The 70,080-nt window shown below is 53.7% G+C and overlaps 1 protein-coding gene across 6 annotated transcripts; it reads right to left on the bottom strand.

Moving 5' to 3' along the window:
• Positions 1-12,659: 12,659 nt before the first annotated feature.
• Positions 12,660-57,746, bottom strand: LOC125122738 (tyrosine-protein phosphatase non-receptor type substrate 1-like). 6 transcript variants are annotated; one of them, XM_047771447.1, is made up of 10 exons: positions 57,397-57,746; positions 56,426-56,513; positions 47,475-47,561; positions 37,283-37,645; positions 31,107-31,424; positions 30,218-30,547; positions 27,833-27,943; positions 24,768-24,792; positions 17,790-17,841; positions 12,660-15,241 (listed from the first exon to the last, which is right to left on the bottom strand). In XM_047771447.1, exons 2-10 carry the CDS (start codon positions 56,502-56,504, stop codon positions 14,987-14,989), a joined length of 1,620 nt encoding a protein of 539 aa, XP_047627403.1. In that variant the 5' UTR covers positions 56,505-56,513; positions 57,397-57,746; the 3' UTR covers positions 12,660-14,986. The 6 variants fall into 6 exon arrangements, with proteins under 6 accessions (XP_047627403.1, XP_047627405.1, XP_047627404.1 ...); XM_047771449.1 differs by having other exon boundaries at positions 17,802-17,841; positions 57,397-57,743; XM_047771448.1 differs by lacking the exon at positions 57,397-57,746 and adding an exon at positions 57,003-57,316.
• Between the last annotated feature and the right edge of the window lie 12,334 nt (positions 57,747-70,080).

The following is a 70,080-nucleotide window of genomic DNA, read 5'->3' as shown; positions in this document are numbered from 1 at the left end:
GGTGCAGGATGGAATCTGCACCGGCCAGCAGGTGACGGCCACCACCAGGGGACACTGATGAGGAGAAAGCTGGGTAGGGCCAGCGTTGGGGGAAGGGTGGGAGGCAGAGGGCTCAGAGGATGGCAGCAATCTCTGTTCCTGTGGTGTCAGAGGGGAAAAGCTTCTGCAACCGGCCTTACCTCATTTGTAACCTCAGGGCCAGTTTTCACTGCCACCTCAGTGCTGCACCTTATTTCCAGCTGAGCAGGGGAAAAAAAAAAAAAAAAAGGCAAATTCTCTGTGGCTGGAAGTCAGGACAAATTCTCCTTAGGGGGTGTTAAGACCCCTCTCTGTCTCCCATTGGAGAAGGAACCCCCTGGGCCGTCTTTTTAGCCACTTAGCCTGTTCTGAGATTTTCTTCCTAGCAACTTGTATTTCCAGATCGCAGCAAGAAGTATAAACGCATCTGAGACTGATGGGTTTGTGCCAGACCTGGAGACGGTGGGGAAAGTGTTCCCAGAAGCCAAGCAGGCAGAGAAAGTTCCGTGTGGAAACTGGGACTCCTGCGCGTCTGAAGGGAGTGAAACGCAGGGCGATGTGGCAATCTGAAGACAGTTAACACATGTCCATGTGTGCGTTCTGGCTGTCCCACTTCTAGGAATTTCTGTGCATCGGTGTTTATTGCAAAATTGTTTGCAAGTAGGGAAAAAAGAGAAGCAGCCCAAGCCTCCATCAGTGGGGAATCTGTGACCTTCCTTCTTCCTCCTGGAGTGCCTCTCCAATTCAGTCCTTTCTGGCAGCCTGGGTGGTTTGTGAAAATGCGCATTTGAGCAGGCTGCTCCTTTGCTCTGCTGGCCTCCCATTTGCCTCAGGATAAAACCCTAGCACCCTACCACAGCTTCCAGGCCCCACCTGCTGGGCCCCAGCCTCTCTTTCCAGCATCATTTTGAAAATGCTCATTTTCTACCTCCAGCCAAACCACACTGAGCTCGGTCCAACATCGCTGCCTTTGCCCTGGCTCTTCCCTCTGCCTGGAATATTTTCACCTGGATTCTTCCTTACTGTCCACTTTCTCTTTCTACTGGTGGCAGAAAGAGAAGGCCAGAGAGTTAAAGCACTGCGTCTCAATAGTTTTCCGTTCCCCGTGCTGCGTCTCTATGTCACTTTCTATCTCATTTTCTTCATAAACCTCAGTGTATGATGAAATGATCTCGATTCGTGGTTTGTCTGCTTGTTATTCGTCTCTCCTACTAGAACTGAGAGCAAGGACTTATTGTGTTGCCCCTGCCGGGTGTGGAGAAGCTGCCACCACGCACACGTTTGGCAAATGAATGAATGGACGAACAAATGAATGACTTTGAGAACACCATAAAGCTGTTTAAAAGAATGAAATAGATCTCTATGTGATACTTGGAAAGGTGACCCAAATGTATAAAATAGTTGGATATAAACCCACTTGCGTTAAAAAAAAAAAAAAAGTCAGAGTATCCACTGCGGTGCAATGGGTTGGGCAGCATCTCTGCGAGTTTGATCCCTGGACTGGCACAGTGGGTTAAAGGATTTGGCGTTGCCGAAGTTGCTGTGTAGGTCGCAACTGTGGCTCAGATCTAATCCCTGGCCCTGGAGCTCCACGTGCCATGGGGCAGCCAAAAAATAAATAAATAAAATAAAATAAAATAAATAAAAAATAAAATAAAATCCGTATAGTTAAGAATAGCTCCCAATTCTTTTTGGCTGTGTGCACAGCATGCAGAAGTTCCTGGGCCAGGGATAGAACCCGTACCATAGCAGTGATCTTTAACAACTAGGCCACCAAAGAACTCTGTAGCTCCCAGTTTTTGAAGGCTAATGAGCATCTGAGCCAAGTTAAAACTATTTTTACATTTATTGTCTTGTCTCATTGATCTTCACAGCAACCCTTTGGGGTAGGCAAGGTTTTGGGAACAGAGGAGGAAACTGGTACAGAGAGGTTAAGAAACTTGCCCAAGGTCACACAGCTAGAAAAAAGAGAGCCAGAACATGAATCCTGAGCATCTGGCTTCCAAAAATAGATTCACTAATGGTGGACAGTGATTATCTGGGGTGGTGGTGGTGGGGGGGGCTGAGGTGAAGGTCAGGAGGCCCTGGAATGTCAGAGGAGGGTCTAGATGCTTGTTCTCTTCTAATAGCACTGTGGGATCTCAGACAAGTCAGCTCCCTTCTTGGTGTTCACCTGAGAACCGCGGATGGTTGTCCAGAGCTCCCGAGAAGAATAAACTGGATAATGTAGCTAGAGTACCCGGCTGGGGCTCTCAATACACGGTAGCTCCCGGCAAAAGTTGTGAATGTTTGAGGAAGCAGACCCGAACTTGGCTGTGAAAGCCTTGTTCCATTGCCTGGAGCCAAGGCCACACGGGGTCTCCCCAGGGCCTGGGTGCTTGGCTCAAGGGAATGGTCTTCCCGTGGGGCCCCAGGGCTCCCAGCTGTCACCCATGGAGCTGCTCCCACTGTGCTGGAATGCGACACTCTGGGTGGCCCAGCCAGGGGAATGGACAGGGGTCATTCTTGAAATAGCTGAGCTCTGGGCACAAGGTGCTAAGAGCAGGGCAGGCGATTTTCAAAGGGACTCTGCCGGCATCTCTTGAAAGATGAGACTCTAAAAAACTTGTCAGAACACACTGCTTGGAAGGGGAGTCAAGTTAGGAGCAGGTGGCCCAGGCTTTGGTGCCTGCTGGGTGGGCCTGCTTCTGCACAAATGGACCAGGGAGTGGTTGTGGGCAGCTCCCAGCTTGGATTGTGCTCTTGGGGACCTGCACCCGTCCTCTGAGCTGCAACTTCACATCTATTTTTGTGACATTTGGTGATTCCGCTCCGCCTCCCCTGCTTCCCCCAAAGGAAGGCCTGGGACCTTGTCAGCTGCTCTCTGTGTGCACAGTATGACCTGCAGTAGATGCTGAGCAAATATTTCTGGAATGCATGGATTTTCCCCTTCTACCGGTTTCGTCATGTTGGAAAGGCCCTGGAGTTTAATCCTGCTTCTAGGACTAGTTGGATTGCTTTGAACTTTGCTTTCAAGGCTCTAAGGCTCCAGAGTTGGCTTGTCGGATCTGAACCCAGGCTCTGCCTCTTACTAGCCACATCCACTTCGGAAAGTTTCAGAACTTCTCTGTGCCTCATTTTCTTCATTTGGGAAATGGGGCCCTGGCTGTGCCTACCTCACAGTTCGGTGTGAAAGATAACGGGCTCAGCACATGGCAAATGCTTTACCACAGGGACAGGCACAGAGCAAGGTCCGGATAAATACTAACTCGTATTATTTTTACTATTATTAAATCAACTTTATTAAGGTGTAACTTGCGAACAATAAAATGTACTCATTTTATGAATATGATTCAGGAGTTCCCCCTGTGCTGCAAGGGGTTAAGGGTCCAGCATTGTCTCTGTGGCAGCGGCTTGTGTTGCTGCTGAGGCACTGGTTCGATCCCTGGCCTGGTGTGGTGGTTTAAGGATCCAGCGTTGCCACAGCTGTGGCATGGGTTGCAGCTGTGGCTTGGATTCGATCCCTGGGCCAGAAACTTCCATATGCTGTGGGTGTGCCCCCCTCAAAAGAATACGATTCAGTGAGTTTTGATATATATACTTATCAAAGGACATTTTCAGGTCCCCAAATGTTCCCTCCGCCCCTTCAGTCAGCCCCTTCCCCTCCCAGACCCCCATCTGTTCACTGTCTCCATAGTTTAATTTCACGGGTTCTGGAACTTTCTACGAATGGAATCTTAGAGTGTGAAGCACCAGTGTCCAGGTCCTTTGCTCAACATGTTTTGTGAGATTCATTCATGTTGTTTTGTGTATCCGCAGCTTGTTGCCTGCTGTTGTGGTAACTCTTGCTCTTACCAATGATTTCCTCAGGCTCCATTTCCTCTTCTGTGAGATGAGGTTAATAATTTCCACCTCCTAGAATGTAGTGAAGGAGGAACAGGGCCACAAGTAATGCGGCTGCATCACTGATCCCCCCACCCAGGACCCTGCATCCCACATCCCACACAAGCGAGGGCTCTCCCACCCCCTCCCCCTGGTCCCCCGAGAGATGCCCCTTCCTGGAGCCCGAAGGGTCAAGGGCCTGGCAGAGTGGGCGGGGGAGGACCTTCTGGGTTGATGCATAGCCGCGAGGTGATGGCCGTGTTTATAAAGCAGATTGTTATTTTTTAATTCTGCGCCTTGTGTCCTTTCCCCTACTTCTCTCTTTTAAGGATAATTAAAATGCAAGCTGGCACTCCCTTCGAGGAGACAGCTGAAGATTTAATTGCCCCAAGAAAAATTTTCCAGTGAAAGGTCTCGCGGTAATGGCAGCTCCCGGCCCGGCCGCCCAAGCTTCTTTGCATCGCGCACATAACACGAGCGGTAATGCCTTCATCTGCATGTGCGCAGAGTCCATTTACTGGCACCGAAGGAGCCGGGGCAGAACGGAGCCGACAGCCGCAGTCGGGCCACAGCCTTCTCGCCATTAAACTCTCACCCGGCCTCATTCCGGAGACAGGTCTGTGGCCCGGATCCACGCGACCGGCTGCCGCACCAGCTGACCCTGCCCAGAGCGGGCCTGCGGGGGCAGGAGGCCCGGGCGCCTGGGAACGGCCCCTTCCACCACCACGAGGGTTTGGCCTGTTGTCCTTGAAGTGGGGCCAGGAGGACGCGTCTGCCGCGCAGCCGAGCCCCGCCAGCTCTCCAAGTCCGGCCATTTGCCAGCGGTGCCAGGGTTGTGCGATTTCAGGGTAGAGGAAGATCTTTGCAATCTCTCATCTTGTTCTCCAAGTGTGCGCCCAGGTTCCCCAGATGAGGCATCAAAAGCTCAGACAAGGGTCACTGGCTCCTTGCCTGTTGGGGGGCGGGCATCAATTTTTAAAAAAAGGGATTGTTCTGAACCCAGGATCACGATGAAAGGCAGAGCGACTCAGTGGGGGAAGTCGGAAAGACTGGGGTTTGAGTCCTAGTTCCAAACCTGTCAGCTGGGGCACTTTCAGTTCTCCTAAGACGCCTTGCAGTCTCTGACTGCTGGGCCTTCCGCCCCTCCCCCTCCCTCCCTCCTTCCTTTCCTCCTTCCCTTCTTTTTTTTTTTTTTTTTTTTTTGCTTTTCTAGGGCTGCATCCGCGGCATATGGAGGTTCCCAGGCTAGGGGTCCAATCAGAGCTGTAGCCGCCGGCCTACGCCAGAGCCACAGCAATGAGGGATCCAAGCCGCGTCTGCAACCTATGCCACAGCTCACGGCAATGCCGGATCCTTAACCCACTGAGCAAGGGCAGGGACCGAACCCGCAACCTCATGGTTCCTGGTCAGATTGTTAACCACTGATGGGAACCCCCTTCCCTCCCTTCTTAACTTCCTTCCTTCCTATTCATGCCTCCAGCCATCTGCTCATCCTACCTCCATCCCTCCTCCCATTCATCTAACAAATAGTTATTGGGCACAACCCAATAACTGAGCACAGGAGTTACTTGGGAAGAAATGCTGACACCCCCCCCTTGCCCCGAGGCGGCTCCCAGAGCAGTGGAGGAAAAGAGTGTTAAGCAAGTCATCTCAAGGTCAACGTACACTGACATTGTGACAGTGCTGTTGCCGTGGTGTTCAGTGAGGGAACTCAGCCTACCTTTGATTCCGAGGACAAGTGGGAAAGATCTAGCAGGTGCTCCCTGCAGGGGGAACAGCATGTGCAAAGGCCCTGTGGTTCCTGCCAGGAACCGTCAGGAGGCAGGCGTTGGCAGTGCAGGGAGTGATGGAGAGAGTAACACAGGGCCAGCCCACACGGGGAAGGCAGAGCAGGCACCAGTGCCTGCACGCCATCTTTTAAGGCTCACTCTTACTCATCCTTTAGGGCTCAGCTCAGGAATTTCCCCTCTAGGAAGCCTCTCTGCCCTGTGCAGGCTGAGTGAGGCCAGTGTACTTTCACCTAATAAGAGAAAGTGTCCAAAATTTGGAAATAAGGCAAAGAAGGTAGGACTTCCTGTAGTTGCCATGCTGGGCCATGGTTTAAAGGGCCCATGAAAGGATTAGTTAATTCTTTGGGGAGCAGACCTGAGGTTGACTTTGCTATTCTGTATTTAAGTCATGTTTTTTCATCTTCTGAAAATTGCAAATTGACGCCCCTTTGTTCTAGTGGTGCTCACGCAGTGTTGGCATTATTACCAGGGGCTCTGCTCCCTTGTACCCCATGAGCTCACAAGGGAGTGGTCATTTTTTGTCAACACTGTCTCCTCTGAATTTTGCACAGGACCAAGTTCACAGCAGGGAGCCTGGAAATAATTATGGGCTGAACAAGTGATTTTTTTTTTTCTTTTTAAGGCCATACCTGTGGCCTATGGAAGGTCCCAGGCTAGGGGTTGAATTGGAGTTGCAGCTGCCAGCCTATGCATGCCACAGCCGTGGCAACACCAGATCCAGCCAGATCTGCAACTTACACCACAGCTTGCGGTCGTGCCGGATCCTTAACCCACTGAGAGAGGCCAGGGATTGAACTCGCATCCTCATGGACACTGTGTTGAGTTCTTACCCCACTGAGCCACAGCAGAAACTCCTGAATGAGTGATCTTGACCTTATGCCTTCTCCTGTCTGAGCCACAGTTTCCTTATCTGTGAAATGGACATCAGAGCACCCATCTGCAAAGGAAGGAAAGGTTCAGTGAAATACAGAATTCCAGTGCCCTTGATCCTGTCTGGCAGGTGATGGGCTTCAGTTTCCCATTTCCCAGAGGCTGGAGAGAAAAGGTAGGTGTGGGGGGCTCATGGTCTGGTTGGGGGATGGGTACTTAGTCACTGGGGAAAGGGAGGGTGACTCTCTGTGGGGCCAGGGCTGTCAAAGGCAGCTCCACCTGGAATTTGGTGGGACAGGGAGACCAGCCTGGCAGAGCGTGCAGGAGAGGAGCAGGGAGTGTCTTTCAATAGACCTGGGGTGGGTGTTCCCTTCGTGGCTCAGTGGTTAACGAATCTGACTAGGAACCATGAGGTTGCGGGTTCGGTCCCTGCCCTTGCTCAGTGGGTTAAGGATCCGGCGTTGCCGTGAGCTGTGGTGTAGTTTGCAGACACGGCTTGGATCCCTCATTGCTGTGGCTCTGGCATAGCCCGGTGGCTACAGCTCCAATTGGACCCCTAGCCTGGGAACCTCCATATGCCGCAGGAGCAGCCTAAGAAATGGCAAAAAGACAAAAAAAAAAAAAAGACTTGGGGTGTAAGGAAGGGACTCTGGAACCTGGGCAGGGCGATGGGATTCCCCAAAGTGGATCAGAGGGAGCTGTCCTAGGCTGCGAGGGAGGCAGGGACTTGGGAAGATGATTTCAGCCAGGAGAGGCGAGCCTCCACTGCTGAGTGCCTCTGAGAGCCTGGCCTTGGTGTGCGGGTGAATGTGTGGGTGCGAATGTGTGAGTGTGATTATGTGTGGGCTTGTGTGTGGGTGTGGTGTGTGAGTGGGGGAAGTGTGAAGGTGTCTGTAAATGTGTGAGTGTGTGTGAATATGCGTGTGTGCTGACTGCTGTGGACACCATACTGTGGCAAAGGGGCTGCTCTGTTCTCTAGTTAGCCTGCACTAAGAGCACCCTGAGCTGAAGGCTGCTATGACCCCATTTCACAGGTGACCAAACCGCGCTCAGAGTTGAAACCGTTTGCCCAAGGCCACAGGATGAGGACTCTACCCATCTGTTTTGTTTGTTTGTTTGTTTTGTTTTTTGTTTTTGCTTTTTTAGGGCTGCCGCCACAGCATGTGGAGGTCCCCAGGCTAGGAGTCTAATCGGAGCTACAGTTGCCAGCCACAGCCACAGCCACAGCAACACCAGATCCGAGCCATGTCTGCAACCTACACCACAGCTCACAGCAACGCCAGACCTTAACCCACTGAGCGAAGCCAGGGATCGAACCCACAACGTCATGGTTTCTAGCCATATTCGTTTCCGATGCACCACTACGGGAACTCCTGTTTGTTTTTAATGGCTGCGCCTTTGGCATATGGAGGTTCCCAGGCTAGGGGTCGAATTGGAGCTATAGCTGCCGGCCTACACCACAGCCACGGCAACTCAGGGTCCAAGCCATATCTGCGACCTCGGCGGCAGTTTGTGGCAACACCGGCTCCTTAACCCACTGAGGGAGGTCAGGGATCGAACACACATCCTCACAGACACTGTGTCGGATTCTTAACCCACTGAGCCACAATGGGAACTCCTAAGCAGCTGTCTTGACACCCCTAGGTGGAGAGCCCCCTGGGCTGGGCTCCTGGGCTAAGGATAAGATGCTGGCCCCAGCCTTTTAAAACTTCTGAGGTATAACTTACACACAGAAAAATGCAGACATTGAGTTTGTACTTGAGGGATTTCTACATCTGCAAGCTCCCACATAACCACCTCTCAGGTGGAGAAACAAGCTCTGGTTCCCCAGAGGGGCCCCCCCCCCCCCCCACATTCCTATCACCACTGCCTCCAAGGACAGCCTCCTTCTGACCTCTCTCAACAGGGTTTTGCCTGCTTTTGAACATTGGGGCGCACATGTCTTTTTTGGAAAGCACTTTTATTTATTTATTTATTTTTAATTTCTATAAAATTTAAATGTTTTTATTAAAGTATAGTTGAGGAGTTCCCGTCATGGCTCAGTGGTTAACGAACCTGACTAGGAACCATGAGGTTGCGGGTTCGATCCCTGGCCTTGCTCAGTGGGTTAAGGATCCTGTGTTGCTGTGGCTCTGGTGTAGACCGGCAGCTACAGCTCTGATAGGACCCCTAGCCTGGGAACCTCCACATGCCACGGGAGCAGCCCTAGGAAAAGCAAAAAGACCAAAAAAAAGAATAGTTGATTTGCAATGTTGTGTCAATTTCTGCTATACAGCAAAGTGGGCCAGTCTTACATATATACACATTCTTTTTCTCATATTATCTTCCATCATGTTCTATCCCTAGAAGATTGGCTATAGGTCCCTGTGCTACACAGTAGGACTTCCTTGCTTATCCATTCTAAATGTAAGAGTTTGCATCTACTAAGCCCGAACTCCCTGTCCATCCCACTCCCTCCCCCCTCCCCCTTGGCAAACATAAGTCTGTTCTCTGCGAGTCTGTTTCTGTTCTGTAGGTTCATTTGTGCCATACTTTAGATTCCACACATAAGTGATATCATATGGTATTTGTCTTTCTCTTTCTGACTTACTTCACTTAGTATGAGACTCTCTTGTTGCATCCATGTTGCTGCAAATGGTATTATTTCATTCTTTTTATGACTGAGTAGTATTCCATTGTATAGATATACCACATCTTCTTAATCCATTCATTTGTCAATGGACATTTAGGCTGTTTCCATGGCTTGGCTATTGTGAATAGCGCTGCTATGAACCTGTATCTTTTTGGGTTTTTTTGTTTTTGTTTGGTTGGTTGGTTTTTTTGCTGTTGTTGTTGTTTGGGTTTTTTGTTTGTTTGTTTGTTTTTGTTTTTGCTTTTTAGGGCCACACTTATGGCATGTAGAGATTCCCAGGCTAGGGTCTAATTGGAGCTATTGCGCTGGCCTATGCCACAGCCACAGCAACTCAGGACCCGAGCTGCATCTGCGACCTACACCACAGCTCACGGCAAGGCCAGATCCTTAACCCACTGAGTGAGGCCAGGGATTGAACCTGCAACCTCATCGTTCCTAGTTGGATTTGTTTCCACTGAACCACCACGGGAACTCCATTTGTCAATGGACATTTAGGTTGTTTCCCTGGCTTGGCTATTGTGAATAGTACTGCTATGAACCTGTATCTTTTTGAATTGTAGTTTTGTCCAGGTATATGCCCAGGAGTGGGATTTGCTTTATCATATGTTAGTTCTATATTTAGTTGGAAAACATTTTTTATTTTATAATCGTATATTCAGAAAACAAACCCAGACCCTAGTCAAGCACAGTGTCATGGTTAAGGAGGGGAAGGACAGCCCTAGTGGTGGCAGGCTGAGCCCTGGGGAGGCCCAAGTCACATTGGCATGTTGGCTGGCTGGTGACCAGGCAGGAGCGTGAGACCATCCTGACGCTTTGGGGTGAGACCACATGGTGTTTCCTGGCTCCCAACAAAACCCAGTGCACCCCAACACTATCTGTGGCCCCTATTGTCACTCCAGTAACCCCCAGCTCCCCTCACGCCCATCCAATCCAGTGCCCACCCATGCCCACCGTGGCACCACTCTCCAGGCAGATGATGGCCCCTGACCAAGATGTGGAAACTCTCTGTGCTTCAGTGTCTTTATTGAACAAAGGATAATCATAAGACCTGCCTTATAGGCTTGTTAAAAAGATGGAGTGAACTGATATTAAATAAGTTAATATTTGTACAGAGTTTAGGAGACTTTCTGATACGTAGGAAGTGCTTATGCTAAAACTAAATAAAATAAACAAACCTGGATCAAATCTTGGCTGATGGGAATGGGCTAGAAGATGCAGGGGCTTCTTACAATGAGGCATTAAAATCTTGAAAAGGGGCAGAAATTTTCCTGATCATCATGTGAAGTGGCCAGAGGCTTCGGGAGGGGAGGGCAATGGGTCCCCTGGGATGAGGGCTGGTCGCGGGGGTGGGAGGAGGTCCCATTGCCTTCCTTTGCACAAGGAAGGCAGTGCTGATAAATGCCGAGTGCTTACCTGATTTCCTGGCAGCAAGGAGAGGTCACTTGGCTCCCATCAACTTAGATTTTGTCTGCCAACCTCAGCCCTGGAGACCTGGGCTGTGGAGAAGCGAGGCCCTGGTGCTGCGTGAATTACACCCCCGGGTTTCCTTGCCTGGACACGCAGTCCTTCACCCCTGCCTTCCCGGAGAAGGAAGGCATCTCCCTGCCAATCAGCCTGGATTCTTGCCTGGAACACCTCATCCTGTAAGCAGTACACACATTTCACAGGTTGGGGCCCAGGGAGGAGAGCGGCGTTCTCTGTCACAGCCAAGCTCCCGGCCTGTGAGGCAGGTGACCTCTCCGAGCCTGGCAGGAAGCTCTTCACCTCCTGTGTGATCGCATGGACCAGGCCAAGGGCTCAGGGCTGATCCCGGGTGTGCTCGTGGATCCAGGTGCAAGGCCCAAGTCGATTAAAGATACATTGTGTGAGATTGGCCAGGTCGACAGCACTTCTGAGCCTCAACTTTCCTTCTCTGCAAAATGGGCACAACCATCACTATTGGATGGTTATGAGAAGGAAACCTGGCAGGGAAGAGCCAGACTCCTTGGGCTCTGCTATGGGACATTGGGGAAATGGCTTAACTTCTCCGTGTCTCGGTTTACTCATCTGTAAAATAGAGATAACAAGAGTTCCCACCTCAGATGGAGGTTAGGAGATTAAATGAGTTAATAATGGCAAACCACTTGGTATATAACTTACCATAACAGGCATTAGCTATTGTTATTGCTAATAATTTTGCATAGTCAGTGCCAATACATGATGTATAGATAATAACTCCGTGGTGAGAAGTTGGGCTCTGAAGCTGGCAGCTGGAGTTGGAGCCTGAGCAACATCACTCGATAGCTGTGTGATCCCATATAAGTCACATCACCTCTCTGTGCCTCATCTATAAAACAAGGTCAGTACCACTATTTACATGGAGTTGTGAAATATAAAGGAGTCAATTGGTATGAAGTGCCAACACACTGTAAGCACTAACTACATGATGTTGATATCACTGTATACTTATCTTTTTTTTCCCTCTTTATGGCTGTACTTGTGGCCTGTGGAAGTTCCAGAGCCAGGGACTAAGCTTGAGCTGCAGCTACGACCTGAGCCCCTACATTTGCATTCTTAACCCACTGTGCCACAGCAGGAACTCCCATCGTTTTATAATTGTTATTAATATTATTCTGAAGTTCCCATTATGGAGCAGCGGAAACAAATCCGACTAGGAACCATGGGGTTGTGGGTTTGATCCCTGGCCTCGCTCAGTGGGTTAAGGATCTGGTGTTGCCATGAGCTGAAGTGTAGGTCAGAGACTCGACCTGGATCCTGCGTTGCTGTGGCTGTGGTGTATGCTGACTGCTGTAGCTCTGATTCGACCCCTAGCCTGGGAACTTCCATATGCTGTGGGTATGGCCCTAAAAAGCAAATACACACACACACACACACACACACACACACACTATTCTTATGGAGGGGACATAACCAAACAAACATTTACTGAGCACCTACTCCATACTGGCACTAGATATGACTCATCTGGCAGGGATATTCTAGGACTCGAGAAGGAAAATGGGGCTCCAAGAGGGTAACCTTCTTGTCCAAGATCCTACAAGTGGTGGGGGTGACCCCACTGTGCAGTGTTTAGGGCAGGAAGGAAAGACCCAATGCTTAGTGAAGGTCTGCCATGTGCCAAGCTTGGGGCTGCGTGCCACGTGACCCCTTTAGTCCCCAGACTAACCCTGGCGGGGGTATTATTGTTCCCACTGTGCCAATGACCGGCTCAGTCTGCAAGGTGAGTGGTTGGTTCCCGCAGCGGCAAAGTGACAGATCCAGGATCCAAACTTGGTTTTCTGCTGGAATACTGCTGGAGCGGGTGTTTTGGGCTGCCTTCCACCGACTCCCTCTGAACCAGGGGCAACAAAGCCTGTGTCTGTAAAACCCACGAGAGAGAGGACCAGACGCTGAGGTCACTTCCAAGCCCTGGGGACACGCAGTCTCCTCCCAGGCTCCTGGGGACAGGGACACACTCACAGAGACAAGGAGACTCAACACCCAGAGGGGCCGTTGTTACCCAGAAATCTTTATTACAAAAATATTTTGCAAGCCAAAAAGTTTAAGTTGCAACTATATACAAAATGGGGCCTGTTTCCTTCCCTGCAGTCTGAAAATAAACTCCCGAAACCACGCTCCTTCCGCACTGTTGTTTCGACTGCTTCCTTTTCCTGGGGTTCAATACACAAGGTATGGGACTCTCAGGCTCCGGGCTGAAGCTACACTACGTGACTTCCTTGGCCTCATTCCCTACTCCCCTTCCAAAAGTCAAAATAAAATAAAATGAAAATGGCACCGAGGAAACCGAGAAGACTTGTAAAATGCTGCGTGCGTGCGTGCGTGTGCTCACACGCGTCCTCTTCTCTGGGCAGAAGAGAGGCAGGCTGAGGTTTACAAGCCAACCTTTTGGAATCTGGAACTAGCCCGTGCCAGGTGGCTGGACCACTGTGCTCCCAGATGCCACAGACAAACTCTGGCTCATGGGGCCAAAGCTGTCCACGTGGCCTGCTGGCTCAGCCGATGCCTAGATGCCATCGTGTAAAAGAGCGAGCTGGGTCTGTGCTGGGCTCCCGGGGTTCTGCTTAGAGGACCTGCTGATGGGCAGGATGGCTCAACTTCTGGCTCTGACAGCCTGGGCGGGGAAGCCCATAGCCATCAAATGGGGCTGGACCCCGGGGACAGTGATGATGAGCATCTGAACTCCGAGAGCAGATCAATTACACGTGAAGACTCAACAAACCAGGCTTGCAATGCCTGCCCACCCTGGGTCCACACTGAGTTGGAAGGGTCGGTCCGAGGGTAACCAGGGCACAGCCACTGCCCAACCTTCTGAGACAGAGGGACAGGAGGCAGGTCAGTCCTGGCTTCATAGCTGCCCAGACCTCCTGGCTGTCTTCGATTTATTCCAGTTTGATCCCAATAGGGTATGGGAGCAGAAATGGAAGATTCCACCTTCAGAGATGAGCTCTGGGAGCTGGAAGAGGGGAAGGTCACTAAAGGCTGGGGCAAACAGCCAGGCACGCTTCCTACCCTGCATGGCCCTAAAGTGCGTGTGAGAGATAGGGGGGCAGGCATCTCGCCTCTCCCCTCTTTACAGGTGAGCAGACTGAGGCGGTAGGTCCCGACCCGACTGCCCTGAGAAGGAGGCAGCCAGGCGGCGCACAGGGCAGGTTCAGACTTACCACATGGGGGGGCTGGGAAGGCAGTAGTACCAGCCATGCAGAGAGAAGGCCAGGTGTCTCCATGGAGCAGCCAACCTGGAACCCTCTCTCCCACCCTCAGGGCTCTGGGACTTGGAGAGGAACTCCGTTTCGGCTGTAAGGGAATCCCTCTAGGACAAGCAACTGTTCCACCTTAGACTGCGTGAGACCAACCACATACTTCAACACATGACAAAGAGCCAGGATAACGCTGCTGTTGTTTTAAGAAAAAAAAAAGAGAGAGAGAAAAGAAAAAAAAAAAAACGAAAAGAGAACAAAACAGCACAGATCAAATTTTCTAACACCTCAGTTTCAAGATTGCACATTTCACGTTTCTCAATAATTTACAGGCGTCCACAGCGAGATGTTGTGAGTTAGTGCTAGCTGGAGGAAGCGAGCTGGGGTCTGGCGAGGAGAGGTGGGGCCACGTGGAGTGTCACGGTGGGGACGACGGGTCCTCCGGGAGCCGAGGAGGCAGGGGGTTGTCCCTCGGTCCTCAGGGGTGGAGGAGTTCCTCGGAGGGTCCTCTCCTGCCCAGGGCTTGTGGCTGGTCCGTCCAGGCATGAGGAGGCTCGAACTGCTGGCAGCAACCTCACCAAGGCTCAGGATGGGGTCCCAGAGTTTTTTTTTTTTTTTTTCCCAGCTTCTCCATGGATGGGCAATTCGATCAAAAGGGAAAGCTTTCCCCAAATCCCAGTTGGATGGTGCTGGGCGGAGGAGGAGGGTGTTTTTTTTCTCCCTCCTCACTCTGGAAGATCAGGCTGCGGCGGTGGCGTGGCAAGGAGGCAGTCAGGGGTCTCCAAGACCAGGACCAAGACCCACAGTTGATGGACAGAGGTTTGAGGCTTCTCGCACTCCCAGCGGCTCTGGCCAGTTCCCAGGTGGGTTCGCCGCCTGGTGTGGCCACGCCAGCCTCCATGTATAGCCGCACGGTGGGGGGGTGGGGGGGCACGGCTGCCCTGGAAATGCTGGAGAGCCAACTGGGTTGGGGAGACAAGAGCTACCCTCACTCTTGAGTCCCAGGGCCCGGGCCACCCCGGCCCTCCCAGAACTGGGCTGGCTGTCCTCATCGTGGCTGTCCGCTGTGGGACAGGAAGGCTCATGGGGATAGACCCTAGAGATGACCACAGCCCTGTTCACTTCCTCCGGACCTGGACGCTGGCATACTCCGAGCAGGATGGCTCAGGCTTGGGGGCTGGATGCTTGGGGCCCCGGTTGAGGTGGACCATATCCAGGTCAGCATAAGTAAGAGTGGCCTCCGACCCGGGGTGTGGGCGGGCCTGAATGCTGGCATACTCCGTGTGGTCGTTGGGTTCTTCGGCCTTGGGGGCGGGTTTCTTCCCCTTGGGCAGGTTCAGGTCTGCATAGGTAATGTCATTGTTGTCCTGGATCTAAATGAGATGGAGAGGTCACGCTGGAGCATCCAGCCACGCACCCACTGGCACCGAGTCTGGATGCTTCTGTCTCTTCTTGGCCTCCACTGGCTCGGTCCTAATTCACGCCTCCCCGCTTCTCTGGCCAAGGTCACCTGTCTCCAGCTTTGCCCTTCCAATCAGCCTCCTCTTCACTCGGCCTGAAGCCTCTTCCCAAACATCAGCATGGTCCCCTCACAGCCCTGCTTCAGCGTCACCTCCCTGCAGTTCTCGCCTGCCTTTCCCGACACTCTTTCCTCTGCCGAGACTATCTGTCCCTCCTTCTCCTTGTAAGGACACCCGATCCCCCCTGTAAATTTCATCCTAAGACCCTGCGCTCATAGAAGTCCAGGGCTCTGTCTCTGTGCTTTCTTAGCCTGTGCTTCTCCATTACAGCCACTGCCACCTAGGACTGTACCTGTTTGAGGGTCTGAGTAGATGCTCGTCCCCCAGGGGTGGAGACATTCATTTATTTACTCATTTATTCGGCAGATATTCATGAGGCATTTGTTTATGATGCCGAAACCAAGACTGGCACAGAAGAAGCCCAACTGACACTGAATGAATGAATGAATGAATGAATGAAAGGAGGATGGATTCAGGGATGGCAACAATTTCAGCCTCACTCAGGGTGAGCTGGGGTCTGGGGGCCAGAAGACAGGGGTGTGTGAGAATGAGACCAGGAGTTAGCAGGAGGTAAAGGCTCTATAGGCAGCAGCCAAGTCAATCCTGGCTCTGCTCTCTGTAGCCGAGGGACGGGGCAACTCAGCCTCTCTGGGCCTTGGTTTCCCCATCTGCAAAGTGGGTCCAATAATAGTATCTATCACCGAGGTCACCAGGAGGATCGGATGAGAGGGTCCAGGTAAAGCTTTCAGGATGGAGCCTGGCTCCTGCCACGTGTGCTTGTATGTTTACCATGTGTCAGCCATCGCCTACCGCCAGGCAAACCTGAACTTCTCCCACATGCTTGTCTTATCATACACAACGGCCGCCTTGAAATTACGCATCATAAATGACACACTTTGCTCCTTCTGAGCCTGGCACCTGCGCTGTAGAAGTGGGGGGCACTACCAACAACCATGATCCCCCCCCGATGCACAGTAACAACCACAGACCTCAGGTCCCGCCAGCTGACAGGCGCTCTGCTCTCACGTGGGTCACCTGATTCAGGCCCTATCACAGCCCTGCTCAGAAGGGTTATTGAGCCCATTTTATGGTGAAGAGGCTGAGAGCCAGGGAGGTTATTAAATAAATTGGGTCAAAGTCACACCGCTAGAAAAGATCCAAAGTCTGCTGGCCTCTAAAGCTGTGGTCCGGGAGTTCCCTGATGGCTTGGCAGGTTAAGAATCTGGCATTGTCACTGCTGTGGCTTGGGTTCGATCCCTGGTCCTGGAACTTCCATATGCTGCGGGTATGGCCCAAAAAAAAACCCAAAAAAACAACTGAACCTGCACACTCACTCACTTCTCTCCAGGAAACCCACACAGACACCATTAAATTCCCTCCCTGGGTGGCACCGGGAATCCTACTCAGGGCTGAAAGCACCACAAGACCGTTGCTCACTGCCCAGGGCCTGGCACAACTAGGTGCTTGGTAAGTCCTCTGATTGTAAATTTTGTACAGGTTTCGAAGACCAGCTCTTTTCACCATCATTCTTTCCCTGGAAAATTCCAGAAAGAACTTTGAAAGTTCCCCAAAGTAAAATGACTGCGAGAAAGCTCTCCCATGACTGGAAATTGTCTTGTTTTTTTAATCGCCACCTGAGCTCACGCCCAGGGCTGCTGGGGGACCGCGCTGGGTCCAGGAGAGTTTTGGCTTAGGAATGCCATGCCTTTTCCCAGCCTCAACTCTCTCCCACAGACCCTATCTAGGACGATGACAACTGCCAGGAAAATGTCAAGGACAGCTGGCACGTTCTCATGCCAGGTTCAGGGCAGGGCCTGTCTTGTTACAAGACACAGAAGAGCCCTTGGCCTCCTCAGGCTGACAGCGTCAGCCGGTGTGGACAGGGCTAGAGGCCAGAGTTCTCGGAAACAGACCAAGCTCGGTGCCCGCGAAACCTCCTTGGTGATGTTGAGGCGAAATCACCAGCTCGAGGGAGTGTGACCTTACACGAGGCAATTAACGCCACGGGGTCATTCCATCAGCAAAGGCAGCATAGTGCTGTGCTACTCCATAGGAGACAGGGCTGGAAGGGTGCTCCCGGAGGAGAGACTGGTCTGGGCCAGAGCACGGAGGCGGGACAGCATGAACGCTACACTTGACTCCAGAGGTACCGTTTGCACAGAACACATGGCGGATGGTGCCCCTCCAAGCTGTGCAGTGATTGGCACCAAGTCAGAGAGGCTGGGACAGACTCTCCCGGCTGGAGCAGAAGGAGGGGGGGCTCAGGAATGCAAGGATCCTCCACCACCATCAGCCCCCCACCTCCCACCCTGGCGAAGGAGGCTTAATTTAGAACAGGATCTGCAGCTCCTGTTGATGCAAGGAAATCACACCACCCAGTTTCCCAGGAAGGGCATCTCACCAAGGACTGTACCTGGGTTATTTCTCTGGCGTTCTTCTCGGGCTCATGCAACCTAAAAAGGAAAGAGACGCATGGATAAAAATATCCTCACTATCTCCAGTGCTCATGCAAATTGATAAGAATAACATTTAGGTTTCACTTCCTATACGGGTGGAGGCCACGGAGGAGCCAATTCCCAACAGAAACACAACGGCCTACCAAACGTTTGGACAATGTACTGTGCCTTTTTGTTGTTGTTTAACCTACTTGATCGTCAAGGATCTTTGAAAAATTATAATACTTGGTGCTGGGGAAGGTGTGGTGAAATTGGCAGGTTCCTACACTGGTGATGGGAGGGGCCAACTGGCACAATGCTTTCTGGAAGCAGCTTGGCAAAGTCAAGAGCTTGGAAGGTGTCCTCATCTTTTGACTCATAATTGCACATTTCGGGGCGGGGGTGGGGGGAGAATTCAAAATACAGAAAAGCTTAATGCACAAAGGCATTTAGCACAGAACGAGATGAAGGAGGGAGGGTTATACCTTATAGCTTTGCCTACTGGAACCATTAACCAGTCCCTTAATGGAAATTAAGATAGGTTTGTAGATAAAGATTTAAAAGGTTTATGAGGAAGGATTTAAAAAAAAACTCACAAATGATTACATTACAATGATAAGTGAAAAAGCAAATTCTCTGCGGAATGATCTCAATTATGGAAAATGTGTGGATAACATTGGAAGGAAACACAGTAAGATGCTAAGAGCAGTGGTCTTTTTTCTTCTTTTTAGTTTCCCATGTTTTCCCATGTTCTATATTATACACACCTGTCTTATTAAAAAAAGAAAAGCAAAGGACCAAGCGTTCTGGTTAATCAAAGAAACCGTTCATGCCCTTGATTCTGTAATTGGAGGCTGTGGCTCAGCTCACTGCAGGGTCACGGTCAAGGTGGTGAGCAAACCAGAGCCACCGGTTCTGCAGGAGTTGTGTAAATTCTCAAGCCGGCCACGCTGGGGATGTGAGCCTGGATCATGTCAGAAATGAGCAATGGGGCTGGGCAGTGGGGTTATGGATGGATTTGGCAAGAGTGCTTGGCTCAGAAAAGCAGTTCTGGGCCATGACGGGCCCCACGTGGCCCAAGAAACGGCCTTCGTCAGGTGAAGATCACTCACCTCCCCCGACACCGCTCCTGCTTCCAACCCCTCCAGCCCCCCAAAGCCTCTGGTTCAGGTCCAAAGCCTTGCTCTGCTCATATGCCCCATGCGGTCTGGCGCTGGTCGATTGTCCCCCCACACCCCCACCCCACGCTGCCCCCTCAAGCTCAGTCTGACTCCCCTGTCCTCATTCACCCACTTATCCATCTACCCAATATTCCTCAAGGGCTACTCGATGCAATGCATTTTACGTGTCAACAACAGCCCTGAAGGACCCCTTCAACCACTTTTCCTCTTGATTAACCTTTGTTTATCTCGAGACTCAACTGTGGTGTCACCTCCTTGGGAAGACATCTGACAGCGCTGGGCTGGCTGGGCTTGCCAGGGCTTGGTGACCATGTCAAATATCCTTGCATATATTCCCATCCGGTTTGTGTCTCTCTGCCATGCTTTCTCACCACTTGGGTATAGGTGTGCAAAAGTAACTTGAAAGCAATGCCAGTCAGGCTGCCCCCAGGGCCTTTGCACACTCTGTCCTGCTTGCCTCTTCATCCGCTTTTCACCCCTTCTCTTCCCTTGGGGCCTGTTTCAAATAGTCCTTTCTCAGGGAAACCTTCACTGAACCCCAAACCCCATTCTTAGAACTCTAGGCTCCCCTCTTTCAGAGCTATCGCTACAGACCCAAAGCAGTCATCCAGTTTTTCATGCCTGTCTCTCCCCTGGTCTCTCCCATCTCAGTGCAGGGCACTGCTGATACTCATCCCAGGGCTTGGCTCAGGAAGTGGGAATCATTCCAGTTCTCCTTCCCCCTCCTTCGAAACCTGTCTAATCCACCTCAAGGCTTGTCCGCTCTGCCTCCAAAAGACACACCAAACCCCTCCGCTCTGCCATCACCACCATCCTAGCTTTTCAATTCCTCAGGGGACTCCTCGCTGACGTCTCTGTTCTAGTCCCGCTCCTCTGCACACCACCCTCCATATGTAAAGCCCATAAGTGATGTCCCATCATTTTTCTGCTCAAAATCCTCAACTCCTTCCCACCACACAGTAAAATCCACCTCGGTGTCCTGATACCCGGCCCACGTGACGTGCCCGGGCTGATTGCTCTGGTCCTCCACCTCCCCGCTGGCTCCACCCTGCCCCCGCCCCCCCCCCCTCCCCCGAGACCTCCTCGGTGATCCATGAACGCGCCACGTCTAACTGTTCCTGCCTCAAGGTCTTGGCCCCGGCCGTTCCCTTGGACTGGTCCACTCTTGCCCCAGATGTTCCCATGGCTGGAGCCTTCTCACCCCTCAGCTGTCTTCTCAATGTCCTCTCCTTGGAGGGGCATCCTTGACCACCCATCACACCCTCCCTGCTCTGCTCCGCACCTGCCTTTGTTTAATTTAGTCAGTGCCTGTGGTACATCGTGTACTAACCTCCCAGCTTGTTTGGTAACTTGCCTCCTATTGGACCAGAAGCTCCAGGGGGGCAGGGACCAGGCCTGTGACATTCACCACCGGAGCCCTGACACCTAGTAAGTGACAGGCTGGTGCATCATTAGCACACCCTAAATGTTTGTTGAATGAATGAATAAATGAATGAACATCTCTCTCCCACCGGATCAAAAGTACCCCCAGACCAGGGCTAGTGTCTCTTTTGCTCCTCTTTGCAATCCTCCACCTTAAGGCCTGGTGCTGAGCTGGGCTCAATCCAGACGAATAAATGAAAGAATCAGGGAAGCCTTAAATATTCCAAGAATAAATGCAGTGAATGTCTGACAAGTGAACAAACGGCCGACCGCATGAACCCCAGTGCCCAATTAAGGGAGCAGGCACACATTTTTCTCTCATCTGAGCTGTGGAAGATTACAACGTTCTGCCTGTACGTCCCTAACCCAGCGAGTTAGAAATAGCCAGTCTCCCCACCAGCCCTGCGATCTGCTGGGCCCTTTGAGCTCAAAGTGGAGGCATTCCCCCACCCCCACCCCCTCCCCAGGGTGCTGGGGTTGTTACCCACGCCAGCATCCTCTGGAAAGCCTCTGATCCCAGCCAGCCGGGCTGAAGCCGGCAGCAGCGCATGGGAAAGCTCCATTAGCGCTCACTAGCTATTGCTTTGGTTTAGAGAGATGAAAGGGAGCAAGCGATCTCATGGCTCCCTCGGTAGGCTCACGCTGGAAAAATAAAAAACAGGCAGCAAACGGTTGGCTTCTCTGGGGAAGAAGAAACAGGCAGCATGAGGCTGCACATCAGAACCTCAGGCATCAGTGCTGAAGAGCCTCAGCTTCAGCGGCAGAGAAATCCAGGCTGAGGCGCGGTTTAGCCCTTAGGAGCTGTGGGACCTTGGGAAGGTCACATGACTTCTCTGAGCCTCAGTTTCCTCCACCACACCTAGGGACAAGATGCTTCTGGAGCAGAGGTTCTCCAAGTCTGGCTCCAAAACAGCAGCATCAGCCCCACCTGAGAACTTGTTAGAACTACCAATTCTGCAGCAGAGACTCAGGGGGTGGGGCCGGCAGGTAATCTGCGTTTTAACAAGCCCTCCAGGGGAATTCTGCTATACACTCAGGTTTGAGACCTGTGTTCAATTAAATTGGGATAACAGCAAATCATAGGGGTTTTGCGATAATTAAATCACCGATGGGCTAATGTAGATAACAGCATAGATCCGTGCCTGGGACACGCAATGCTCAGTAAATGTTAGCAGCAGATGCCGTGGTCATTATTATTACTGACATGGCCCTTCTCTTCCAGAAATGTGTTGCCTAATCGGGAGATAAGATGGGTAAAAAATAATGACAACAACAAAAACAAAACAAAAAAGAGAGATTCTTCCACATGTGGGGCTGTGAAGCCACCGACAGGGAGAGTTTTAGGGATTCAGAGAAGTTAGGGATTGAGGCTTGCTGTATTGGTGTGGGACGGCACTCATCCCGTCATTCACTTGTTCATTCAACAAACCTTTACTGAACACTGATTCCAGTCCAGGCATGGTGCCAAGTTCAGCAGCTCTTAGCACTAAATGTGAGGGAATAGTCCCTGCCTTCAAGAGGGGCGGGTTATACTATGGGGACAAATGCAGAGACAGTTTGAACACACTGGGGTGTCACTGCAGGGGCACCAGGAGAGCTCCCAGGAGGAGCTCCTGTCCCTGGAGGAGGTAACACCCTTGCTCTTGCCGAGCCCAAAAGAAACAGGATAATCAGGTGAAAGGAGGGGAGCCCGCATTAGCTTCCAGGCTGCATGACTCTAGGGGGCGCTGTTCAGAGGCGGTTCTGTCACCTCCTGGAGTTGTGCAGACCCTGGGTGGTACAGGAGCAGGGGTGGGGAGGACATCTCAGGGAGAGAGGCCAGGGCACAAGAGGGAAGAGGAGAGAGAGGAGGAGGGATGGAGGAGGTGCCTGAATGCGAGCCCTGGGAGTGCCCGGAAGTGAAACTGTCCAAGCCGGCAGGACAGGACCACGAGGAGCTTGAGGGTCTCGAGAGGGCGTCTGGACTATCTCAAGGGCCACAGGATGCCGTTGGGGGTGTTTAGGCAAAGGATGGAAGCCAAGTCTGGCCCCTGGGAAAGAGTGTACTCGGTGGGGGACGTGTGATGGGAAGACATGGCAACAGGAAAACAAACAGGTGTGCGGCTGGCCTGTTATGGGGATGGGGAGGCTGGGAGGTTGGCCAGGGCTCAGAGCAGGAAGCCACCTGTGGAGGTCAGAGCAGAAAGCAAGACTTTCTCTCAGGGGTACCACGGACACATGCTGGGGGCAGGAGGGACCCACACAGTTTCCCGGGGCCCCACAGACAGGTTAGATTCTCCTGCTGTGTGCAGCCGCAGTGTTTAGTCCACTCCCATCGCTATACCCACCACCACCTATGGCCTCCAAACACAAGACAAAGCATCCCCAGACCCCCAACCTTGGGGCTGTCCTTGACCCTACAATCTGTCACCAAAAGTCCTTTTGGGAATTCCCGTCATGGCTCAGCAGAAATGAATCTGACTAGTATCCATGAAGGTGCAGGTGTGATCCCTGGCCTTTCTCAGTGCATTAAGGACCTGGCATTGCCATCACCTGTGGTGTTGGTCACAGATGTGGATGTGGCTCGGGTCTCACGTTGCTGTGGCTGTGGTGTAGGCTGGCAGCTGTAGCTCTGATTCGGCCCCTAGCCTGGGAACCTCCACATGACGTGGGTGTGGCCCTAAAAAGCAAAAAAAAAGAAAGAAAGAAAGAAAAAAGACAAAAAGAAAAAAAAAATTCCTTGCGCTGTACTTCCAAAATATATCCAGAATCTGACCACTTCTAAGCCCATCCCACCACCCTGGTTCAGGCCGATACCATCTGCGTAGACCACCACAGCAGCCTCCTCTCTGGCCTCTCTGCCTCCACCCTCACCTCCTATAGCTTGGTCCCCACATGATGGTCAGGGTGGTACATTTAAAACAAAGTCAGATCAGAGCTGACCTGTGGGTGCAGTGGGTTAAGGATCCTGCACTGCCCCTGCAGGGGCTCGGGCGGCTGCTGTGATGCGGGTTTGATCCCTGGCCTGGGAACTTCCACATGCCACAGGTATGGCCAAGAATAAATAATGAATAAAATAAAACAAAGTCCATCATCTCCCTCCTGTGCCTCCTCATCCCACTGGGAGTAAAACCCAACATCCTAACAGCCACAGGCCCGAGACGACTGGCCTTCACTCCAGATTCTCAATTCCGCTTTTGAAATCCGCAGAGCTTTCCAAAAAAAAAAAAAAAAACACAAAAAAAACAAAAAAACCCAAAACCAAAAGGCTTGCAAAACCCATTTAGTGGCAAAATCTGTCCTTAACTAACAGGAAGCTGTTTGCAGTTTGTATTTATTGTCCTTAGCACGGGCACTGGGGTGAGTATTGGGGGCCTTCCCCAAAGCTGAAACGTCTGGATTAGTAACTCATCTGTCGCAAGGGCTCCAGCCGAGAGACTGTGGCCTGTGCCTCCCCCCGCCCCCTCCCCCCTCCCCTCATTCCTCCGTCCCAACTGCACCTGCCTCCCCCACCCTCCCAACACTTCCCACCTAGAGCCTTCGCCTTGGTTGCTCTCTGGTCCAGCGGGCACCCCTTACGGTCTGTCCCCCCACCGCCCCCCTGCCCCTACCCCCCAGCTTTGGGTCCTTGCTCACATCCCCTCTTCAGTGGAGGCCCTTCCCCTGCCCTCCCTCCCATCTCCATCCCTTTGCTGAGTTTGACTCATCACCATCCGCCAGGACTTTCCACATTGTTTCGCCTCCAGGCTCACTGCCTGCCTCTCTCACCAGTGCCTGAGCCTCATGGAGGCCCCGACTGATTCTTGTTCACTGCAGTATCCTGAGCATTCAGAACAGAGCAGGTGCACAGAGAAGGGACGTGGCGAAAATCATCAAAAACCTACATCGACAAACTAATGTACTGTCTGTGATGTAATGTCATCACTTGAGCTTCCGCCCAGGGCGTGGGCTTCAGGGGAGCACAGCTGCTTCTAGCCGACCCAGCCACCCTGGCATCGCCAGGGCCGCCCGTGCCAAGGCACTCAATAAATATTTAACGAACAAAGGGAAGAGCAGAGTATATAGCGCGGTTCTGGGGGCAGGTTTCTGTCACAGTCCAAACGGGGTTTGATAAGGGGCTCACTGTCCATGAACAGTAGGCAAGAAATCGGTGCCTCCACAGGCCGAAATCCCTGCAAAATCCCCTCATTTGAGACAGGAATTAAAGATGAACCTGATGTGAGGAGCTTACAAAGGAAGGAAACAGGAAAGCGGGCTGGCACAGGAATGAGGGTCAGTGGGTGCAGATTATGCTTTGCCATTTTAGGGGCAAACCACCAAATAAGAACTGCAAAAGTACCCCCTGCCCAGTGATGCACTTACCTTGTAGAAGACGTGGAGCCTTTGGCTGCAAAAGAAAAGAAACAGAAGCCGATTATTTCACCTAGAAATACCATTTTCTTATGTAACTTTTTTTTTTTTTTTTTTTTTTGGTGGAAGGTGGGGGTAGAGGTGAGCAGAGGTTTGTCTCCAGGGATGTTGGGGGGAATTGTTAAAATCATATCCTCCAAACCACGGAAACCCCATGCCCACCCCATTGGGGCAGGTGGTCCATTATCTTTCATGGAGGAAGATGAGTGAGTGGGGCCTTCCTGCTGTCCCACCTCTGGGAGCTGCCAAGGGTCAGATGCCAACGTAGCCTTCAGCCTGGGAGAGGCCACCTGCCCTCGCCCTGTCTGAGCCTCACTTCCATCCACCATACACATTCCCTGAGGACCTATAGCAAACCTGGGTCACCATCAGGATCCTTCACTGCTGGAGACTAGGTTCTAGCAGGGCTGCTAGGGGTGTGTGTGTGGGCGGGGGAAGCAAGCGTGAATCTCACTTCTGCCACCAACTCACTGGCTGTGTGACCTGAGGTGGATCACTTCCCCTCTCCGAGCTTGGATTTCAACGCTCTAACTCACAGGGTTGGGCTGGACGTGCATTTTCATCTCACCACTTTCCAAAAAAGGATCTTGGGAGGAAAGAAAGGGTCCATCTGGCTCAGAGATTTTAAGCCTGTGATATGGGGCATCCCACAGAGAAGCCACTGGGGTTCAGCCACCATTTGACTCTCATTTTGCTGTAAAATTGTAATTAAAAAGCAACATGCGCAGGCAAATGGGCTCGCCTCCACATTTTCACAGGCTGGAGGCTGCCACAATGCAAGCATTCTCACTGCCACATCGACGCTTGGTGCCTGGGTAGGTATTGGATTTTTAGGTGAGTGGTGCTAGGTAGGAAGGCTGCAGCTCAGCATCTAACTCATCTGAATGGAGGCTGATGGGTTGCCAAGTGTTAGGACACAAGTCCTCTCAGAGGACACTGAGGACAGGATACTGATCAACCTCATTTTACACCAAGGACCCCAAACGACTCCTTAAGGTTAGCTGATACGTGGTAGAATTGAAGTTGGGATATTTTCTTGCAAGTATTGAGGTAGCAGATGGCAGGCACCTCCAGGGTACCAACAAGGGAGACCGGGTGTCTCATTAGGGTGGAAGTGATGTGCAGAGGCCTCAGATGTGGCCTCTGCAGACCTACTGTCCAGGTTTGAATCCTGGCCTTAGCACACACCAGGTGTGAGGCCCTGAGCAAGCTTTGTAACTTTCCCATGCCTCAGTTTCCTCATCTGTGAAGTGGGGTTAGGTCTGTGGTGTGAACAGTTGCCTGGCACATCAGAGGAGCTGCCTGAGGGCCAGTTGTTACTGTCACTGGAGCCTACATTTGAGACCTGGGCTGACACACCAGCAGACTCACCCCTCGGGGCTGGGTGGCCTTCACCAGCATCGGCGCCTCTCCACCCCTCCTCCCATCCCTCCTCTGGACCAGCTCCCATGTGCTGGAGCCCGACGGGGTACCCAGGGATGAGGGTCCAAAGGGGACTAGGGTTCCACTAACGCACACGGTGAATACTCACAGCGGGGCTGGCTTGTGCCCCCTTCGTGGGTGGAGGGCCCTGTTTCCCCACCCAAGGAGGAGTCCTTCCTGGGTGGGGGCTTCAGAAATGTTAAGAAAACCACCCGATAGGTCATCTGGCAAAATCTCTTCCAGATTCCAAAGATGCGAGGCCTGCGGCCAGCCCTCCTGGACGGGAGCCTGAGGCCCAGGCAGTGTCTCAGAGCTGAGTCCTTCCAGCCCAGGAGGGCGAGACACGTGGGGGGCAGAGAAGAGGGGGTGCAGGAGGGGTGCGTGGCTGACACACCACATGCCTGTCAGCTCAGCCTGGAGGTTCCGGTGCGGACGTGCAGCTCAGGACGGTTCTCTGCACTCTACAGGCGGCGGCACGTGGTGGGTTACAACAGTTTTAGGAGAATATAGTGTAAGAGATGACAAAAAGGAAAATATCAGAATTCCAATTTTATATATGGGGTGTGTATGCGTGAGGCTGAGACGCGAAATGTATTTCTATCCCTTGTAGTCAAAAAAGTTTCAGAAGCGCGGGCTTAAAATTGCCTCCTCTTAGAGTGGGAAAGAGGACATGTATTTTTTCAGGTCTGAGAATGTGTCAGAGCTGCTGTTTCACAGGAGAGCTTACTTGTTTCGTAACGCACCTCCGAGGCAGGCACTGCCACACCCATTTTACAGGCAAGGAGACTGAAGCTCCTGGAGGCCCAACTGATGGGTTAGAGTAAATAACAAGGGTCTGGAACCCTGGTTCATCTGACGCCAAGGTCAGAGGTCTGGCCACAGCAACAACTACACACACAGACACACACCCATGTACATGAATGCAAACAAGGGGACCCTGTCCTGGATTTGAACTTGGACCCTGCTGCTGCAGTCCAAAGCCACACATCTTGCCCTAGTGAGGGGAGCTTTCCAGGAAAGTGGCTCATATTTCTGCGCTCATGTACAATACTGACAGGAGCTAGCATTTATTAAGCACTTGTTGCATGCCAGGCTCTTTCTTAACCTTGTACTCATAGTCACGCATTTAATCCTCCCAGCAGTATGAGAGAGAAGTGGTGATATTAGCCTTGCTCCCTCCCAGCGTCCTGCCCCGGGATGGGGGGAGGGGCTGGGCATGGATTCTGGACAGGTAAGAGGAAAGCAGAAGTTGGCCAGGGGCCTCCTGGGAAATCCTGTTTTCTCCCTAAGACCGTCTTGCTGCCCTGGCATCTCCCTGACCCCCACCTCGGTGGTGGTCCCGTGAGGATGTGGGGCCCAGGGTAAGTGATGCTTATCTTGCAGCCACGAGAGGAAGGCCACTAGGGCACCCACCCAGATTCCAGCCTGGTGAAGGGGTGGCACAGCCACGGCACTGCTACCTCCGGACTTCTTGTTACTGGGAGTCACGGGACACCCTTACAGCTTAAGCTCTGTGTAGCCCAAAGCAGAGGCCCCCCGCTCTGGAAGGACAGCCAGGGGCAAAGTGTTGGGGAGGAAGCCGGGGATCCACTCACCTTTCTTCTGTCTGATTCGGAGGAGGTAGAGGGCAGCGATGAGCAGGGCCACCAGCAAGGCACACACCACGCCCACCGTGATAAAGATGCTTTTCCAGTTGTCGGAGTTGTCTAGGACCACATAAGACAGAGGCTTCAGGTAGGAAAATTAGAAACAAGGAAAAGGAAAACCCACTGCCCCTTGTCACCACTAGGCAGGCATCAGCAGCTGAGAACATCTGGTTCAGATGTTTCAGGCCACGTGGGCACGTTCATGGGTCTGTGAACATGTCCCCTTGAGGGTCACCCACGGGCAGCGCAAAAACTGTGGAGTTCCCGTCGTGGCGCAGTGGTTGACGAATCCAACTAGGAACCATGAGGTTGCGGGTTCGATCCCTGGCCTCACTCAGTGGGTCAAGGATCCGGCATTGCCGTAAGCTGTGGTGTAGGTCACAGATGCGGCTCAGATCCCACGTTGCTGTGGCTCTGGCGAAGGCCGGTGGCTACAGTTCCAATTAGACCCCTAGCCTGGGAACCTCCATATGCCGCAGGAGCGGCCCCAGAAAAGGCAAAAAGATCAAACCAAACCACACAAAAACAAAACCAAAAAAAACTGTGGAGGGAAGCATTGCCGACAGAGCTGGAGGAGCCCCGGCTGCTGGGTGTGGGTGGAATTTCCCCCCCAAGGAACAGAAACATGTCCCTCCTTTTCTGAGTGAGCCACGGAGCAGCCACCCCACCATCGGGGCATCGCACAGCGCAGGGACGGGCGCTGAGGAAGTATGGATGTGACGCTGGCCGAGTGGAGCTCTGAGGCTGTGCACTGGTCTGTGCCCAGGGCCTGTGAGATGGTGAGTGGGGGGCTGGCACGGGAGCACAGGGGGTAGGGCGGTTGGGAGCAGGGCTCTGAGCCTCAGAAACGTGGCTTCCAATGGATGCCCCCTTGTGCTGTGACCTTGAGAAGGTCATTTAAACTCCCTCACATGCCCGCCTCCTCTTGTGTAACTGAGGCCAGTAGTGATTTCTATTTCAAAGAGTAGCTCTGAGCATTACCTCACCAACTAACCCATCATCCAGCTAACTCACTCTTTCATCCTTTCTGAAAGTATTTCTTTTTCTTTAAAAATTTTTTTTTTTTTTTTATTTTTCAGGGCTGTACCTGTGGCATTCCCAGTCTAGGGGTCCAATTGGAACTATAGCTGCCGGCCTCCGCCACAGCCACAGCAACGCGGGATCAGAGCCGCATCTGTGACCTACACCACGGCTCACGGCAACGCTGGATCCCTAATCCACTGAGTGAGGCCAGGGATCGAACCTGCAACCTTGTGGTTCCTAGTTGGATTCATTAACCACTGCACCATGACAGGAACTCCATCTAAAAGTGTTTCTTGAGTGTCTTCTATCAGCTGTGATGCTGAGACAGCCATGGTCCTGGTAGACAGGCATGTCCTTCAGTGCTGCCAGGAGCTGATGGATCAGCCCAGAGACAGGCACAGGCTTGTCCAAGTCCCCACAAGACTGTGACAGCCAGAGTGGGTCCACCCATCCTGTCTCCCAGTGCTGGGCCTATCCTGTGAAAACCAGCCATCTGTGGCAGCAAAGGGCACCCTGGCAGGCCCTAAGGCTTCTTCAGAGCCATTCCCTTGAAGGAAGCACAAAGGAAGGAACTGGCCTCTATTCTAATCCATTCAAAGAGTCTGCTATACACAAGTGTACAGGTGATGGAACATTCCACAGTGGCACCAAATGCCAACGAGGTGCTGCCATCTTAAAGGAAGAAGAGAGAGACGCTGACAGCAGGTGGAAGAGGGCTGATACCTTTTGTTCTCCCAGGAGAATGGCAGCATCCCCACTGTCTTAAACGGGCATGTACTGGGGCCTAGAAAAGCTCTTTGGGAAATCGTCCCACAGACATACCTGCGCATGTAACAGAATATATCCAGAATATATCCAAGGCACGCAGCCCTGATTGTACCTGAGGTAAGCGCAGATGGTGTGAAGCCCCTGCGCCCCTTCCCAGGGGGCGGCCTTGTGACGGCAGCCGGGAGACTGAGCCAAGGCAAGAAAGAGCAGGCAGGAGGGACGTGGCGGACAGGGGGTGGTGAGCACAGTGGCTGTTAGTAGATGAACACGAGAGGCAGGACGCTCTGAACGGGATGATCTCCCTCCTCTCCCTACTTTCTTTCTTGAAGGATATTTATGCCAAAAGATCTATCAGGAAGGTACCAGATTCTCTTACCAGTCGTGACTCCTGGAGAATGGGATTTGGGAGAGGGGAACGCACTTCAAACTTCTATTTAATATCTACCGACTTTCTAGATTGTTCTCGAATAAGCATGAATCATTATTGTAGCATTTAAAAAAAAAAAAAAAAAAGAGCCCGGTCAGTTGGAGTGGTGGTCTCACCAAGGACTGTATCTGCACCCTGCTCCTTCTGGTGAGTGACAACCTCCAGGGTATAGTTTTTGGTGACCGCCGGCTGCCCGTCATGCTCCACCTGGCAGGTGAGCAGCACGGCCTCCCTGTGGGCAGATGAGTTCACCAGGAGCCAGCTGGTCCGGTTGAAGGTCCCATCCTTGTTCTCCATGAGGGTCGAGGCCGTTTCTGTCCGGGACACGTTTCTGTTCTCCAGCCACGTCAGCTGTAGGCGCTGGGGGTAGAACTTCTTCACCAGGCAGGTGACATTCACCTGGTTCCCCGTCGGGGGCTGTTGGGTAACCTCCAGGGTGGGCGGAACTGAAACAGCACAGGCAGAAGCTCTGACCTTGTGGAACAGACAGGTCATGGGGGAGGGGCTGGATCCCAGCTCCCAGCACAGCAGGGAGTCACCCAGGACCGAGCCAGGCCGGCCACGGGTGCTCTCACACCAAGGGGCCTCTGGGCCTATGAACGAAAGCACTGAGCACAGTGCAGGGCACACAGTAGGTGCTCCCGGGCCCGTCATTGGGGTATAAGGAGGGAAATCTACAAGCACAGCCCCTGGCATGCGGTGGGAATATCATAACTGGCGCAAAACACATGAAATCACCAAGCACACGGGGGCCTGGCTTAGAGCAGGTGCTCCGTCGTTGGAGATGCTCTGGGTCGAGTCGGGGAACCTCTGAGCACAGGGCCTGGACATGACTGGTGTCCACCTCGCGGCTGCCATGAAAGCAGCAGTGAGTGGCCAGCACAGCTAGGAGCCTGGTGGTTGGGCAGGACTGTCAGGAAGCAGATTCCAGGCAGTTCAAGGCAGGGGGAGGGCAGGCTGGGGGTTGGGGCAGGTGTGGCCGTGGGCTGATGTGAGGGTATCTACCTCGGATGGTCTCAGACAAGTTGGCAGTTCCACGGAGAGGAGGGCCCCCTTGCAGGGTGACGTGGGCCACCTCACAGATGACTTGGGAGCGCACATCCCCCGGAGCCAGCAGCACCTCAGTGGTGCTGGAGATGCTGTAGGAAACGTTTCCCTCGGGCTCCACGCTGGTCTGGGAGGCTGGGAGCTCATTGCCATTTTTGAACCATTTCAGGGAGATGTTTCTGGGGGAGAAGCCGTGGGATTTGCAGGTGAAGCGCACTGTCTGCTCAGGTGTGGCCCTCGCCGCAGGGCCTGAGACCACGGGCCGAGAGGGCTTGGCTACAAAAGGAGCATTTTTAGACAATCAACATGAGCGTGATTTCCATAACTAAGGATAAGCGTCACGCACTTAAGAACCTTCGCACATATTATGTTTAATCCCCCTGATAATGCTGGGCTGGCAGGTCACCATCCTCAACTTTCAAAGGGACACAGGTTGCCAGAGGTGAGCTCTGGGTAGGGCCCACATGGAAATCTGAGCCCAAGTTCAAAGTCCTTCTCTTCTCTGCCAGGTGATGTCCCAGCAATCTGGGCACAGGGACAAGAGTAAAGATTGGTGGTTTCACTCTTCCCATTAACTGTTCTTAGCCGGCCTCCCCTGGAAAACTTAACTAACTTCAGAGACGTGTTTACAGAAGCAAATGCAGGGGAAGCAGGGGCATAGTGGGACTGCCACGGAAGCTGAACCAGGCTGGACGAGAAGTGTGGCCGTGGCACCTCCCAGCTCCTTGTCTGTGACATGGGACAGCAGACATCCTCCTTCCCAGGGTGCCAGCGAGGGTTGAAGCGGGCAGTGGAAGCATTTTTTCTCTGAGGAAACCAAAAGATGCTAAACAAAACTGAACCAACACGGATCTCTCTTGGACCTGAACTGTATTTTATATCCAGAGCTGTCCCTTCAGGTATTAAAAATGTACTCCACAGCTTCCATTCTTCCCACAGATATTCCCGTAAGACTTATCTGCCAATCTCTGCCTTGGAAAAGGAAGGAGCAAGCCAATGCTGAGAAACCAAAGATGGTTAATTTCTTAATTGTTACTGAATCAGAAGAGACAGACACAGGCCTACAGAGCACCCGAAGCACAGAGACCCGCACATCCAAAGCGAGGGCTTCTCCCTGGAGAAGGGCCCTAGGGTGTCTCCAAACTGTTCATTATTACCAGACACTTCCTGTAAAAGTCGGCAGATGGCAAATATGGCAAATATTTGCACTGGTAAATATTTAACTTGCTTCCTAAGACTCATCAAACGTTTTGAGGACCTAGTAAAGAAGTGTTACTTGAATAAGTCATAAAAACACCAGCATCCTGGACGTCGCTCAAGGGACGAGATGCTGTGATCGGTTACCTTTTATGAGAGCCCGAGGCTGGCCAATGCCTCCAAGACTTCCAACTCGCTGGTTCTCCCACCAGCCCCATGAGGGAGGCCCCAGTGTGGTCCTATCTATGGGACGAGGCTCAGGGGGGACCCAGCGGACCAAGGGCACCCGGGGAGAAAAGGTCAGAGTTCATCTCATTGCACAAAGGACTGATGATTTTAAGGTCTCTGTTCTTTATCCTTGAGCATCAGTGTCTGCTCCTGGACAAAGTGGATACAGACACCACCCTGGTAAGATGAGTGAAGATGTATGGAAAACACAGAGCCTGGCACATAGTAGGTGCTTCATCAGTAACACCTGTGATTTTTTTTTTTTAAGTGACTTTTTTTTTTTTTGTCTTTTTAGGGCCTCACTTGCAGCATATGGAAGTTCCCAGGCTAGGGGTCGAATTGGAGCTGCAGCTGTGGGCCTACGCCACTGCGACAGCCATGCAGGATCGGAGCCTCATCTGCCCCCTACACCACAGCTCATGGCAACGCCAGATCCTTAACCCACTGAGCAAGGCCAGGGATACTAGTCAGGTTTTTACTGCTGAGCCACAATGGGAACTCCAATACCTGTGATTGTTATCATAAGATCTGGTCATTCCTAGTTCTGCAACTACCTGCTTATTCTTTAGGCCATAAGAAGGCAAAGCAAAAGTAAGAAAAAAATAAGACAAGTCTCAAGTCCTGTTCCCTGCAGCTGCCATGAACAACTCCCAGGAAAAAAAGAAGTAGACAACCACCAAATAATGATTCTCTCCCTCTTTTTAAAACACAATCCTCTCAAGTTTGGGGAATCGCCTTTCAAGAGATGCAAGAGATCACGGGCATCTTCCCTGCAGGTCAGCGCTTTGCAGAGCTGGAAGCACTTTGAAAGGAGAGAGGACAGATAGTCAGTGACTCTTTGCTGTGTTGAGGCAGGAGGGCTCTGGGCTGAGCAGCGAGTCTTTGTAGGGATTCTAGCGCCTGCTCAGAAACACAGGTGTTTAAAGATGGGAAGGTTTTGCCGGCAATGAAGCTCTGGCCTGGACAGGGTGGTCTGGGGAAGGTGACCTGCCTCTGGGCTGGAGAGGGCAGGACATCACTCTCAGCCCAGGCTGGCCCTGGCTTGGGGGCGGGGGGTGGCTCTGATGAGGATTGTCCCCACCTCTCCACTCAGGCTTACTTTCTTGGGCTACTATGAGCTGTTACATTCACAGACTCTTCTGAAGCACCCTCACCCAGAGAAGCTGTTCTTGTAGCCCCAGCAACAAGGAAAAACCACCTTCGCAGGACAAAACCACAGCTCTCCCTCTGGGACCCTGGGAACTCGGAGCCCAGGCTCCTCCGCCCTGGCTGGGCCTCAGCACCCTCTGCAGGAGTTAAAACACTCGGCTGCCCAGGCCCATATCTGCCCAAGTCAATCTGAATTTCTAGCGTGGAGCCAGGGTCTGGGGAGCTGCTGAAGTTTCCCAGGTGGATGAGGTTGAAAAGCACTGGCTCCACCTCGTCCCCAGTTAGGCTTAGTCCTGGAGGGAACGTGACCCCTCTGAGGTCCCTCTGGCTCAGGTGATCAGAGCTAATGCTGGTGGAACACGTACCACGAGCCAGGCTCTGCTCTAAGCCCTTTACACGCCTCCTCATAAAGTCCCCGCCCCAGCTCTGAGGGCCATGCTGTCACTGAGGGACTGCGACACTGAACTCCAATGTGGGGAGGACTCATCAAGGCCCCGGAGCCTGGATGTGGCAGAGCTGTGATGGGGCCCAGGCAGGGAGCTCTGCCCAGGCTCTCAACAGCTGTGCACTGACCCCCAGTAGCATTTTCATCCAACCCCCCCATCTAGGGGTCCTAGACCCTCTCAGTCCAGCACCGACTCCTGAGAGGGGGCTGTGCTCACCACCATTTCGCAGATGGGGAAACGGAGGACTCAAGGAGCTGAGACTTGCCCCAGACACGTAGCCTGGGAGGCCAGCACATCGCTGACTGAGGGGCTGTCCTGTCACCAGGTCCCTGTACCCTCAGGACACACTGCGAAAGCTGGTATGATTCCCCTCCTTGCACAGGGGAGGGGATGAGGCCCAGCACAGGGAACTGGTCATGACCTTGACATAACACTGGCTTTGGGGCTCCCTGCTCTGTGCTGGGGATGTAGACAGAGCACCTCAGGTCCTTCCGACTCTCCTCAAAGGAGACCATGAGATCACCAGTTTACAATGAGAAACCTGAGGCTGAGAGCAACGAAGGGACTGTCCCCCACCCTCCCCACTGTGTCCCAGAAGTCTTTCCTGTCACCTCGAAGCTTTCAGGCCCATCAACAGGGCCAGCGCCCCCTCCACCAGCCCCCACACTGACCACCACCCCCCCGCCTTTCCCTCTGAGATTCCTGACCGAGAGTCCTACAGGGAGGAGTGGCCTCCGCAGGCCCAGAACTGGGGCCCCTGAAGCATCAAAGGTGAGCCACGGGCTCCCGACTCCTGAGTCTAGAATATGGGCTCTTGCTGGTGCGGGGCCCCAAGCACCCTCCGGGGAACAGTTCCCTGTCCTTGTCCTCAGTCTGCAGAGCCAGGGATGGGCATGCGTGGTGCAGCTGGGACAGCAGGGGCCCCTCTGTGCTCGTCCACACTGCCCTGCCCGGGGATGCACTTGCAGGCTGCTCAGTGAAGGGGCAACATCACAGCACTGGGGAGAAAAGGCTCCTGATGCTTTTAAACCAACTGAGCCCTGTTAACAGGTAAGGACCTCATGAGATATTTCTGAATCTGTCTGCTATGGATTGTAAAAGTAGCCCCACCTCTCACATGGGACTTTTTAAAATGCTTATTGCTGGAGAAGAGAGAAACCCAGGAATTTTCAGGAGAGGCTGGAGCTTTCTGCACACTTGGACAAGTGCAGCGGAGTGGGCAGCAAGCAGGGCGGTGAATCGAGTTGCTTGGGGGTCCACCTTGGCTCCCCTACCTGCTCAGGAACCAGTTCCCCTCTGAGCCTCAGTGTCCTCATCTGCAAAAGGGACAAGAGATGGCCCCTAACTCAGAGCACTGGTTCGAAGGCGTAAAAGCCATGAGGAAGATTCAGCCTCTGAGGAGGGGCTGCTGCTCCCCGACCCCTCCCACTTCCTTCCTTTCTCATCCAGGGACTCATCGGGGCAGGGGCTTGGGCAAGAGGATGAGCCCTGTCCTGGGGGGCAGCAGATCTGAGGGGCATGGGAGCCACTTACTAGCTGTGACTGGCGGGGCAAGGGGCTCCCCCTTGGGAAGTTTAGCAACATCTGCAAAATCAGGATGAAGCCACCTTCCCTGCTTAGGTCCAGGGCTTGTGGGGAGACTCAAGGACTATGATGACCAGAGGGGAATTCGGCAAAATAATCACACAAATTACAATGCACGTACTCTCTGACCTAGCAATGCACATGCATGGATGTTTCCCCTTTGAGCAGAGTGATGCACGGCTAAGGTTATCCACCGTGGCGCTGTTTTAATAGCCTGATGTTGGGAACAACTAAATATCCATCAACAGGCGACTGCCACGTGAGAGATGCTCTCTGCATACAAGGCAGTGTTCCGTAGCTGCTGCAACACTGGGCAGCTGTAACTGACGTGGAAATGCTAGACTTGGCATCAAGTTGCTGAAAGTGGGGAGAGGTTCCTAATCATCTCTGGACTCAGGGTCTGAATGTATGGGGGCATTCGGAACCTGCAGGAAACTGATCCAAATGTTCCCTATTCAATGGTGTGGGGTAATAAGCTTTTATTCAGCACCCACTACGCACCAGGTTCTTCCACAGAACCAGGATCTGATGCTGGTGCAGGAAGAATCCTGGCTTGGAATCAGATTGGTTCTGGAAATGTCCCCTCCCTGGCCATGTGACTGAGGTCCCCTGCCACCTCATGGCCCCAGGTTCCCGATCTGTGTTTGGGGGGCAGGGCTGGAGAGTGTCTAAATGTCAGTCCTGGGCTGACATTTTAGGGTTCAGGATCCTAGGCCACTGGCAGAAAATCCTAAATGTGCCCCCTTGCAACCACAGTGGGGCCGCCCCATGACACGCACATGGGGCAGCCCTTCCCTGGGTGAGGGACATGCTGAGCCAGTCCAGCGCTGCTGGGAGCCTTCAGTGACTGTGAGAGTCAGTGCCTGAATCTCAGGAGGGGCTTCTCAACAGACCCCCAGGAAACACCCACCCTCTGGGCATCTCCCCCATCCAGGGCCGGCAGCGGAAACACTGAATCCGCGCCTCGAGGGGTTTCTTCTCAGCGTGAGGTTTCTGAAGAGGAAATAAAGACACACATTCTCCCCTCCCTGCCCTGGACGTACCGCTCCTCACGGGAAGGGGAGAGAACATGCTTTGTGGAAGGAGAGCGGCTTCCTGTTTTATTCACTGAGGCTGCTACAGCCTCCAGAGCAGGGCCTGGCACACAGTAGGTGCTCACAAAGTGCCAAATAAAGAGAAGGTTCAGCCACATTGAGGGGAGCACTCTCTGGAGGCAGGAGGCGAGGTCTGGCCTGGGATTGGGCGAGTCACTCAGACTGGCTGTTCCCTCATCCCTGGGACCAAAGCGCTGGATGGGACTGCACAGGGCTGGGAGCCAAGCAGACTGGGCGTCCCGATTTTTCCCACCAGTTACCAGTTGTGGGGCTTTGAGCAAAGAGCACAGCCTCTCCAGGCCTTGACTTCCCTGATCTGTAGAGGGAGTGAAATCAGACCATGACCCAGATCATGACGGGGGCACCCTCTGCCTCTCCTGATTCTTGTTGACGTGCTGTCACAGAGCAGGGGGTGAGGCGTCCCCGCCATACTCACCACTCACAGTGAGCTGAGTGCCTGGCCCAGACCTAAACTCCACGTCCACAGGGGTCCCTCTCCGGAACTTCACACAGTAGTAGGTCCCGGCGTCTGCGGGGGTGATGTTCCGGATGCGGATGGAAAAGTCCTTGTTGTCTCTCCTTGTGGTATCTGAAGCATTTGTTACTCGGGGGAAGTGGCTCCCCTCTCCTTTGAAATCGTAGATTAACTCCTGGGCTGGTCCTGTCCCCTTGAACCACTTGAAGGGCCCAATGGGGATCAGGGAGGTCGCAGTGCAGGGCAGAGTGGCCGTCTCTCCAGCTGCGACAGACACGGACCTCTCAGGCTGAAGCACCTGCAACGCCTCCTCACCTGCCACTCCTGGAGGGAAACACACAGCAGTTATTCAGGCATCCTCAGGTGGTCCTGTAGGTCCTGCTTATCAACAAGAGCTTTCATTCACTGAGCGCACTGTGAGTGAGCCTCAAGCTCTGCCCATTGAATGAGTACCGCATGTGACCACATGAGGCTATAATGTGAGACCCTCATACCAATGAGGGGACTGAAGCACAGACAGGATGATGAGCAGGTGTGAGCTCCTGGGCCCCCTCTGGTGGAGTCATGTCTGGGGTGGACTGTGACTTCAAATCTGATCTTACCAGGAAGAAAGGGCACAGTGTTCCCGAAAGAGGGAACCGCCTGGGCAAAGGCTCAGAGGTATGGCATGGTACGGCGGGAGTGGGGAGGGGCAGGGCTCTCCAAGGAGCTCATATTCTGTTTCAGGCCTGGCCTAAGAATCAGGCCTTAAGCAGGTGAGTCATACTCAGTAGCTGGGGCCCATTAGGCTGTGGACTAGTGACAGAGGGGGACTTGGGTTTGAGTCCTTGTGATGCGGCTGTGTGACATGGGCCATTACTTAGACTACTGGGAGGATCCCGCAGGGATTCCTGTAAGTGTGCTGGATCCAGCCAGGTGCCGCAGATATGAGTGCTGCCCCTCGTTTGAGCAGGCCCCTTTACTGCTCTCTGAGCCTCAGTCTCCTCACCTGTCAGTTACTCTGGCTCCATCTCAATGGATCGCAGGTTGGAACAAACAACACGCCTTGTCCAGGTCAATGTCAAAAGGAAGCATCTGGTCCTTTGAGCCATCTGACCTGGTTTGAGACCTGGCTTGACTTTTATTCATATGGGACCTGAGTTTGCTCATTGCTAGAGTCTCAATTTCCTCCCCCACAAGATGGGTAGATAACCCCCAGCCCTCTGCAGAAATCAGAAGTCACACAGAAGCCACTTAGCACCAAGCTGGGCACAGGGAACCTATAGTCATCATGTCATGACAATGAACTTCACTCTCACCAGCCCTCACACACGCTCCTGCAGGCCAGGCCAGGGCTGGATGCTGCGATACACAGGGGCTGGACAGGTCAGGCCTTAAGGGCTTCCAGGCTGGGTGGCTGGAAGGAGTCCTGGAGGCTGGTGGGGGAGGGGCCTGAGCCCCAAATTGGAGAGGACTGGGGCACAGGAGCACAGACTGGGGGAGGCTGGGGGAGGGAGGACGCAGGAGGAAGTTGGACAGGCTGGCGAAGGCTGGGGGAGGGAGGACGCAGGAGGAAGTTGGACAGGCTGGCGAAGATGCCAAGAGACGTGCTGTAGATGCCCTGGGCGAGGGGCGGCCGGGACCCCCGTTCTGAATGACGCGGGGGGTGGGGAGAAAGGACAGATTATGAAGCCCTCGGAGAAACAGGCACCTACGTACACACAGAAAGACAGACAGACAGAGAGAGAAGGATAGAGATAGAGAACCACAGAGATAGGCAGAAAGACGGACAGACAGAGATGGAGTCAAAGAGTCGAAGACTGAGAGAGCGGGGTGGGGGGTGGGTGGGGGGGGAGAATAAGATAAGACACAGGGGCGCAGCAGCCTGGTGGAGGCAGGCAGGCAAACTGAGCCTCGATGTGACCTTGCCCTGGCCTGACCTGGCAGAGGCCACCTTTGCCTTGCACATCAGACAGGGTTGCAGCCAATGCCGTGAGCAGCCCCCTCGCCTCTCGCTGGGAAGGAGGGAGACCCTAGGCCCTCGGCCCACCAGCTCATGGCCTGGAAAAACCCCACTGGCGGGGGGCAGGGCGCCCAAGGGAGGGGCACCCATAGACTCTGGTCTGCCCTCCCTGCAGGCAGGCCCTCAGGAGGCCTCGCACGCCCCTGCCTGTGGTCCCAGCTCTGACTCCCAGGCCAGAGACTGCCTGGATCTCACGGCAGATGAGCAGAGACACAGACTGGCAGCCTGAGCACAGCCCAGCCCTCACAGGGCAGCAAAGAAACCAGAGTCCGCAGGGGGCAGGGGCTCCGGGTGGAGCTGGAGGCCGGGTGTGCGAGAGGCATGCGGAGGCAGCCCAGGGAGGCAGGCATGAGCCTGAGACACCCCGGGAGGCCTGAGCAGCGGCCAACAGCATCCAGCCAGGAACATTCTCAGGGATCCACACTCCACACCGGAGACTGGACAGACTAGAAGCGCCACTTGGAGGAAGCAGGGGCGCTGGGGCCAGCAGGCCTGCGGGAGAACAGTGTTCCCCCTCAGCCAGCTCAGCATCCACCCTCCCTGGGCCTCCCCTCTGGCATCCGCCAAGTGGGGTCCCTACCGGCACCCCAGCACCCCCCAGGATAGGCGTGAGGCCCATGACACAGGTGGACAGCAGCGCCTGCTGCACGGGTGCTGGGCGAATTACAGTTTCTGTTTGCATGATGAAAACAGCCACATTATGCTATACTAGATTTTCTCTGGATGGTCCTGTTGTTTCCCCCCCGCAGCAGATCCACAGGGAACTATTTCCCACCGCCTGCGGAGAACAGTGTCTGGCACCCACCGGGTCCTGGATAAATACAGGTTGAATGAACACATGAAGGAAAGAAGGAGGGATTTCACCTGCTCCCAGGCAAATCCCTCTCCCGGAGCCCCTTTCCTCATCTGTTAAAGGAGCTGCTACAGGAGACATCGTGGCCCTGGAGCCCGGGACTGTGCCTGGCGCACAGACGTGCATAATCAACGGCAGTTATTATTATCCGTATCAATACCACCGCACGGGGCTGTGAGTCAGCAGCTGGCAAAGGAGCTGCGAGCGGGAGAGGAGGTTGGGAGTCAGGCGAGCGGCTGGGGCAGGGCTATTCTTGTGGTGCAGCCGGAGGCCTGCAATCACACTCGGGGAGGTGACAATAAAATCTTGAGTTGTGTAGGGCTCCCCCCACCGCTCCTGGGGTTTTTTTAAATTTTTTTTTTTTTAGCTCCTCTCAAGTTCTCTCCACCAACTGCAGCCAGATTTAGGAGGCTTAATTAATTAGCTAGTGTTTATAAAGCGTTTGAAGAATTTTAAAAGTGCGACGTAAGTGCCAAATATTATTTTAATCTCTGTGTGTGTGTGTGTGTGTGTGTGTGTGTGTGTGTGTGTGTGTGTGTTTCCAGCAGCGTTTTCCCTTCACTTGCTTGCTTTTCTTTTTCTCTGCAGGTTCTGTTCTGGGAAGCGGGCTTGTTAAAATCACTCCCGCGGATCTGGGCCTGGGGTCATCACGCTGGCATTGCTGACAAATCTGTTTCCCCCTTTCTCCAGCTCTCCTGGCAGAGAGCGTGAGGGTTCAGTGGCCTGAACCGTCTCTGGGAGAGGAGCGCGGCTGGACAGACATCCTTGCGCGCAGCTGGTGGGGACAGAAAGTGGAACATGCTTTGCGGAGAGCAGTGTGGCAGGACGTAGCACAAGTGTGCAAGCTGTTCACCAGCCTTGGCTGGGCTATTCCACAAGGATAGAACCCTGTGTACGGAGAGGGGTCCTCACATAAGGATCTTGAAGAGGCTGGGAAGAAACTTAAGGGGCCAATGACAGGGGATGGTTAAGTGAATTGAGGCCTCTCCCCTAGATGGAATTACAGGGAGCCATCAAAAACCATCATCTGAAAACTGCAGGCATCTGGAAATTTGCGCATGGCCTAAGCGTAAATGATGCCGTGGTTATGCCAATGAAACCTGCTCATTGCAAAGCATTTAGAGAACACGAAAAAGCATAAAAGCAAAATAATAATCTCAGAGAATACCATCAAAGATAACGCCACCAACACTTGAATGCTGTTAAAATACGAGCGAAGAACAATAAGGTCAAATCACACTCAGATTACTAAGGATGTGTGCAAACAGTCTGCCTCATTCATTCAGGTGTCCGTGTAAAAAATAGAAAAATTGAAGATATCCTAATTTCCAAGCAAAGGAGGCTGGCTGAGCCCACATGATGACCAGTCTCCATGTAAGGATTATAATTATAGACACAGAAATAAGTGACGAGATCAGAAGCAGTTACTGAGGGTTTCCGTGTGCTCCCAAACTCCTGGTTTTAAAAAACAATGTGTATCTGATATTAAAGGTGAGCAGCGACTAACTCTGAGTAGTAGACTTCCAAGGGGTTTGGCTTTTATGTTTTCTGCTTGCGTTACTTGCACAATAAAAAGGCAGGAAAACTGCTTTCAGTATGATCATGAGTTTGTAAAATAAACTAAAGCTATATACAAACAAACAACAGCGAGGTGCTATACAAAGCTATAAAATGCAAACTCTCTTCGGGTCACGGATCTGACAAGGTTTTCTTTCTTCTTTTTTTTTTCCCTTCTATTTTGGGTGTTTCCAGATTTTCTAAACTGGATGAATATTAAAGGATATTTATAGTACCCCATTTTGTAACAGGAAAAATCCATACATGTAATTATGTATGTTGCAGGGGAGTCCGTTATTTGAATGAACCTCCCTTCTAGGGAGTTCGTCTGTTTTGTTCACTGCTGTTTTCCCCAGCTCCTGATACAGTGCTTGGCACAGAGTAGGTACTCAATAAATATCCACAGACCGACGGATCAAATCGTCTGGAGAAAAGGCCTAGAATAATAAACCCCAGGCCACTGAGGTGAGTTACATCTCGGAAATGGGACCCGCCGTGGGTGGGTATGTTTTCTATCTGACAGTAAATAATATACTGAAGTTTGTCTCTTTTTGTTGCCATGAACATTTGCTGTTTGGGGGAAAATATTAAGTGATGAAATAAAACACATGAGTAAGTTAGCTAATGGAAGAAGTCAGCACAGTGGGTGGAACTGCCCTGGGTATTGTTTTTTTGTAAGAGGAGCTCAGGGTCCACAGGGACCCAGAGCAGGCAGCTCTCAGCAGAAAATACCAGAATCTGCGGAGCGCCGACCCCGAGCTCAGCGCTGTGGCACCGCTGGGTCTGGGCCTCAGGAAGCTTGCCCGCAAGCAGAGAAGACAGACTTTAAAGACATAACACCAGTGCTTACATTGGGAATGAGCCCCGACCCTTTACACAAGGGAGCCCTGCTGGTATCTTTGACCCCATCTCCTGTCCCGCCGCCTCCCCATGACCTGCTGCCCCCGCCCCCATCTCCTTCGCCTTCCACAAATAGGCCAAGGAGGGTGTGAGAGATGAAGTAAGACTGATAACTGGCCATCAGACTTGGAAAAATATCTTTCGTTTTGTCTATTTTTTTTTTTTTAACAAGATTCATGGGTAGTTTGAGATTAAGAAAAGATGAAAACAATTGCATCAGAAGTGAAAAAATAAGCCTGGATGCTTTTCTAACAGAAAACAAACAAAAAAAACCCAAACCAACTCAGAACCAAAACTTGCTGAGGGAAACAGGGCCACTGCAATCTCTGCGTGCAATTCTTCCAGAAGCCTGCCTCATCAGGAAGCGGAGCCAAGGCTGAAACGTACATTTCCCAAGAGCCAGCCTTCCCCTGATGGGCGCTCACTGCCACTCGCAAGGGAGCCTGTCTGTGCCCTAGAAGCAGTGGGCCACCAGAGCAGGGGTCTCAGGGACAGGCTGGAGGGCATCCATCAGGTTTCCACAGGTTCCCAGGAGCCCAGGGCCTGGGAGGCTATGGCTGGAGCTCTGGCAGTGCTCCCAGGGCTCAGCATCCACCCTGACCCCACAGCTGGAGCAGCTGGGCATCCCTCCACCCTGGCCTCAATCATTATTGGCCATTTTTGGCGGCGGGGGTGGGGGCAGTCCTCCAAACATGGCAGCACCTCATCAGGCACCGCCTTGGGCGTCTTCTGGGTTATGATTGGATGTCTGTGAACAAGAGCGTCTAGTACAGGAGTGTGGATGGGAATAGGCACCAGGAGTGAAAGAAGGCAGACTCGGGAGTATGTACTCACATGCACGAGTGTGCCAAGCCTAAGTGTTCACACGCATGTGCATAGGTGGGCCCAGGGGCCACAGAGATGTAAGCATGTGCCCAGGATGGTTGTGTGTGCAGGAACGTGCAACGGGGCAGTTCAGGAGTATGGCAGAAGGGCACCAGGGACCAGGGGTGGGAGGGGGTGTGAACTGTGCACAGGAGAGAATCTGAATGTGAGTGTGAGCCTGTTGGTGGCATGAGAGGGTGTGTCTGCACCCGAGGTGTGAACAGACAGATGTCTGGGAGGGGTGTGGGTATATGTGAATGTGTGTGCGGGCAGGCGGGGCCAGAGTGGGATGTGTGTGCAGAGGGGGCATGAGAGTGATGGGAATGGAGTATACATGAGTGTGAGTGCGAGGGTGAGTGTGCTGACCTAAGAGCTGTGGCGCAGGGGCTACAGCGTGTGTGGGGACCACTGTCTGTGCATACATGGGTGTGCCCAGCTATGGATGGGCCTGGCACACACAGGGAGGTGAGAGAGGAAAGAGGGCAGGGGAGACACTTTCTCAAGTCTGGTTCATGGTGCGCAAGGTCCTGCGTGGCCCCTGGCACTGGGTCCTGCCCTTGACGGGAGGCTCAAACCTTCACTGAGCTCCTACTTACTGGGTGCTAGCGCAGGGCGCAGCGGCAAAGAGGCCAGCCTGGAACTGGGGCTCGTGACCCTGGGTGGAGCACACGGTCCCTTGGAGGGGGCTGCATGGGCGGTTGGCTGTGTAGACTCTGCAGTTCTCAAGCGAGGAGCTTGGGGCTCTGATGCAGGAGAAGCAGGGCTCTGCCAGCTGCAGCGAGAGGCTGATTTTCCTCCAGAGTCAGAATGATTCATTCATGCCCTTTCAAACCTCGCTCTACTGCCAAACTCTGTCCTAGATGCCACAGGACACAGAGCCAAGTAAAATGGGTCCCCACCCTCATATAGGGCAGAGTCCTGGACACAGTGAGCAAAAAGAGGCTTGGGGATAGGGTCTTAGAAGAGGGGTGGGATCTGGGAAGACTTCCTGGAGGTGGCGGCCCCTGAGCTGGATCTTGAAAGCTGACAGAGGCTGGGGAGAAGGGAAGGCACTGGAGTTTGGGGAACCATGTGAGCAAGAGTGCAGAGGAGAGAAGAGGGGTTGGCACGATGCCGGGACCGGAGCAGAGTCTTGGGACATGCTCCGTGGCTGTGAGCAAGCTGGGGTGGGGCTAGCCTGGGCTAACCTAGCGTGGCTTCAGTTATCATCTCATCTGAACAGCGGGGCATCACTGCGTGGAGATGCCCCAGGTGCTGCGGTAGAAACGACCACCTGCACTGGAACCAGCACAAATGGGGATGCACGTGGCCTTGTGAATAAGGTGGGGGGCGGGCCTGGTGGGCCCAGGGTATTCTTTCCTCCATGCCCCCCACCTCCCAGGCAACTCCGAGAACTGGGCACTGTCCGGGTCCTTGCAGGCAGAGGGCAGAACTTGGGAGCCCCTTCACACAGCAGGGTAGCTCCTAAGAGGATGCTGCAACAGTCTAAAGCTTGCGCTTTGGAGCCAGAAGACTCTCGGGGGTGTCTTGGCGAAGTCACTTTTCTCTAAGCTGCTGCCTTCTCACCTGGAAAGAAGGAGCACCATCTCCCCCCCAAGGCCAGATGTCCAGCATTTAGAAGAGCCGGTCTGAGATCTGTATGTTTCTTTGATTCCTCTCTTTGCCCCCGTCCCACAACCAGCTGGTAGCAGAGCTCACTGGCGCACGGCCTGAGATGTGGCCAGACTCTGACCTCTTCTTACCACCTCTGCTGCACCACCCTCACCCAGATCCTTATCTCAGCTTCCGAACCAGCCTCCCTGCTCCACTTGACCTCTCTACGATACGCACTCCCCCTGCAGCCAGAGGAGCCTCTAAAACTGAAGCCAGGTAACAACCTTTCTCGGTGCCAAATGCTCCTGCAGCCTGCCCTGCACTCCCAGTGAGCCCCAGCATCCTTGCAGGGACACCGGTGGCCGAGCAGCCTTGCTCTCTATCATGCCAGAGTGTCTACTCACCTCAGGGCCTTTGCACTAGCCAGTGCCTCTGCCTGGCACACTCAGCCCCTAGATACCCGCACGTTGGGTCCCTCCCCTGCTTCAGGCCTGAGAGGCCTTCCTTGGCAATGTGGGTAAAACACGACCCTCTCAATGTCCCTTGCTCTGCTTTATTTTTCTACGTGTCACCCACCACTTGACATATTACGTAAGCATTTGTCCATTTCATTAGCATCCATCTCCCCATCCTAGGCTTACTGTAAGGCCATTGAGAGGGCCTTAGTTTTGTTGCTGGCAGTATCTTCCAGGTTCATACCATTGCCTGGCATTGGCTAAATGTATGTTCTGGATTGGATTCTAACTCTGCCCCTCACGAGACTCCAGCAAGTGTCTTAACCTCTTTGGCCCTCTGGTTTCTCATCTGCAGAATAAGGATGATGATAATAACACTAAGGTGGTTCTAGGATGAAACAGGCTAATGTGTGTAAAGAGCTCAGCGCCGTGCCTGGCACAGAGGAGGTACTCAGTGCTCGGCAGCGGATATTTAAGGATGAAGAGGATGACAGATGATTGCGGCCTGAAGCCCCAGAAACCAAGGATTCCCTTCCAGGCAGAACCAGCTCTGCCCCAACGTCTGCACAAGACCACTTGCAGCTGGACCTGCGCACAGGCCATGCGCACGGTTGGCAGGAGGCCGGGAGGCAGGGAGCGCCAGAGGCCCTACTGAGCATTCGCTGGGTTTAGATGGGACCTGGAGGTAATGAAGAAATGCTTGCAGTGCAGCCCTGTTTGCAAAGCAGCAGGGAAAAAACTATCACTTGTGTGCACTGGAAGCAGCCTTGGCGTTCGTTCGCCAGGCCTGGGGACGGGGGGCACCATCCCCTTCCTCGACAACCTAAGGACCTTCTTCCCCCCTCCCCACTTTGCAGAGGGGGAAACTGAGGGCCAGAAGTGAGGCCTGGAGAGGCTGGGAACCCAGGGGAGGTCCTTCCAATCTCCAGGCCCAGCCGTTCCTCTAGAACAGGGGCTGCCCAACCACGCTGTCACTGTACAACATGCAGTTGAGGCCACATACAGGAAACCCTCATTTAACCATCACGACAGACAGCCGAGTGAGGCAAGGGCTGTTGTCACCAGCCCCTTCCTACAGGTGAGACTCTGAGAGGCGGGGAAGGGGCACAGGCGTCAGTCACGCATGATCTCGTCTCCCCGCGACCAGGTCCCCTCCAGCGCTGGCTGCGGGATGCTCAGGCTGCCAAGGATGCGCACACATTTTCCCAGCTGAGATACAGGCCCCCTTAAAAGCCTCACGCATTTATTAAACGATATTTGCCAAGGTTTCAGCACACTCTGCTGCCGACAGCAGACAGTCTCCGGACGAGATTTTTTTCCCCAAGCTGACACTATTCACTGATGCCTTTTATAGCGCTTTCTGCAGTTCGCAAAAGCACTTTCTGTAGCTCTTAATTCCCTTAAGCCTCAACTGTCTCTGTGTGGGAGGAAAGAGCGGTAGCGTTCCCATACTACAGATGAGGAAACTGAGGTGCAGGCCAAGGAAGACACCTGCTCCAGAGCACATGGCCCATAAGCGGCACGTGCTGCATTCACTGAGGAATGTGCCCCGAAGTGGGTGCCTCTCCACTGCCTCCCCTGCCGCTGAGGGCCTGGGGTACCACTGAAGGGCAAGATGAGCATCTGGGCTGGAGCTTCAGAGATGGAAGGGACCAGCAGGAGAGCAGCCAAGCTGAGCCTCTGCTTCACAGAAGGGCAAACGAGGCCCAGAGCGACAGTCTAGTGGGTTCCAGGTCCCAACTGGTTAAATAATGGAGCAGGACCTCCACCTGCTCTTTAGAATCATTACATAATGATCACACGACAGTAACACTAAGAGTAACGATGGCTACTGACAATTACCAAGACAGGCCTCATAAACTTCCTTAGGGACCCAGTAACACACGCTGTCACCACCCCCACTTCACAGAGGGCAAGGCTGAGACTCACTTGGCCAAGGTTCCAGGGCTGCAGAGTGGCCTTTCTCCACCTGTGGCGTCACCCACTGCATCAGGCGGCCTTGTGCAATGAAAGACCCTTTGGGAGAGATAGGCACTGAGTCAGGCCCTCCAAGCCGAACCCTGGCCCAGACAGTGTAGCATGAACTGCGTCACATGTCATGGTTCGTCTGCTCATTGACCCTCGTGCCTACCCCGGAGCAAGCCATTCTGTACGGCCAGAATTTAAGGACCAATTCTGGGCTTTCTGGGCCCCTTCCTCCGCCCTGGCTATATCCAGGGCTTCCTATTTCAGCACGATGGGCGGGGATTTGCAGTGTGGTCATGGCTCCCCGCTACAGAGGCAGGACTGTGTAGTATTTAGGGCCCAGCTCTGCTTTCCAACCAAGGTTATGGCCTGTGTGACCTCATGGCTCTGAGCCTCCCTTTATTTATTTATTTATTTATTGTTTTTTTAGGGCCCACCCATGGCTTATGGAAGTTCTCAGGCTAGGGGTGGAATCAGAGCTGCAGCTGCCAGCCTATGCCACAGCCACAGCAACTCAAGATCTGAGCTGCGTCTATGACCTACACCACAGCTCAGGGCAACGCCGGATCCTTAACCCACTGAGCGAGGCCAGGGATGGAATCCGTGTCCTCATGCATATCAGTCAGGTTCATTACCACTGAGCCACGATGGGAACTCCTGAGCCTCCTTTTTAAAATGAGGATCTTTCTTCATTCAATCAATATGTATTCACCTGCCTATACGTTACCAGGCCTTGTGCTAAGGTCCTGGGAGGCCCAAGAGTGGCTAAGACAGACGTAGTCCAAACTCTCATGTAGCTTATATTCTAGTGGGGGAAGTAGGGCTGAAGTAATGAAACAAATATAGAAACGGTTACGGGTGCTAGGAAACAAATGAATTTGGTGCCGTGATAGAGAATAACAGGGGAAGCAGCTTTAGAATGGGGGGATTGGGAAAGGCATCTCTGAGGAGGTGAAACCGCAGCTGAAACCCGAAGGAAGCAAAGGCCAGGGGAGATGTTCCAGTAAGAAAAGAGCAAGTGCAAAGGCCCTGAGGTAGGAAAGCAGATGGTACGTAGGAGGGCCAGAAAGAAGACTGCTGTGGCTGAAGCCCATGGAGGAAGGCCGTTGTGGAACCAGCCAGCGTGGTACCAGTTGGGGCTGGAAGAGGCCATGTCTCATGGATCATGCAAAGAGGTTTGATTTTATTCCAAGGGCAGTGAGAACCACTTTAAAGTTAGAAGAACCAAAGAGGATTTGATTCACTCCAGCTGCTATGGGTGAAGAGCCTAGAGGGGGCAAGAGTGGGAACAGGAAAGCAGAGATGAAGGTGCTGTGGCATTTAGGGGTCTGAGCTCAAATCCCAGCTCTGCACTTACAAGCTGTGTGACCTTAGGCAAGTCCCTTCACCTCTCTGAGTCTCTGTTTCTTCATCTGTCCAGTGCATCTAAAAATAATTCTCATCTCCCAGAACTGTGATGATAATTAAAGGAGACAACGTTCAGAGCAAAGAGCCTGTCACATGAACCAGCGTGTTCAGTGTCAAGTGCGCAGTGAACCAGATGCTACTTGGTCGGGCCCTGACCTCTCCTAACGCCCCCACTGCCCATCTCCCTTAACTCCAGCCTCACTGGCTGTTCCTGGCACACAGCTAACCCACTCCAGCCCCAGGGCCTTTGCACTTGCTACTCCTTCTGTGTGGTACGCTCCCCCTCCCCATATTCCCATGGCTGCTCCCTCAGTTCTATCCAAGCCTCTGCTCCTCAGAGAGGCCCTCTTTCTGTCCCCACTCAACCTTCTATTCCTCGACCTGCTTTCATTTTCTTCACAGTACTTGTTTCCACCGACACAATGTTTCCTTGCGTCTGTTCTTCCTTCCTCACTAGAATCGCAGCTCTACAAGAGCAGGCGTTTTTGTCTGTCTGCAGTTGTAGCCCCAGCACCTAGAGGCATCCCTGGTGCACAGCGGATACTCAGATATATCTGTTGAGGGAAAATAAATACTGCATGTTCTCACTTATACATGGAATCTAAAAAATAGTCACATTCAGAGAGGCAGAGAGTAGAGGGGTGGTTGCTGGAAGCTGGGGGCAAGAGACACGGGAAAATGTTGCTCAAAGGGCACAACCTTCGTTGCAAGATGAAAATTTTCTGGGGATACCATGGCAGCATGGCAACTATGGTGAACTATGCCATATTATATACTTGAAAGTTCTTTTTTTTTTTTTTGTCTTTTTGTCTTTTGCCATTTCTAGGGCCGCTCCCGCAGCATATGGAGGTTCCCAGGCTAGGGGTCTAATCGGAGCTGTAGCCACTGGCCGACACCACAGCCACAGCAATGTCAGATCCTTAACCCACTGAGCGAGCCCAGGGATTGAACCCGCAACCTCATGGTTCCCAGTCGGATTTGCTTCTGCTGCGCCACGACAGGAACTCCTATACTTGAAAGTTCTTAAGAGAGTAGATCTTAAAAGTTATCACCACCAAAAAAGTGAATAAATAAACACAAAGGTAATTACGGAGTTGTTAACTAACCTCATTGTGGTAATCATTTCACAATATACAGGTATATTAAATCATCGTATTGGATACCTTAAACTTACTCTCAACAACCTATCAATAAAGCTGGAAGATATTTTAAAAATATCTGTTGAGTGAATATAACGAAAATGACCGGAAAAAGGACAAAAAGTGGTGAAGAGTAAACTGAGGCTTGGATCCAGTTTTATATCACCCTCACCGGCTATGTGGGCCTGGGAAGAATCCAACTCAGTTTGGGGAGCCTCAGTTTCCTTGGCTGTAAAATGGGAATGAAGGACTCCATGCTTTTGGCTCATTATGAGGATTAGACAACAGCGCACATCCAAGTATCCACGGGTCAAATGATGCCTAATGTTGAGCATTTGCTTTACAATCCTCCCCCCTCCCCTCCACCCCCAGAAAAGTGAGGAGCAGGTGAAAGACGAATGGCAGATGAGTGTTGAAGCTGGGGTTCCTCATTTTGCAAATATTGGAAATTTTCCAAAATAAAGAGACAAGGAAGAGACGGCATGGATTCATGGCTCAGCCAGTGCCCAGCACGTAGTCCACTATTTCCTCTCAGATGGGCTGCCACTTTGGGGGGACACTGTGGGCTTTGAAGAACGGGGTCACTAGAGCCCTCCCTGGCATCATTACCCACCTGCCCTGGCTCCGTCCAACCCCCCTGCAGGCTCGTCCCTCACCCCTGGAACCCTGCACCTGATCACCCTCGCTCCTGGCACTAATCTGCAGCCATCGAACAGCCGGCGCCCCGAAACGGATGTGCCAGGAAGTCTTACAGACACAAAGAACCAATTCTGTATAATGGCCAACTTCCACCTCAGCTGTTTTGCATGTCTCTGGACTGAGGGCCTGGCAGGACACCTGGCCAGGGAAAAGCCACCTTGCAGAGGCCCCATCAGAAGACTGGTTCTAGGACCGCCCAAGGTAACAGGAAAGCCATTTCAGCTGTGAAAATAGAGGCTTCCTTCTTCACTATGGGACAGAAGCGCATCTTGGGAACACGTGTGGCCTCTGCTTCCCAGGAGGAAACCCTGATTGACAGAAATGTGAGGGGAGCACCAAGAGGGCAGTTTGCCAGCACCCCTGGGCCTCAGTTTCTCTACCTGCCCGGGCCAAGTGATGCCTCGCGAACGCCACGGGTCCTGTGGGCAGGCCAATGGGAGTGGTTATCCTTCCCGATTCTGCTGCTTACTGGGTGGCCTTGAGCAAGGTGCTCTGCCTCTCTGAGCCTAGTTTTCTCACTGATCAGATGGATTTGATGAGAACTGTGCCCACTACCCAGGATCCCTGGGAGTACCACCGGGATCATATATGCCAAGTGCTGAGCCCAGTAAGCGGCCGGAACCATGGTTCCCTCTATTATTACTTTGGTATTTTCCATGGAATGTGGGATCCTGTCAGATTTCTAGCTTTAAGATGGAAACTTCCAGCACAGCTCAGTTTTCAAAAGCCTTGGCCTGGATGACAGGGGGCTTGGCATGCCACCCACCCAGAACTTGCCAGGGATCTGCTGTGTGAGCCTGGGGTTGCAGTTTTCTCAGCCCCACAAAGAGGCGCTGACTGGCAGCTCTCTCAGGCCCCCTATGGCTCAGGGGCTGGAAATCCATAGTTCCAGACCTGTGGATCTGGACAGAGACACCTAGAGGCAGGTTGTGCCCGCAGCACTCAGTCCCAGTAACAATTCAATCACGCCAGAGAGCTGCCTTTCCACTAGACGTGGCACCCGCCCCAAACACACAAAAGCCACAGGGAGAAACACTTAAGTTCATGTTCACTCTCAGCAGATTTGTTTTGTGGGCACCCACTGTGTGGAAGGAGCTGCCCTGGGTGCTTTGCCGTCAGTCCCTTTGTCACAGGTATGGAAACCCAAACGGCACAAAACAACAACAATTACAACACCGGCTGAAGGTAAGATGCATGTAAGCTGCTACCGAGCGCTTACTACACACCAGGCACGGCTGAAAGCCGTACACACGCATTAGCCGACTTAAGCCTTGGAATGCAGCTGTCAACGTCATTATCATTTTACAGATGAGGAAACCGAGACACAGAGGTCAGTAAATTGTCCAAGGAGGTAGTGGTGTTGGGAGTTGCCCCAGGGATGGGGGTGGCGGTGGGGTGTCTGAGCCAAGCCTGAGACTCAGCACCAGGCTGTGCTGCCTCTACATGGAGAGACTCCACTGCACAATGCTAAATATGCACTCACATGTGATAAAACAAAGAGATAGTGATATGTAGCCTCAGATAAATTCTGGGGGGAGGGTTTAGAGGAGGAAGGTGGAATTCTCGTGGAATGTGAGGCAGCACAGATGGAAGGCTGGGGAGGATTCAGACATAGGCAGAAGATAGGCAGGTACAGGGAAAGGCATCTCTGGTGGCAGGAACAGCATCCGCAAAGGCACAGAGATGAGAAAGAGCTGAAGGTGTGGATTTGGACAACGGAATTTACCGAGCTGGGCCAGGCTGCTTGTTAATGGGCATTAAAAGACCCAACACCTCCTGTTCTTATGTTTGGGGAATGCTGGAGTACACACGGTCCAGCTGGGGCTTCTACAACTGTGGGCCTTTGCAGGGTCTCTTAGATGCCAGTGGCCTTGAGCCACCAGGAAAGCTTTGGCAGCAGCAAGGAAGCCTGGTCATCTTGCAGCATCTCAGCAGGTCAGCTCTTTGCGAAACATGTGGCTGAGAAACAGGGCCTGTCAGGGAGGGAGCCCGGGTCCTCTTGCAGGCTTTTTTTTTTTTTTTTTCTTTTACAAAGAAAACTTGGACCCACTCAACAGTTTTGAGCAGGGGAGTGACATGATCTGAATTGTGTTGACAGACCAGAAATCTGAGTGCATTAAAAAGAGGCGGCGGCGGTGGTGGGGGGCGGGGGGGACACCTTCCATCAGTCCAGGACTACAAATAAGAAAATAATCTGTCGCATGGAGCCATTGGAAGCAGCGAGCGAGTGCGTGTGGGATCCGTACAACAGTTTTAGACTGCCTTCCTCTCACACACCCCCTCTCCATCTGTCGCAAAGGGCACCAGGAAGATGCAGGGAGGAAGATTCCAGCTCTGGGGGCTCCAGAGCTCCGCAGCCCAGATGGGGGGCTCTGATGGCAGCCGCACTGCTCCCAGGAGCTGTCGCTGATGAGGGCCAAGGGGCTGTCAGTGTTTCCAACCCCAGGGCACTTTCAGAGAAATGACTGCGACCTCGTAAAAAAACCGATGCCCCAGAAAGAACCCTTCGCAAACCTCCATCTGAACAGGGCGGGGCCCCTCTGGCTCCCTCCGGCTTGGACAAAGTGCCCCTGATCAAGTCACTGACCTTCTTTCTTCAAAGGCTGCCCCACCACAGGGCTGGCTTCAAATCCTCGGCTCCCCACCTCTCAGTCCTTGGTCAGATTATTCCCCAGGTCTGGACCCTATTTTCTTCATCTGCAAAATGGGGATAAGAGCCTACGCATGGCTTCGCTGACTGATGACATTATGCAGACAAGGCGCTCAGCGCCCAGCCTGGAACATGGGTAACATGGAAGGAAGAGTGGTTTTCTTTCCTTCTCTTGACACATGGTTCCCATCAGGACTGCATACGTGCCGAATGATGGCAAGTAAAAGAATGAATCACCCCGTGAATCTCCACGGGGTTGGGGAAGGAATAATTAATGGCTAGAAAGCACCCAGAGAATACCACGGCCTTAAAGGACCTTCCACGGCCTGAGCTCTGTGAGGCCAACGCCCTCCCTCCCCGTTTCTCTTCTCATGAAAGAGGAAGTGAGAGGAACTTCACCACTTAGGAAAGTACAGAGGCGCAAGCATGCTACCTTCTACCAGACGGTCAGGGGTTCACCGGAGGGCCCAGACTGACCCCCACACTCGACCTGGCCTTCTGCAAGAGCAAGGCGTGGAGGGGGGTTTATTTGAAACCTCCCCAGGAGAGGTCCCGCAGGTCTCCGGACCCGGTGGAGCCAAATGAGGAGGCCCAGGCTCTGTGTCAGGCACAACGCTGCTGCTGCAGAATCGGGCTGCCCAGGTCTCCCCCGGCCCCTCGGCCTTCTCCCGGCCTCAGAGCCTCCCTCTGCAAAGTCGTTTGGGGAATCCAGCCTCGCCTTGGCTCCGAGAGCACAGGTTGGCGACTTCATCGGCACCTTTGTAGAATTTCCTTTCGGCAGCCTTGGCGCGGAGAGCAATCTTTAGAAACTTCTTTCCCTGCCTCCCCCCAACCCAGATCATTCACATGACCAGCCCCCACCAAACAGTGATCATGTGAAGCCATAGCAATCATGTGACACCTCCCAGGCTGACAGTTCTGCCTGAGACACTAGTAGTCATTCAATCCAAAGCCACCTTCCCAAGCCTGACATTTGAGTTTCTCACTCAAACACATCCATTTTCTTAGAAACCTGGACAACTGCCCCCTTCTACCTTCCTGCCCTTCTGTCCTGCCCCTCTTCTGCTCTGGCATAAATTCCAGGCATGGAGCCATGACAGGAGGGCCTGAAGCCCCAGCCTGCCGCCACACCAGGTGGGTTCCACTCCAGGGCCAAATGCCACCAGGACCCCGTAGAACAGAGCTGGGAGGCTTGGGCTCTGGAGGTGACACGCTTCCCCAGCACCCTCCACCAAGAAACTTATTCTCACCTCCTAAGATTTATTTATTTCAAAGTTAATCTTGTCCCCTCTGCTGCTCTCACTTTTTCAGGCTATTGATGCTGAATGGATTGGAACGGAAGTTTTACGGCCTAATCTTTACCATTTTATAGATTGTTTTTACAGGCGAAAGGGGGAGAATCTGCTCCCAGGAAGGGTGTTGGTGTTCCCAGGAAGCCCTGGGCAGCGCCGCTGCCCATCAGAATACTCGTTACTCGGCGTCACCCCTCATTTGCCAGGGACGGAACCACAGGGTCCTGCACAGAGAAGGGTCTGCGATAGACATTGAGAAATTAACTCGGGCCCAGCTCCCCGCTTCGGGAAAAATCAGGCGCTTGTGAGAGACCCTTGTGTATTTCCAGCCCGGGAAGGAGGGCAGGGCAGGGCAGGACCTTGGACTTTTTTTTTTTCACTGGGCGCTGGGCGTTAATGGTCAGCTCAGGCAGGAAGGAGTGGATCAGAGATGCCACTGGCTCACCAGAGAGACGTGACATCTCTCAGGGGCCCCTCCTGCCCAGCAAGTATAATCGAAAGACCTGGGGTGGAGGGGGTGGGAGGATGCCTACGTGGATTCCAGGGGTTCAGGGGAAACTGCGGGGCAGAGAGATGCTGCTGTCCACCCCCACCTCTCCCTCCACCCACTCTTTGCTAGTTCTCCCTTTCTCACTGCCATCAGATGGTTACCAGTCTCTAGGCAAATGCCGAAGGAGGGGGGGGGAGGTGGATACTGAGCTCATCTTTACCTCCCTCCTCAGGGGAGGGAGGGGCAGAGACCCCTCCACCGACGACACAGCTTCAAGGAACCAAACCCCCAAATCCCCATCTTTCCCACCCCAACTCCTTTAACACAGTTTTTCTGCCCCCCACACCCTCCCAAGGGACTCAACATTCTGCAAAACCCCTTTAAGAAGCAGGGCTCCTGAACGGTGACCTCACCCCTTGGCGAACACACGGTAGCCTTCAGAGCCCGCCTGCTGGAGACAGCCAGGTGTTTGATGTAGGCCAACAAAAAGACATGCTCAGAGCCACAGGTAACAGCCCCACAGAGCACCTGAACTGCAGGGAGCTGCCTGGAAGCCTGGGGAAGGCAGGAGGAAGGGGGAGAGAGGCAGGAGAGCAGCAGGGAACACGACCAGCCAGTGAGAGGCTTTGGCAACCTCGGAGGGGACAATCCGCCTGTTTTCACATCAGGATCTGTTGCATCGAGGCAGCTCACCCCAGGGTTACCTCGGCCTCCCCTCCTGGCTCTCCCCCCATCTAAGCCTGTTTTACTCTGCGCACAAGAAGGAGAGCTCACTCTTCCCTGGTTGCCACAGCCTGCTTCTGTTCCATCCCAGGCAGTACTGGAAAGACCTCTGCGCCCACCCCCTTCTCTCAGACCCCGAAGTCAAACATGGGGAAAACATAAGTCCAGGGAGGGAGCTTTCAGAGAAGCCAGAGGCGCCTTGCTCTGAAAGCCACTGACAGCCTGCCTCCCCCCTCAGATTGGGCAGGGACCTGAACCAACTCGTCTGGGTATGTCTGGGTGCCCAGCATAGTGCGGCACAGTCAGAGTCCAGAGAGACTGGGTTCCATCCTTTGCTGTGTGACCTTGGGCAAGTCGCTGACCCTCTCTGGACCTCAGTTTCCGCATCTGTAACCGTGGTTACCGGCACCTCTCCCCCGATTACTGTTCAACAGTAGCCGGGTGGCTCCCAGGGGCCGTCTGAGAGGCCTGAGCCTGAAATGTGGGGACGGCGGCGGCGGGAGCGGGGTGCTTACCTGTCCAGGCGCTCAACACGGCGAGCAGCAGGCAGAGCAGCGGCCCGAGGCGGCCGGGGGCCGGGCGGGCGGGCTCCATGGGCCGCGGCTGCGGAGCGAGGAGGGAGAGCGGCCGTGAGTGCGCGCTCGGGCGGGCGCGGGCTGGAGCGGGGAAATGACTAAGGCTCCCCCCCTCTCCCCCCACCTCCCCTCCCGGCCGGGCTTTCCCCCTCCCTCCCCGGAACGGGCGCCTGGAGCGGCTTAGGAGCCGCCTTCAGCGCCGCGATTTTCGGAGAAACCCCCCCACCGCCACCCCCCACCCCCCGAGATCGAGAGACAGAGAAGGGGGAGAGACCCCAAGCGCGCGAGAAACGAAGCCAGGGACGGCCCGCGAGAGGCGGCAGGAGAGGGAAACAGACCCAAGGGAGCCAGGCAGAGAGCCAGAGACACAGAGAGGCGAGAGAGGGAGAGAAAGAGCGAGCGAGCGAGCGGGCGCGGAGTGAGCGAGGCGGCGCGCAGATCGAGACAGCGCGGGAGAGGGAGGACCGCGAGGGCAGGGCGAGGGGCAGCGGGCCCAGCCGCCCCCGCCGCTGCCCACCTGCCCCGCCCGGGATCCTCGCGGCGCCGCGGCTCGTCTCCTCCGGCCCGCAGTCCCGGCCGCGGCCCCCGCCTTCCTTCCCTTCCCCTCCTCCCTCCGGCCGCGCGGGAGGCTGCGGGGCTCGGGCCCCGCCGGCACCTCCGCCGAGCGCCCGCCCGCCCGCTGCGCGCCCCGGGGAGGGAGGGAGCGAGGGCGGCGCGCGCGGCCCGGGCACCCCCGGCACCCCCGGCCCGGCCCCGGCCGCGGCCCCCGCCGCCGGCGCCCCGCTCGGCTCGGGACTGGAGGAGCCTCGGCTCCAACAATGTGCCAGTTCAGAAGCCCGCGCGCGGCGGCCCCCGGCCCCGAACCGCCTCCCCCACCCCTCGCTCCCTCCCTCTGCCAGCCGGGCTCGGACCTGCGCGGCCGGCGAGGGCTGGAGGACAGTGGAAGCGCCGCCGGGGCTGCCCAGAGACCGGGCCCCTGGCTCCACTTTGCGCAAACTTGTTTTTCTAAGGTCAGCGCCGCGAGCCGACTACATAGTCCTCTTAAGGTGGACTGGGGAAGTTGCGGTCGACCTCCCGCCGCCTCCGGACTCCGGGCCAGTCTCTGCTTCCCACCGCGGGAGGCTGCAGGCGGCGAGGAGAGCGGGGAGTGGAGGAAGGGGGGAGTCTGGCGTTCGCCCCTCCCCAGTGGCCCTGCCTGGGTGCCCTCAGCCGAAGGCCCCTCTCGGGGAGGGTGAGGGCCAGAGGGGCCCCGATTCTTTCAAAGCTGGGCCGAGGTGAAGGAAAAGCAGGAAGTAAGTGGAGGTAGGGGGAAGGGGAGAGGAAGGAGAGAGTGATGGTACAAAAATAGCGTGTGTGTAGGAAGGACTTCAGTACCGCCTGGAAAAGAGGCGCGGAGAGGAGAGGGAGCCAGAAGGGGGGCTGTGGCCGGGAAACCAGAGGGGCAGGGTCCGGCCTCCCTGGGGAGGTGGGCTCTCCGAACAGGTGCCTCTCTGTCAAGGATGGCTGCTTCAGGGGTGGGGGAGGCCCAGGCAGGGTGTAGGGCCAGGCGGAACTTGAAGGCCTGGGCTTCAGGAAGATGTCAGGCAGCCAGGAAGATGCAGGCAAGTGAGGAGAGCAGGGCCAAGGGGTCTGGAGGTGGGACAGAGCCTGCTGGTGAGAAAAAAGCAACCTTTCTCCCTCTTTCAATCTCTCTGTCTCTCTCCTTCCCTGAGGAAAAGCTGTGTTACCAGTAGCAGCCAGGTCAGGGCTATGGGGTGGCAATACTCTGGGCCCCTGACCAAAGAAGCCTCCAGATTGTGGGAGGGAAGGGAGTCCAAGACCCTCTTATTGCTTATTTCCAATTAAGCAATGGCTTTAGAAAGCCATTAGAGCCATATGAATGAAGCAAGGTAGGAGAAACCCCAGTCCTATACATTGAGCCCAGAGAAGGAGTGAACTTGCTCCAGGCCACACAGCAAGGTCTGGGGTAGAAAGAAGATTTGAATTTCTGATTCCCAGGCTAAAGATCTTTGCAAAGTGGCCCTCGCCCCCGCCCCCATCCCCAGCCTCTCCGTCAAATGCTTGGTCCTGGTATGGTCTAAGGCAGACAGGATGCTGCTATGGACCCGATTCCCTAGCTTCAAGTCCTCTCAGCCACCTCTTGTGAGCTAGGTAGACTGGAGAAATACTTTGTCATTTCTGTGCCTCACTTTCCTTATCTGAAATGAGACTAACAGGAGTATCAACCTAAAAAAGTAGGTGTGAGGATTAGATAAATTAATATTTGTACAACACTTTAAAAATTGCCTAGCATGTGCCAAGAGCCACCTAGCATTTGATAAATGAGTCAGGTGTTTGACAGCCGTCCTAGCGAACCCATAGGGTTCTGGGCAGTATTGGAAGTGCAAGGGGATTGTGTTTCCTTTTGGTGCAGGAGAGACAGCAGTGACTCACCCCATGCCCCTGTCCATGAGGAATTTACATTCCAGTGGGGAGACAGATAAGTAGACAAGCAGAAATAATTAATGAACAACAGAAGGTCGAGCTTACAGAGTGAGCAGGGTGCTCTCGTTTAGGTAAAGGTAAGGCCTCCGTGAGAAGCTGGGAGCTGAAAGGGGAAGGAGGGTGAGGATTTGGGATCTGCTGTTCCAGGAAGAGGGACTAGCACCTATAAAGGCCCAGGGGCCAGCTTGGCTGGAGGGGCACGAGGGAAGGATGGGGGAAAATGGTCCAGCTGGGTGGCCTTGCGGGTAAAGCACTTGCACCTGTTCTGCAGGAAAGGAATCCATGGAGGATGTTAAGCAGGGGAGCACCAAGGTCTGATTTAAGTGTTGAAAAGGGCACTGTGGCCCTGGGTGGAGGGTGGGTTGGAGGGAGGCAGTGTGGAATCAGGTGTGGAATCAGTGCGGATGTTGTGCTAGGGGTCCCTCTAGTATCTGGAGTGGGGGCAAGGAGTCTCCGGCTGCTCAAGGCCCCATCTGACCGAGACCATGAAGGTGACCAATGGGACTCCTGGGAAAATCCATCGCCCAAATCCATCTGGGTGGGAGTGGGCGCAGGGGCTGCAGCTGAAGGTCAGAGACAGGCAGCCTCCTGGCCTGGGCTGCCAGAAAGCTCTGTTGTTCGCTGTTCCCCAGAACGAACACACACACACACACACACACACACACACAGACCTGCCCGGGATTAGGGATTAGGAGAGGATAATAATGGAACCAGCTGCTATTTATATATAGCACCTTTGGCCAAGGCACCTGGCAGGGCTTCCCAACACCCTCACCTCCACTGCAGGAAGGGGCCCTGGGCCTGTTCTCCTGATCCAGCATCCACGTAAAAGTCACCCTTGGCCTGGAGGTCATGAAGACCAATGGGCAGCTGGATAGAGGGAGGTTGGGGGACAATTTGCCTGAGGTCACACAGACAGGTGACGGCAGAAATTAAGGCGAATCACCCACAGGGGGCATCCTGAGCTGCCCTGGATTACAAGCAAATGGGCTTCACACCTGTCCCACTCATTCCTGCTCTCAGCTGTGTTTATTAAGCATTTGCAATGTGCCAGGTGCTGTGCTGGGCACTGGAAAGAAAAAAAAAAAAAACCCATAAAAGCCTCACCCGAAAGAACTGACATTCTGGTGGAAGCAAATACACAAGTCAGCATGTAAATTGTCTGTCCGGTGGAGACAGGCCACTGGGGGAAATAAAGCGGGGAAGGGGCCCAGGGCAGAAGAGGGGTCGGCCTCAGGGAAGACCTCAAAAGAGGTGGTATTTGGACAAAGACCTGAAAGATACCAGATGGAGCCAGAGGCCGCCCCATCCAGGCATTGGTCCTCCCCTCTCTGTCATTCCCTGATGTGACATGTCAGCCCATCCCCTGGCTGGACCTTCCCAGCATATCCAGAACGAAAGCCCTCCTCAGCCAGCCCTGCCTCCACCGGGGTCTCAGCCTCCACCGCCCCCTCCTGGGCACTGTCTTGCCACCCTTGGCTTTTCTCTGCTCAGCAGCCAGAGCCATCCTTCCATAGATGTCAGACCACATCCTTCCCTGGTTGTTCAGTGCTCGGTAGAAAGAAGGTTTGCACGAGTGGGAGGAGGGGAGGATCAGGGCCTTGCAGCCAAGAAAGATGCTGCCTATTGGACTTAGCGACTTGGGGAGTTTGGGTTTTTTTTTTTTTTTTTTTAAATGAGCCTCAGTCTCTTTACCTGTGTAATAAGACTAAGAAGGTCTACCCTGATCAAGGGGTCCGTGGTGGGGACATATCTCCGCAGGTGGCACCATGGTGCCCCTGTGGGTACCAGGGCCTTTTACAGGGATCCTCTCGTCAAGGCCTCAGCAACTCCACTGTATCCCCAGAGGTGAGGAAACGAGCCCAGGGACAGAAAGCGACTGGACCAGGGTCACCCTGCCAGGGCACGTGGAACCTGCAGGAGCCCAGCTCTGCTGGCGCCAGCCCTGCGGGCATAGCTCCCCACTTCCCGTCACCCTGGGCTGGCGTCAGCAGGCAGGCCCGCCAGCCGCCTTTGTGTAGGGCCTGTCAGGGGGCCGGAGCTGCCAACGACCTATTTTTCTGGGCAAGAGGAGCCATTTGGAGTTCGAGGCCTCAGCTGTGGAGCCAGAACAATAAAAATAAAAACAGCAAGGACTCCTGGGCAGCCTGGACCAGGGAACCAGCTGCCCCAGAGAGAAGCTGCTGACGGGCTGGAGAGAAGCCGGTTGGGGCTCACACAGCCATTTCATAGCTGCAGGGAACTGAGGGTCAGAGGGATGGAGTGACTTGCCCGGGACATGTGACACACAGCTAGCGAGTGACCCAGCAGGTTGGATTCAAACCCAGTTCTCCAGATAATACCAGCGGTTCCCATTTGCTCAGCATCTACTGCAGTTTTTTGTGATAAGCCACACCGGGGTACTAATAATTCCTCTAAGCTGTCTTAGAGGGGCCTCTGCTCCCAGGTCACCTTGCCAGGCTACCCTGGTAAAATAATCACCTCCCCTCACCCCAAGGTGCTCTAGCTCCTTCCCTACTTTCTTCTGTCTTCATGGCAGGCATCGGGACCTGCCAGAGTTCTGCCTCTTCACTGCTCTCTGTCCATCTTCTTAACTAGCCACAGGCCAGCCTAGCCCCGTGGCCCAGCGCCTGGCCCTGGGAACACATCCTATGGCTGAAACGCCACCGCTGCCTCAGGCTGGCCATGGGGCAGCTTACTCTGCCCATCTGTGCTTCCCTTGCCCCGAGTCAGGGATTAATAGATCCAGATCTCAAAGGTCTCTCGTAAGGGAAATGAGTTAAGGTGGGAAAAGCAGTTGGCTATTGCCATTGTTTTCTCCCAGCACAGCAGCCCCAGGGCCTAAATCATGAGCAGGAAGTTATCAATAAGTATCTATTTAATGACAAAAGTGACCTGCCCAAGATCACATGGTAAGACACTGGCAGAGCCCAGGTTTGAAGGCGGTTTCTCTGAACCTGTGCTGCAGTGCACCTTATAACCACCTCTCCGGAGCACCCGCCTTCCTACCACAGCTGCCCAGGAATCAGAGCAGGGGGGCATCATTGCCTCGAGGAATTGTTAAAACACAGATCCCAGCCCCTATCCCCAGGGGTTTTGGATGCAGTAGATCTCAAGTCTTGCTGTTTGAGAATTGGCATCTAACCAGGTGCCAGCAACTGATGCTACTGGTGTGGGGACCACACTTTGAGAACCATGGAATAGACGGGCGGGACTGTTTCGTGAGCCCAGTCTCAGCTTTCCTGCTGGCCGGTCTGTAGTCTTTCTACCCTTCTGCTTTCTGTCCTCCCAGCCCAGGGGAAAGCAGAGTGGACCAGAGCCTGGGCTTAGAGACAGCAGCCAGTGCCCCAGAGCTGCGGGGCTGTGACAGATCACGGAGCCAGGGCCTGGGGGAGCTGTGCTGTAATTAGTGCTTTCCAGGGGAAGTCAGCGACTAAGAGACTTGGCAGGCAGGCAGCTCGCCGGAGCTCATCAGGGGTGGGACCGCGCTGTCAGGCCCTAAACACTGTTCTCAGGCTCTGGGGATCTGGCTCTGCCTGGAGCTGAGCCCAGCTGTGCAGAGCCTAGCCTCCCCCCACCCCCCTCCCCTCTAGGTGGGGGGTCCCCTGCAGGGTGGAGATGCAAGGGTGGCATCAGGACAGAGGTGACAGCCTCAGCATGCACCGGGGGACTGGAGGTCAAGTGCTGACTCAGCCCCATGATAGCACTAGTCATGGCTAAGATGTAGGACTGCTCATTAAGCCCAAGGCCTGAAGGGTTTCAGGGGAGTCTCTCATGCTCCTCCCTCTGACTTTCTCAGGTGGACACAATTCTTATCCCCATCTCACAGATGAGAAAACCGAGGCACAGAGAGGTCAAGGGGCGTGTGCGAGAGCACACAGCCCATGAGTGGCAGAGTTGGGCTTTGAATCAAGTTCTCATTCCCCAGCTCCCGTTCCTGACCTCTGCATGTTCTGGCTTCTCCTCTGCTCTCAGGCTGGAGGCCCCACAGTGCCCCTCCCCCCGAGTCTCCAGCCTCACCAAGGGCCTATGATCTCCGGGCCCCTCTGTGGCTCAGAGCACTGGGCCTGCTGATGTGTTGTAGGCACTAAAGTACCTGGTGAATGAAATAACGAATGAGCAGATGAGTCTGGCTCTTTCTGCTTGTGAGGGGCCAATGCAGTTCAGTGGCTGAGAGGTGCACTTTCAACTCCAGGCTCTACCGATCACTACTGTGTGACCTCGGGTGGGTCTCAGCCTCAGTTTCCTCATCTGGAAAAGGGGTTGAGGACAGGATGATGGATGAAAAGCAGAGGGGATATGTATGCAAATGGCAGTGAGAACCATGCTCTGTTGTCTCCGTCTCAGTTCCACTCAGGCATTTGCTCAGGCAAAGTACCATCGAGGCTTCCTTGAACCCTCTCTTTCTCTTCCTCCCACGCACAGCCATGCCTGCCAATCCTCTTGGCTCTCCCTTCAAAACAGGCCCAGAATCTGACCACTCCTCCCCACCTGTATCACCTTCTGGTCCCTCCCGCCTCCATCTCTCACCTGGACCAGTGTACCTACCCCTTCCTGGTTTCCTGTCTCTACTTTGGACTCCCATCTAGTCCTTCCTTCAGTCAAAACCTCCAATAGCCCTGCCTCTCATCTCTTGGAATAAACCCCCAAGTTTTCAGTGTGGCCCCCTTGTGATCTCACCCACCACACCTCTCTCTGACCGAACCTGCTCCCTATACCCTACCCCCCATCACTCCACTCCAGCCACGCCTACTTTCTCCATATTCCAGGAGTACGCTCAGCAGGTACCCACCCCAGGGCCTTTGCACTTGCTGCTGCCTGTGCCCAGAACATTCTCTCCCCAGGTAGCTGCCTGGCTTGTTCCGTCTATGTCTCTTCCTTTGTGTCTTTGCTCAGATGTTCCCTCCTGGGAGAAGCCTGTCCCAACCACTCTTTCAAAAAGTGTCCTGTCACTTCTCACGTCCTCCCTTTATTTTTCCTGATAGCATGTAAATATAACATACTTTTTGGTTGCCGGGGCTTTCCACACTCCACTCAAGCTCCAGGTGGGGTGTCTGTGTTTGCTCCCCAGTACCTGGAGCCCTGCCTGCTCAGAGCGGGGCCCCCTGCCTCTGGCTGCTGATAGAGCGAAGGGAGCCAGGCCAGGAGGAGCTCGGTCCCCAAGGTGCTGGCAGCTCAACCAAGGGGTGCAGCCTCCTCTGCCCCGATGCCATGCTTGACCTGGGTTTCCTCAAGAAACAAATGTCCTCCTTGAACTTGGGTTTCAATTGGCCTCAATTCCTGTTCCCGAGAGGAAGTATCTGTCCCTGGGCAGGAAGAACTAGCCTGGCTCTCAGGGGGAGCCAAAGCAAGATGCACCACTTTCTCTGCCCCCAGCTTCTGATGAGGTGGGGCTGTGGCCTCAGGGCAGTGAGTGGCCATGCCGCTAACAGCTGCCACTGCCACAGGAGCAAGAGGGCGGCCCCCTCTCCACCCCAGAGCTCGTTCCCAGAGCTCCTTAGCCTCTTGCCTCATGGGAGCCTCACAGCCCATGACTGTCAGCCTCATCCGGCTGGAGTTTGTTCCACTTACGTCTGCCCACTTGTACAGAGGGACAGACAGTGGCTCCGGAACAGGCAGAGACTGCTGGGTGACATATTGGGCCAGAGGAAGCAAGGCGACCAACCCAGGTCTTTTGATACCAAATCCTTTACTCGTCATCTTTACCCCCCAGTCCAACCTCCTCTCCGACCAGGAAGACAGTAGTAAGAGTCCATGGATGGGATAAGCCGACTGAGGTGCAGAGGGGGAATCAGAGGAACCCCAAGTCTCCCCGCCTAGAAGCCTCACAGGCTAAATGACAAGGTTCTCGTCTGTGTTTGTCCTCCTAGTGTTTCTTCTTAGGAAAGTCTCAAGGCTTCGTAAACAGGTGGGGATTTGGCAGAAGGGTGCCCAGAGGAAGGCCGCCCTGGTTTTTGGAAAGTCTGAAACAGAAGGACTTGCCAAAGGGACGTGGGAGAGGCAGAGCGTGAGGCAGACGTGTTGGAGAAGCTGGAGGGTCCCAGACAGGCGGGGCTGCTGCCCCTCCCCCAGTGGGATGGGGGGCAGGCCTCCTGGGGGCCCTGGAAGGAAGATGTGGGTTCCTCACAGGGTCTGCACTCAGTCAACAGATATTTATTAAGCACCTACTATGGGCCAGGGGCTGTAGGCTGTGCTGAGTGCTGGAGGCACTCACGTTCTGGTGAGAGAGACGGAAAAATGAGCGCATCATTAGGAAAAACACTGCATGCCACGTGGGCAGTGATAACCGCTGAGAATAAGGAAGCAGGGTGACGGATATAGATTGATGATAACAAGGGGGTGCTGCTAATCCACGCAGGGTAGCAGTGAGGGTCTGGCTCGGGGAATAGTGTTTCCCGAAGGATGTGAGAGGGAGAGCTCAAAATGGAAAGAGCAGCCAGTGCAAAGACCCTGGGGTGGCTTGGTCAAGGACATTTGGTGGCTAGGAGACTAGAGTGGAGTAGGTGAGAGGGTGAGGGGAGACGAGCTTGGAGAGGAAGAAGGGCTTGCTGCTCCAGCCTCACTGGCCCAGGCAAGGCCCTTAGCTTTTACTTGGAGCCGTAGGGAAAGCTGTGTAGATGGATTCCTGGAAGCCACCTCAAATTTCCTGATGACTCTCTAAGGCTCTGGAACTGAGCAAATGGAGAGAAGGGAGCCCCTGGAATGACCAAGGGTGAGCTTGCCTCCCCTCATCCCAATGGATAGGCTCACAGACCAGAGGAGTTTAAGGCCTCCCAGGGCCTCTCACAGGCTAACCTAGTTAAATGTAGGTTCTGACTCCTTGGGTCAGGGTGGGGCCTGGGATTCTTCATTTCTTTCTTCTTCTTCTTTTTTGCTTTTTAGGGCTGCACCCATGGCATATGGAGGTTCCCAGGCTAGGGGTTGAATCAGAGCTACAGCTGCTGGCCTATGCCACAGCCACAGCAACGCCAGATCCGCGCTGTGTCTACGACCTACACCACAGCTCTGGCAATGCCGGATCCTTAACCCACTGAGTGAGGTCAGGGATCGAACCCGCGACCTCATGGTTCCTAGTCAGATTCTTTAACCACTGAGCCATGACGGGAACTCCTGGGATTCTGCATTTCTAAGGAGCTCCCAGGTGAAGCCAAAGCTGTGGGTCCCCAGACCACACTTTGAGTAGCAGGTGCCCAGCTGTGCCCATGGCCTGAGAATCCTTCTTGCTGCTCAGTTTCAAGTCTAAACCCTTGGGAGTCCTTTGAGTCTGAGGGCCTGAACCTTGTTAACTGTTGCTCCACAAGGACCAACGGGTTTTTTGCACCCCAGCCAGCTCCGGCCCTTCCCTCCACAATGTGGGAGCATTAGGGGGAGAAATGGGCTCCAGAGCCAGCCTGCTCCAGGGGCCAAATTCCAGCCCCGCCCGCTGTGGGTGGTGTGACTTTGGGGAAAAGACTTTGCTTCTCTGTGTTTGGCTTCGCATCTGTAAAAAGAGAAAAACAGCCTTCTTTATAGGGCTATTGTGAAGATTTAAAGAAATAATATATATCATAAGTCTGGAACACAGGAGGTGCTCGGTGAACGTCACATCACCCCTCCAATTCTACCTGTCCTGTGAAGTGTCTATATATTTCATCTCATGATTTCAAGTTTTTCCATTTTCTTGTCTGTTTTATGAAGTATGTATTCGTCTAAAAGTATATCATAATTTATAAGTGAGCATCCATTGGAGTGCATATTTAAGACGTTTTCACTGGTAGGGAATATGATTTAAAAATTTGTGAAGACCCCTGGTTTAAAGCCCATCGGAATTGATAGTAATAGAGAATATCAGAGCTGGAAGGGATTTTAAAGGCCTTCGGTTTGTCGACACTCCCTCTCCCATCTGATGTACAAGCCTCTATGTTTTGCTAGATTGCCACTAGCAGCGGGGAACTCCCTACCTTTCTGGGTTACCCATTTTGTGCAACTCTGGAAACAATTTCCAGAACTCCATGCCTACATATATATGTCAGCTGCTCTGAGCGCCCACAACCTTACGTGTCATAGCTCTGGGGTCTCCCAAGGACCCAACGCCCGTGAATGAATGAGAGAGGGAGAGGGACGAAGAGGGGATGGGAAGGTGACTGTCCTGCCAACCCTCCTGCACTGCCAACTCAGTGCTGTGTCCCCCTGGGAGCACGTCCGCCTATTCAGCATGTGTCTGCCTATTTAGCATGTGTCTATTGTTTGGGTTTGTTTGCATGCGTCTGCGCACATGTGTACATGTGAGTGCCACTGCGTGTTTTGCTGTTGTGGTCATGTCTCCATGGATGTGTGTGTGTGTGTGTTGCACTGCAAATGTCCATGTGTGCTGTATATGTCTTCCTCTGAGTCTTTGAGCATCTGTGTGTTCGGGAGGGTGTCACTGTCTGTCCCTGTTTGGTTTGTTTGCACGTGTGTGCTGCACATGTGTGAACGTGTGCTGTCTGCAGATGTCCACGTGTGGAGTGCATGTCTCGCTAGGTCTCTGTGTGTCTGTGTGCCTGGGGCCTTTCTTTGTGTGTCTCACTCTGTGCCTGTGCGTCTGCATGAGTGTGTCTCCCCTCCCCTGCTCAGCCCTTCAGGGGAGCCGGGTGACTCCCTGCAGCCTGGTCGACTTAAGGCCGTCTGACTGGCAGGCAGCACGGGTTCCACACCCCTCCGCTCCTGCTCGGCTGCACTAATCACTGGGTTATATGCAGATGGCAAATGTGTGGCTGCCAGGCTCAGAGAAGGGATTGTGGGGGGGGTATGCAGATGAGCAGACACCGAGGAGGAGTGAGAAGGCAATTCCAAGGCAGGAAAGGGAAAACACACCTCCTTGGCTTTGGAGTTAGGGTTGGGTTTCTCTCTAGACACATGGTTTTTATTAAGAGGACGTGACGGCTGATGTTTTTCATCCCCGCATCAAGTCAGAGTCTTAGAATCATATGATCCTGGAATCCTTGAATCTTCGACCTATAGAATTCTAGAATCTCAGCCTCATGCAACTCTAGACTCTTAGAAGGATGTTCAAGAACTCTCATCTTCCTGGGATCTTAGCATCTTCAAATGTCATTCTTCTCTCCCTCCCCCTCCTCCTGCCTCTCTCTGTGTAGAATCGTGGCCAGGGAATGACCTTGAAAGGTCATCCTGTCCACCCCCGTGGCTCAGGCAGGGCAATGGAGAGAGAGGCCCAGTCAGCGGGGACACTCTTGAGAATGCTGAGCTGGTATCTTCCCTTGGCAAGGACTTGTCTCCTGAATGGTCTGGGCTCATATTACCCCATCACCTTCTGCAGGGACTGAGACAAAAGGCACCTATGTTCCCGGGATATGTTTTCAGCCATTCAGAAGCTGGCGTACCAGGCTGCAGGTGTGGAGGCTCGGGAACCCAGCCTGGGGTGAAGTGGGCAGCCAACCAGGCAGCCACCATCCCTGGGATGTCCACTGGGGTATCTCCTTCCCCTCACTGCTTCCCCAGATGGCAGCTTAAAAGGCCGGATTCTTTTCTATCCCAGGGAGCCTGGGAGCCATGGATGGTCCCTAAGGGAGCTCACTCCACTGGGCTTTGAACTCCTCTAGGACTCCCTCCAACTCTTCCACGTGGCAGCTTTTCAGGCCCTAACTCCTAGCTGTCCCATCTCTCCATCCCACGCGTTCATCCACACTGAACTCCCTACTCACCTTGAATCTCTTTTACGTCTTCATGCCTCCAAATCTTTGCATGGGCTTGTCCCCCTCTGCCTCTTCTTCATGGTACAGACTCATTCATCCATGGAAAGCAAGCTCCCGCTCAATTATAAATGCCATGAAGGAGAAAGTTTGATTTATTTAATACTTCATTTCCCAGAATCTACAACAATATTTGGCACAGTAGGTATTCAGTGAATGTTTGTTGAATGACTAACTGATTGAATGTATCCTTCACAATTTCTCCCCTGAAGCCTCTATTCCCTAATCTCTTACAGGTATTTCCCTGGGGCCCAGCGGTTACCACCTTAGGCTGTGGGTCTTTGCTTATGTCGTTTGTCTTCTTTACCAGACCAAGAAGCCTTTGCAGCTGAAACCATGTCTGGTCAGTCTTTACCTGCGGTGTCCAGTTCAGAGCCTTGCACCCAGCAGGTGCCCACTAAACACAGTGCAGTTGCCAGCAGCCAGGGTTGGTGACTTGCAGTCCCCTGTTAGTCCCGACTGTGAGCGCGGGTCCAAGCTGTTGGCATCATCTGCTTCAAAGTCTCATGTGCAATAATATGTTCCTAGGCTCTTGCCGCTTAATATTTAATAACCAGGCGGCTGGCCTTCTCTGGCAGCCGCTTAAGCCCCTGATTGCCTCTTGTCTGAACCTGGCCTTGAGTGAGGCAAGGGCTGCTCTGGGGTAAAGCGTCAAGCTGCTACCCTGAGTCTGGGGGCTAGCTAAGGCTGTCGCCTCAGGGACAGGAAGAAGGAATGCCCACTGGCTTGAGGCTCCTGGGTGACCTTACCAGGCAAGGCGGGTTGGGCATGGGCTCCAGCTGGCTCCACCTCTCCTCCCCACCATGTAGGGCTGTGCCTGCTCATGCCCTTGTGGGCTGGGGAGGAGCAGAGAGGAAAAATGTCAATGGGACCTTCCCTGACTCACATCCGAGTTGAGCCGAGAAGGAAGAAAGGGGGATTCCGCCTGGGCTGTGTCCCAGAAGGAAAGGTGGGTCTCTCCTGTGTGGCTCCACCCCCAGGAACCAGGCCAGTCCACAGTGGGGGCTGGTGGCACCGCAGAGTGGATGCTGGCAGTCAGGCTGGCCTCTCCTGGCATAGGGCTGGGGAGTCCTTCCAAGTGGGCTGTGGAAGGGGGATGAGGCGATGGTATTGACCTGAACCTTGGGTTTGCTGGAGCAGCTGCCCAGCGCTGGGAAATCCTGCGGGCGTGGGGCCTGGGTTTGTTCTGCTCGAGGACCTTGGCGGGCAGTGTTGCTCGGGCGAGATAGAGAGCAGTTGTCAAGGGAAGGTTCAGGAAGAGGGAAGTGCAAAGGCTCTGAGGTTGGGCTGCTGACATTGCTGAAGCCTCGGGTCCAGGGAAGGGTCAGGAAATGGGCTTTAGAGCCAATTTTTCAGTGCATGCAGATGCTCGGGGAAGGT

Source organism: Phacochoerus africanus, chromosome 3 (assembly GCF_016906955.1).
Source record: "Phacochoerus africanus isolate WHEZ1 chromosome 3, ROS_Pafr_v1, whole genome shotgun sequence".
Taxonomy (NCBI): domain Eukaryota; kingdom Metazoa; phylum Chordata; class Mammalia; order Artiodactyla; family Suidae; genus Phacochoerus; species Phacochoerus africanus.
Note: the sequence above shows the minus strand (reverse complement) of the source record. Positions and strands in the feature narration are given on the sequence as shown.

Coding starts and splice junctions, on each gene's coding strand:
- LOC125122738 (XM_047771447.1), bottom strand. CDS start 56,504: ATGGAGCCCGCCCGCCCGGCCCCCGGCCGCCTCGGGCCGCTGCTCTGC. Junction 47,562..56,425: donor CGTGTTGAGCGCCTGGACAG/GTAAGCACCCCG, acceptor TCTCTCCCAAAG/GGTCTTTCATTGCACAAGGC. Junction 37,646..47,474: donor AGCCCTGGAACCTTGGCCAA/GTGAGTCTCAGC, acceptor GTTTCCCTCCAG/GAGTGGCAGGTGAGGAGGCG.